Raw genomic sequence first — 72089 nt, 5'->3', positions numbered from 1 at the left:
AGGGTCCACATCTTGTCATTATTGATGATTTAATGCGTGAGTGTGACCATCGGATTGTAGATATTTTTACTAAGGGTAGCCATCATAGAAATATAAGTGTAATATTTATAACACAGAATATTTTCCATCAACAAAAAGGAATGCGGGATATTTCGTTAAATTGTCATTATATTGTTTGTTTTAAAAATCCTAGAGACCAAGCTCAAATTAATTATCTCGCACGACAATTGTATCCAGGTAATAAAAAATTTATTCAAGAAGCATATCAAGATGCAACTCGAATTGCACATGGTTATTTACTCTTTGATTTAAAACAAAATACTCCTGATGAGCAGCGAGTTCAAACAAATATCTTTCCAACAGATTCTTTTAATTATGTTTATGTGCCTGTAAAAAAATAATTGTAATATGGTTTATATTCTAACAACTATTTGTGCTTTAATAGCCGTAAAAAAATGATTAGTAAGGAAAATCCACATTTGTTAAAACTTTTAGCAAAGTCAAAACCGAAAGCACGTAAGGCAATTTTACAAAATGAAGATCCTGATTTAATTCGCTCTATTTGTGAATGTTCCTATAATGTATTACAGGGAAATGTTCCATTAAATAAAACAGAGATAAATAAGCTAAAAAAAATATAAAAAGGAACTGAGATATTTGGTGAAAAAAGGTCCGTTATTAAAACAAAAGAAAAAACGAATAATTATACAAAAATGTGGTTTTCTTACTGCATTGCTTGCACCTATTTTAGGAGGTATACTATCTAGTTTAATTAAATAATTATGCAAAACGCACAAAAACTTATTTTAATCTCACCAGAAAAATTACATCATTATCAAACGACATCTAATCTTGATGATGAAATGAAAGAAATTTTAAATAATAAAAGTTTAAATGCAGAAGAAAAATGGACAAAATATAGAGAAGTTTTACAAAATTATTTAAATATAATTCAAAAACCGGCAGCAGTTACAACAACACCATCTATTACCACTACAACTATTGATAAAGAGGAGGAGGAAGAAGAAGAAGAGGAGGAGTAGGATGATGAAATAATATCTACTCTCCCTGAAATTTGTAAACGTAAAGCAAGACCTTTATTACGTAACTTGAAACAAAATCCAAATATTCAATGGGACGATAATGGAAATGTGAATATTAATAATAAATTAATTCCAGGTGCAAATATAGTGGATTTGATATCTGATTTTGTTAGATGTCGTAAGAAAAATATTTCAGTTGCTGGCTGGAAACCTTTTGCTACATTATTAGCAAAAGCCAATATACCCTTAGAGTACATTGGTAATCCTCAACGAATAGATTATATTAGAAAACTAACAGAAGACGAAGAGGACGAAGAAGATGGTCCTTCACCCCGTAAACGCAAATGGTGTACTTATAAGCAATAATAATAATATTCTATTGTAATCTATTGATATTTTTAAGTATATAGAAAGAAAGAAAGATGAATGAGCCCTACCTTAATTATTACATACATCAAGCAGGAGGTGATTATAACGTGTATAGAGGTACAGCATATCAAGAAGATTATGGCATTGGTAGTTTTCTAGGAGGTTTATTTCGTACTGTATTTCTTTTATTAAAACAAGGTGCAAAAACTGTTGGTAAAGAATTGATACGTACAGGAATTAATGTAGCAGGAGATGTACTAGATAATAATAGACCTATTGAAGAGTCTTTGCATGATCGATGGCAAGAAGCTAAAACAAATTTAAAAAATAAAGCTCAAAATAAATTAAATCAGGTGTTGGAAGGATCTGGAAGAAGAAAAAGAAAGAAAGTTTATTTTAGTGGTGGTGGTTGTGTGAAGCGGATAAAAAGATCCAAAGATATTTTTGATTGATTAATTATGGAGCAAAGTGATCTCACACTTCCTCTAAGTGAGTTTTTATCTCACACTTCCTAGCAATATTTCTATGAAATATTTTCCTCAAAATACTCTTGCTTGTTATACTACTAAATTATATCAACCTATTGTACTGGAGAAGGGAGTGTGGGAAACAGCTGTTGTTGAAGTACATTATACAAGTTCATTTCAGAATGTTTCCAAATATACAAATAATATTTACTACCGTCTCATGAATACAAAAAAACTGGAACATAACTCAAATCTTACCAGGACACTATTATCATGTTGATGATATTCTATCCCAAATTTTGGACAAACACCGTGCTCGTGGGTTTTCTCGGGGTTCTCCCGTTTCCTCCCACTTTCTTCATTCCACCATTTCACTCATCTCTCATTATCACCGTCTCCTTTAGCCTAACCGGCATAACCGTGGGACGTAAATTTTAAAGATTTCATTTTTCTATCTCAAATTAATCATAAAAGTGATATACTAAATATACAATTGAAAGTCAAAGCATCTGTAAAACGAATTGAGGTTTATAGAATAATAAAAGATCAAGAGAAGCATATACAAGTACGCCTATCTCCTGAACTAGCCAGAATACTAGGTTTTGATCATATTCAACAAGAAGATATTGCAGTTGTTCATCATGCTCGTTATCCACCTGATTTACAAAAAGCGCTACCTACACTTATGTATATTTACAGTGATATTGTAGAACCACAAATGGTGGGTGACACCGTAGCTCCATTGTTACGTATTATAAATACAAATATTACAGAGCATGGTATTAATAATGTACATATTTTTGACAATCCTCATTATGTGCCAGTGCAACGCAAACAATTTGATCAAATTATTATTGATTTAAGAGATAGTACAGGTAATCCACTTCCTTTCCAATATGGCAGTTTATGTGTAAAATAACATTTTCGTAGACGTAATATGGTATTGTAAATTTTACCATGTGTGAATATTAATAGTAAGAAACGAAAATGCAGTGTGAGTGTATGAAATCAGAATTAGATTTATTTGCAGGTTTACCCACTCAAACTAATATTATAGGTAATAAAATAGTTCCATATAAGCCTGTGGCTTCAATAGCTGATAATGCACCAATAGAATTTGTAGTTCCCGGTCATGGGGATGACTATATTGACTTACCGCACACAATGTTATATGTTAAAGGTAAAATTACTAAATCAGATGGTCCTAATTTAACTTCTGCCGATAAGAAAATCGGCCCTGTAAATGATTTTCTCAATGCAATGTTCAGTGAAGTGCAATTATATTAAATAATCGAATTATTTCCAACTCTTCACATACATATCCATATAGATCGTATATTGAAAAACTACTAAATTATAATGCTGAAGCTAAAACAAAGCATCTTCAAACAACAATGTGGTTTAAAGATACTGCAGGGCATATGGACAGTGTGGCCGATACTAATGTAGGATTTAAACAACGTTTTCTTCTCACTGCTTTAAGTCAGTCATTTGAATTATTGGGTTATATTCATGCTGATATTTTCAATCAGGAGAAATTTTTACCGAATGGTGTACAATTGCGTATTAAACTAATTCCAGCTAAACCTACATTTTGTCTAATGGGTGACGCAGATGCTGATGGAAAAGTTGTAATTACAGATGCAACATTACTTGTGAAAAAGGTTGATGTATCACCAGCAGTTAAAATAGCACAAAATAAAGTATTACAAAATCCTAAATTTAGAATAAAATATCCTATAACAATAGTGCAGGTGAAGACAGAAACTCTGCCACAAGGAATTATGGATAGTACATTTCCAGATCTGTTTTCAGGCATAGTGCCTAAACGTATTATTATTGGTTTTGATACTAATACTGCTTTCAATGGTACTTATCAAACAAATCCATTCAATTTTCAACATTTTAGTATGTCATTTTTTACACTGTATGTTGATGGAACTCCAATGCCCTTAAAACCTTTACAAACAGATTTTGATAATAAGCTATATGTAAAAGCATATTCTACGTTATTTACAGGTTCAGGTATTTATTATTCTAATCAAGGTAATAATATTTCACTCGCTGAATACCCTAATGAATACACCCCCCGTAGTCTTATGTAATTTCTGCTATGTTACAATAAGGGTTGCAAACGAGTTCACCCTATCTGCTATGTTTCGTAGTCTCTGTCTGATGCGCTATGTTCAATTAAGGGTTGAAAAAGTAATCATAAAAGAGAATGAGTACACCCTTTAAAATGGACTATGTTTAATCTTCGCTATATTTCTGCTATGTTAAAATAAGGGCTGAAAAATATGCTCATAAAAGGGAACGATTTCACCCCTTAAAATATGCTCGTAAAAGAGAACGAGTAAGCCCCCTAAAAATTCACCCCTAAAATGGAGGTCGTAAAAGAACATGGGTTCAAATAGGGGTTGGAAAATATACCATACTCTAAATAAAGGTGGAAGGAGTCTTATGTATCTGCTGTGTGTTCATAATCTTATGTGCTCTTCTATCTCAGTGTAATTTCTGCTATTTTAAAATAAAGGTTGGAAAATATGCTCATAAAAGGGAACGAGTTCACCCCATAAAATATGCTCGTAAAAAAGAACGAGTACACCCCCTAAAAACTGCTCATAAAAGGGAATAAATTCACCCCTAAAATGGAGGTCGTAAAACACCGTGGGCTCACGGTGTACGGTGCTCAATTTCCCAGGGGCTCGTGAGTTGTTCTCTTATGTCCTAGGTTGTTCCAGATCGATCCATTTTCTATTACAAAGGAGAATTTCGAAAACTCTGAAATACGTATTCCATTCTTTTTACTTCAGAGTTGGTTTGCGAAATTTCACATTACGAATTTAAGTGAATTTCACATTTCATGACATTTTCTGAATAAATAGTGGTAAATTTTAATATTATAGAAATCGTCTCTTTTCTCCATTATTAAGAGGAGAATTTCCGGAAACGTACGTTCAATTATTTATAGTTAAGAAATCAAAGCCACATTTCACACCTCAGACGTAAGCAAATGCAGAAATTTTAATAGGTAGACACTATCCTCCATTATCATCTTATTACAGAATTTTCGGAAAAACTAAACCTGTATTGGTTCGTTTCTAATTGAGTTTAATTTTGAAATTTCACGTCTCCAATATAAAGAATTCTTACATTTATCAAAAGGGTATTATGATGGCAGGTGAAAATAAGAATGGGAAGGTAGTCAGCGAGAGAAATGAGGTTATAGGAAGTTAGAAAGAATACGGAAGTTAGAAAGAATACGATGATAAAGGATTTAGTATTCTTAGGGATGAGTTTAAAAGGCTATATCCGAAATTAGAAATGGAAAGGCAACCGGAATAGATAACATACCAATCGAATTCATTAAAATATAGGAGACAAGGGAAAGAAAGAATTGTTCCGATTATGCAATGAAATATATGAAACAGGAGAATGGCCAAAAGACTTTCTGAAAACGATCATGATATCGATGGTTAAGAAATCGAACCTAAAGAGATGTGAGGATTATAGAACTATTAGTGTAATATCTCATGCAGCTAAAATTCTGCTCCGAATACTGAACAGAAGGTTATATGAAAGAACAAATAAAGAAGTTGAGGAGGAGCAGTTCGGATTCAGAAGAGACAAGGGCACATTAGATGCAATTGGATTATTAAGGGCGATCGGTGAAAGATTTATAAAAAAAGGGAAATAAGTGTATGTTTTATTTTTTGATCTAGAAAAGGCTTTTGACCGTGAATTGGGGATTGTTTTGGGGAGTTCTAACGAAGATAGGGTTGGAATGGAAAGATAGAAGACTAATAAGAAACTTATACATGAACCAACAAGTAAGTGTTAGGATAGGGGAAGAACTGACGGAAGAGAGTGCAATTGGAAGGGGAGTTAGACAAGGATGCTGTCTCTCGCCAACACATTTTAATGTCTATCTAGAAGAGATAGTTAAAAAGAGTTTACATGACGATGATGACATTTCGGTAGGAGGTAGAATGATTAATTGCATAAGATTTGCCGACGACATGGCACTTGTTGCAGAGTCTGAAAAGAAAATCATTAAAATGTTAGAAAAAATGAAAAAGGGCTTTGAAGAATACGGGATGAAAATAAATGTTATAAGGACAAAAGCCATGGTGATTGGAACGAAGGGGTCTGTGTCAAATATAAAAGTAGGAGAGGAGAAAATAGAACAAGTGAATAGTTTTCGATATCTGGGTAGTATTTTTAGTAATAACATGAAGTGCGAACTTGAAATAAAACCAAGGGTAGGAATGGTGAAAAAAGCTTTAGGAGGAAGAAAAGTCTGTTTTTTTTGACCTTGAATAAAGAGTTGAGAAAAAGACTAATAAAATGCTTCGTTTGGTGTGTTGTACTGTACGGGGCAGAAACGTGGACATTACGTAAAGATGATGAAAATCGGCTGGAAGCCTTCGAAATGTGGGTGTGGAGAAGAATGGAAAGAATTAGTAGGGTCGAGCGGAAAACGAATGAGAGAGTGTTAGAAATGGTGGGTGAGAAAAGAACACTTTTAGATATTATTAGGAAGAGGAAGAGATATTGGTTGGCACATTGCCTAAGAAGAGATTGTATCATGAGGGTATGATGGCGGGAAAGAGAGGAGGGGGCGAAGGAGACTACAATTAATGGATGATATAAAAAAGAAAGATCATACGCGCAGACGAAGAAGTTAGCGGACGACCGTGGAGCTTGGAAGCTTCTCAGCTGCGGCAAGTGACCTGCCAATAAAGGCATAATACCAATGATGATGATATTTATCATTTTTAAAAAATAAATGAAATAAAATACAGATGGAAAATTAATGTTATATGAATTACTTCTCTCTTGTTTAGGTGCGGAATTTTCAGAAACTGTGAGCAACATGTTCAGTTATTTTTAATGGTTAGTTTATATGCCTAGTTTCATCTTCCTTACTTCAGGGATTAGCAAGATACACTATCCTATTTACGCCACTAAGGATACATATTTCCAAAAATCCTTCTTTATCCCTTGCTTTTGTCAAAAAGAGTATTCTTGCTAACTATAGCATTATGGCTTGGTCGATAATGAGTAACTCACTTATATTGTCTTATATACAGTATAGGTTATTATTATTGTTATTTTTTGTTGCTATTACTGATGATTTGACAATACAATGCTGCAACAAAATTGCAGAAAAGGTCAAAGACATCGCGAATGATGTAAGCTTGAAGTATGTAGGGTTTAAGAATGTGGGCGCTTGTTAAAAATGTTGGAGCAATTGCACTAGACGATCCGAAAATTTTAATTTAGAAAACACAGCGTCTTGTATCATTTCCTACTTTATAACATTACAACGAATAGTCTATAAGAACATTGAACTTCTGTTGAATTACGTCGCTGAACAGTACTAAATGATCACCGAAGGCTAACACGAAATGGAGGATTCACACAACTAGATCCGCTTTTTCTTGCGTTAACTAAACATTAAGTATGATTCCGAAGTAGCATTATAGATAAACTGATACTGTAGAAAAAATGAACCTTTCCTCAAACAGTTTAAAGAACAACAGAACATAGACGCGATAATAATAATGATAATAATAATAATAATAATAATAATAATAATAATAATAATAATAATAATAATAATAATAATAATAATAATTCGATTTCTTAAATATAGTATTCAAAAATAGATAGAGGAAACTGCATGCTGGTAATAATTATAAGGAACCAGATTAAAACGTATTAGCTTTTCTCAAGCCACTGAGGAAGAGAAAACATGAAAGTAAGAGATGAAAGGTAAGAAAGGAATAGTAAGAAGAAGAATACAGTTGGTCGATGATTTGAAAAATGGTATCAAATATTGGGAATAAAAAGAGGAAGCTGGAGACCGAGAAAGGTGAAAGAAGAATTTCCAGACCAGAACCTAAGAAAACACACAATCACACTCACGTCTCCCATTAGTCCCAGTACCTGCCAACAGGTTGAATACTTAATAATAATAATAATAATAATAATAATAATAATAATAATAATAATAATAATAATAATAGACCACGATAGCTGCTGCGACTAAGTTACTGCGCACGATAGCTCTTGAAAGAAAGCAAATTTTTATTTTATTTTATTTTATTTTATTATTTATTTATTTGGAAACTATGGGTAGAGTAATAATTTCGGAGGAGCTAGTTAATTGAAGTGATCCATAAACCGAAAGTGGTAGAAATCAAACTTTTCCAAGTTTTAACGTTGACCACTATAAAACAAAAACGGTTTTCGGCAATCGATTAAGCATTCGAAGAATATTTTTCATCTCCTTTCGTTACGAAGCGAAACTGGTAGAAATAAACAATTTCCGGTTTTACGTTGAACACTATAAAGCAAAATCGATAAATAGTTACGAGCGGCTTTCTGTAATGGCAAATCCTTTAGATTGGATCTGACAAGAGATTACCGAGAAATAAATTACCACACGCAAATCAAGCCCAAAACTTGGCCAAACTTGACCAGCAAATGTAGAGAGCTTAATTAGGTTGAGGGCTGCCCCCCACCGAATTTTGTTCCGATTCGGCCAATAGTTATCAAGAAATTGCTTCTGGCTAGTTAGGTAGTTATCGAAAAATAATTTGTGAAATGCAACCCGCGTCCACCCTGTTCTTGGGCGAGTTTGACCACAGAATATGCCAGTTCTTATTCCTTAGGGAATGGGCTAGTAGCTCACAAAATTTAGTAAACATCCGACTAGTATTTAATTTAAAAATAAACTCTAGTAAAAGCCGTAAAGAAGACCGTAGTAAAAACCGTAATATGTTCTCAATTAATATGGATACCGGAATTCGTCTCGTATTTCTTTCACTTCTGATATTAATACACAGATTACTGTCGAGATGGAATACACTCTTGCGGTACTTAATGAATTACATAAAATCCCTTCTAGCTCTCCAATCTATAACACTCAATTTATAACCGTAAGTGATTGATATATGCCATTTCTGCTTTTAGTATAAAGGTTAGAGTCGAGATAGAACTTATTCTTGGGACACTAAATGATTATAGAAAACCGCTTCTCCTTATCTGTTATCTTTTCTAATCTATTGCGATGAACACTAAAGCCGGAAGTAGTTGGAATTGGCTACTTCCTGTTTGGAGTTTAAGAGAGATAATAACTTACCTGTTCCCACAACGTTAAATTAATTCCATAAAACTGCTTCTCCCTATATCTTATAGTTTATGCTCTATGTAAATTAAATTGAAACCGGAAGTTATAGGTGATTTCTACACATCTTTTACTAGGGTGTTAAGTACGAAGATGAAAGTTACTCCTGGAACGCTTTATCGGAAACTGCTTCTTACTATCTATTATCGTTTTCGCTCTATAGTGATCAACGTTGGAACAGGAAATGGCTCAATTCAGTTACTTTCAGAATTTACTGTCTTGTTATATTTGAAGAAGATTATCCTTGAAAAATTTAATTGATTGCCAAAAACATATCTTTATTTATTATCGTTTTTGCTCTATAGTAATTAATGTATAGTAATGAATGACTCATTTCTACCATTCCCAGTTCTACTAGAATGTTAATAATAAAAATAGAGATTCCCTTGAAACGTATAATCAATTGCGCAGAACCGCTTTTCGCTATCCATTATCTTTTTTGTTTTTTATTGATCAACGTTAAAGCCTAAAAAAATCATTTAACCATTTTGTTTGTCAAATCACCTCCAATAATGAACTCTCTCGAGAAAATCACACCATCTACTTATTGAAAATAATAATAATAATAATAATAATAATAATAATAATAATAATAATAATAATAATAATAATAATAATAATAATAATAATAGAAAATTCTCACCCTTTCAATTGTATTTTTCGAAGTAATGGACGTATGTATGTACGTACGCACTAACATTACGATTTACAAGTTCCACTACGTGATCCTAATAATAATAAAATCTTAAAGAGGATCATGTTATATTTTGTGTAGTGGTTTGGGAACCAGAACGTCTAGTATGTTTATTTCACTTCCGATTTGAGTACAGGGATCACTGTCGAGATAGAATATACTCTTGGAGCACTTAATGAATTACCAAAAAAAGCCTTCTCGCTATCCATTCTATAACGGTCAATGTTATAACCGGAAGCGATTGATTTCTACCACTTCAAGTTTTAGTAGAAAGATTAGAGTCGAGATAGAACATATTCTTGGGACACTTAATTGATTACAGAAAACAGCTTATCGCTAGTTAGTTTCTAACCTATAGCAATCAACACTAAAGCCGGAAGTAGTTGGGTTTTGCTACTTCCGGTTCGATTAGAAGTTTAATAGAGATGATAACTGTTCCTACAACGCTAAATTAGTTCCCAAAAACAGTTTCCATAACTTATAGTTTTTGCACTATATAGATTAAATTGAAACTGGAAGTTATAGATAATTTCTGCCACATTTTTTTCACTAAGGTGTTAATTATGAAGAAGAAAGTTATTCTTGAAACTATTTATCGATTGCCGAAAACTACCTCTTACTATCTATTACTCTTTTCTCTCTATAGTGATCAACGTTAAAACCGGAAATGGTTCATTTGTACTAGTTCATGTTTTACTAGAGTGTTAAGGGTGAAGACGTAGATTAATCTTGAAACGCTTTTTCGATTGTCCATTCTCGATGGCTCATTCGTACCTCTTCCGGTTTTATTAGACTATTAAGAATGAAGATGAGAGTTGGCTATGAAACGTGTAATCGATTGCCAAGAACCGCTTTTCCCTATGTATTAGCGTTTTTGTTCTGTAATGATCAACATTAAAACAGGAAATGACTTATTTCTACCACTTCCGGTTAGTGAATCTTCTCTATTAAATAACTCCCTCGAGATAATCATTGTATCTTTCTATTGCAAAAACAATTCAAAAATTCGCATCCGTCCAAATGTCATCGTACGGAGTAACGGACGGACGTAAGTACAAACATTACGATGTTAGAAGTTTCACTACGTAGGCTTAATCCTAATAGTAAAATCAGTAAAGATTTACGTAATATTTTCTCAATTGATTTGGAAACCAGAAGTTGTAGTATATAGTTTTTTTTCACTTCCTAGTTGAGTAGAGTGATTACTGTCGAGATGGAACACACTCTTGGGCACTTAATAAATTTTCCATTCTATTCCCTTCTCAGTATATATTCTATAACACTCAATGCTTATACTGGAAGTGGTTGATTTCTGTCACTTCCGGTTTGAGTAGAAAGATTAAAGTCGAATTAGAAATTCTTGGAACACTTAATTGATTACTGAAAACCGTTTCTCGCTATTTATTACGGTTTCTAATCTATTGTGATCAACACTAAAACGGGAAGTAGTTGGGTCTTGCCACTCTCGGTTTATTTAGAAGTTTAAGAGAGGAGACGATACTTATTCCCACAACGCTAAACTGACAGCTTCTCCTATCTCCCTATGTAGATTAATTTGAAGTAGGAAATTATAGTTAATTTCTACTGCTTCCGGTTTAACTAGGATGCTAATGATGAAGATGAAAGTTACCCTTGACACGCTTTATCGATTGCCGAAAATTGCTTCTTGCTATCTTTTACCGTTTTTGCTCTATAGTGACCAACAATAAAACCGGAAATGTCTCATTTATATCACTTCTGGTTTTACTATAGTGTTAACAATGAATATGGCAGTTGTTCTTGAAACGTTGAATCGATTGCCGAAAACAGTTTCTCGCTATTTATTGCAGTATGTGCTCTACAGTGATCAACGTTGAAACTGGAAATGGCTCATTTGCACCACTTTTTCTTGACTAAATCATCTCCGTTAACGAACTCCCTCGAGATAATTACCCTATTTATCTATTTCAAAAAAACAGAATTAAAAAATTCGCATTCGTTCAAAAGTTATCGTGCGGAATGTTACAGTAAGTTCCACTAAGTGATCGTAATAAATACTTCATACGCTAGACCCCGCCACACACACACACACTTACTTATGTACAACGAAAGTATATCTGGTAGTTCCCATATGCCTATGCCGGTAGCTGGAAACAGACGAGAGAGATAATCTCATTGCACCTTTACACAGAACGCGCAATTACTCAGAACATCAATTAAAAAAAGAAAAAAAGAATAATTGTAAATGAAACTTTGAAAGATTGGTACCACTGCTGCAACATACACAAGCAATTCTTGGATAATGATTGATTTGTAAGATGATGCATATGGGTTTCTTAATGACAGTGTAATAAAATGCCTTCAAATTGACCACAAAATAAAAAGTTAAATTTCTCTCTCAAATTTTATAAAATCGAAATCGATGGTCATTATGGGAACAGTCTACAATAAGAATATATGCAAACAAATATTAATATACTCCAAGCTTTCCACTGGATGCCAGAAATCTTCGGATCGCATTTGATGTCATAATCATAAGCAGATGTATATATATATATATATATATATATATATATATATATATATATATATATATATATATATATATATATATATATATCTATATTATAAAAGAGAACGTACAAATCCTTTGTTCCCTCATCACGCTAATACGGCTGAACCAATTTCTTTTATTTTTGGGGGGTTATTAGGATTTGGACCCTAGATGTTTTTTTTCATATCACTTTATTTTTTAATTACCAGTGTCTTGAGATAATTGACCATTCAAGTGTCCATAACGTACAAATCCTTTGTTAGTTCATCATAGGTAAAAATAAACGTATTTATATGCAACCCGCATGACCGTGTCACTCGGCGGGTTAACATAAATGACAGGCGCTATAATGTTAACATTAATGCAATCTTCTATGGTTTTTATCATATCAATTGAAAGCGAAAAAGTAAAAATTATCTAAGTAACAAAGTTTATTGCGTTCCGGGGTGACCGCAGCGAAGCGGGGCGGGTTAACATAAATGACAGGCGATATAATGTTAACATTTACTGCAATCTTCTATGGTTTTTATCATATCACTTGAAAGCGAAAAAGTAAAAATTATCTAAGTAACAAAGTTTATTGCGTTCCGGGGTGACCGCAGCGAAGCGGGGTGAACGCTGCTAGTATATATATATATATATATATATATACTCTGTTTACATTAATATATCTATTCATTAATTTGTACTTAATTTTTATAGCATTATTTTTGTATTTTTTTATTAAATTCTATTACAAGAATAACATGAGATCTAATTCGAGTAAATCATATTTATCCAGTGGAAATCTGTACTGTGCACGAAAAATCAAACATTACCTTATTCTTCAGAAATTATTGTTTTAATATTTGAAAATATATAACAACAAATATATTACGTTTGTTAAGAAAGAAGTGTAGAGTTACTTGATGATATTTGTCAGGTGATAATTGCTTTTCAGTTAGAGTTTTGCTTCCATTATAACAACGAGTGTATAAATTCTGAGCTCACATCCTCAACCTGTAATCATAACAGCATTAGTTCCTAAGACATATTTCCACTTGAAAGAATCAAGTAGTAAAATATACTTGATAACCAATTTTCAGTTTTGAGATTTCAAATTTACAATTCGTATAATAATATTTCCCGAAGAATTTGAGAATTTGAAAGAAAATGTTAATTATTCAAAATTATAACATCATTGTTTTACAACAAAGCAAACATTTTTCAACTTTATTGTACGCTACTTTAAATCTAGCTTTTCTGAGATGGTTTTCTGTTATTCGATATGCTTTATTTCCTTTAATTGTCAGCTTAGAAGTGACATGTTTTGGTTCGAACGAGAGGGCCAACATAAAATGTGGTAGACATATAATTTGCTATGTACTGACTATTGGAGAGTCAGTCATTCCCGTGTGAAACTTGCTTTCCGTCGACAGTTTCACCTACTCTTCGAAACACTACCACCAGTTTTATTCCGCGTTGTAGGCGCTGAGAGACACAAACACTAGTGATAAAATGACCAAAGAGCACCTCAAGCATTTTCTAGAAGCACTGTATTCTGTCAGACTTTCACGAACATTTTCTTTACTTTCTGATTCGTGGCCTGGCGATAAGGATGTCACTTTGCCCACCAAGATTATTCCCCAGAAGCACATGACATATGAAAATCGTTCCTTCCAAGACCACCAAATAGTTCAGCTATTTGATGTCTATTTCTTCCTTTTCTTTTCTTTTTTGGCAATTCAAATCTTACACCAGAAGTATTACCGACTCAGTTCGCTTACTCTTTGAAAAGATCCTATAAGATTTTCATAACGAAAATGCATTCTGTAATTTATAATCAGCTATCAGTTCGAATTATCAACCGATGGTTCCTTATGCCTGACAAAAATCGGAATTCCCAGTATGAATCTAAAGTTCGGACTACCGAAACGTAAGTTCAACTTTGAAAATGATCATTGTTTTAATGAGAGTGGCAACCACATAAAGTGCGTATATTTGAATTTGTTGAGATGTTCTTACTACAAAGTTGCGTTACGTTTCAATAGTGAGATCTAAACCAGCATGTACACTACTGTAGATTTCCATTTCTTTTCTTATCAACATCAAGAACTTCTCAAATTACTAGTGTTGCGTAACTACAATACTTGTTATTGTTTGCACACATATACTTCATGTTAGTCAGGGATTACCCCTGTGTATATCAGCCAAGTATTATGTTGATCCTCGTTTTCGAACCGAAACATGTCCCTTGTGAGTATAAAGGAAAGTATTGTAAGTTAAATCTGTAGCATTATATATTTCTTGCATAAGTCATACCTTCTGTTATGTCACAACTCTAGAAGAAGTTGAAATAAAAACATTGTAGATTAGAGGACATAAGATTATGATTAAAAACCAATAATTCAATGGCAATTAAATACACAATAACATTTTATGGAAACGTTAATTGATTTTACTAAAAGTTAATGAGTTAATTTTTAGTGACTTCATTACTTCAAAAAGAAAAATTTGGGCGGCTATCTCCAAATTTGAACTTTTGGTCAAGCTCCCACATAGGTTGAAAAACGATGTTAGAATCCAGGTTATAACATGTGCGTCTCGTATATAACTCTGTCCTTTACTGTCATACCCGACGTATCTTATTTTCCACCGATGTAATGAGTGCGGTCTTTCTTCATTCCTGATGCTACTGGCACTATCATCCCTCTCAGAAGAGCTTTCTGGTATATCACTTTCTTCTATAGCTAATCTGGGTTCTTTTGGCAAATGGTTTCTGTTAACCCTTATCTGGGCAACCGGGGCCTCCAAGGCCCAGTAGCTTCATTTTTCTAAAATTTCTTAATAACCATACATATTTCGAAGACACAAAATACTGAATTCTTCTATCTTTCGTCGAAGTTAAAATCATGAATATATTGAGTTGGTAAAGTTTTTTTTTTTTTAATTTGAAAATCTTTTCCTGACGTAACCGGACCTAGGAGGCCCCGTATAACTTTAGTGAAATTCCTGTCAAATATTAGATCAAATTGTCACATAATTATATATTGAACACGTGACTATTGTAACCTTTAGTCGGAACAGTATGCGGCAACAGACATTGAATTTTGAGTATTCTGCACTTAAAATATATACTAGGCCTGACAGGCTCCGGTTGCCCGTTTACGTTACAAAAATGTCTGGACCGGATTTGCTATTCTGATTGGTCGGGTTACAAAAGCGTAACACGAAGTTTCGCTACTTGACAAAAATATATACCGATACATTCTAGACTAGTCTGAACAGTAAGTGACAATAGGCATTGATTTTGTGTATTCTGCACTTAAAATATATACTGGGCCTCACAGGCCCAGTTGCCCGTTTACGTTACTAAAATGTCTTGCCCGGATAAGGGTTAATGATCGAATCAGGGTAATCATTTATGGTGATAATCTTTTCCTTGATATTGTTTATTTCTTCCTGTAGTTCCCTAATCTGACTGCTATACTCATTAACTTGAGTATTCAACCACTTCCACCTAACTTTGCACAATTGTAATTCTGTGCAACATTTGCTCCATTCTACAGTCTCTTTATTCTTGTTCAGTGTTTATTTGCTGTCTTTGCTCTAATTTATTATCCATTTGCTGTGTCATGAACAGTGTAATTTGTTCAAATTTGCTATCCATTTGTTGAAATTTTTGTTCAAATTTAGTATCCATTTGCTGTGTTTGCTGTGTCAGTGTCTGAAATTTAGTATTCATTTGCCGTGTACATTGTTCAAGTTTCCTATCCGTTTGCTGAAACAGAGTATCCATTTGTTGAAACTTGTGTTCAAATTTAGTATCCATTTGGTGAAACTGAGTACCCATTTGTTGAAACTTTTATTCAAATTTAGTATCTAATTGCTTCATTTGCTGTGACAAGGATTGACCTAACTGTTTTATAAGGTCAGCCACATTCGTTGATGAATCCGATCCTGGTGTTTCAGTATCACCAACATCATCATTAATACTTTCGACTCCGGGTATATCCATATTATGACAGTCAAGTTACAATTTCTAGTATTTTCAAAACATATGCAGTTTTCTTATGCACAACCTCGAAAATTTTAGATAATGAAGTAAAGTATCCATTAAAGCACATCGAGTACACAATTATATATACTCCCTGGATGATAGATCCCATTTCGTTGACCCTTGGTCATTAGAAGGAATCGTAAAATATCTTGCTGACTGCGGTAGCATAAAGCAACACCTTCTGGGGTAGTATAAATTCATTGCATACTTAGAACCTCAGATATAGGGAGATAGTGGACAAACCTTAGAAGATCAATACTGATACATCATTGATTTGATTTACAGTATTAGAAAATATAATAAAAAGATTGATTAAACCTTTGGATTTCATTCAACAATTGTATAATCTTGATGTTCTATATGATGAACAATTTTGTGGTAGATTCATATATTTGTTTTAGTTCCGTACGTAATGTTCTGGAGTCGTTCATCAGGTTAATTATTGGCAGCTTAGAAAAGGAGTTTTTCAATCATGTCCCAATATTTGGAGACTTGAAAGATATTATTTTCTGTCACATTTTAAATGTTCGTTTTTGTTTTCGAATTTAAGTAAGCATGATTTCACTTTAAGAACAACTTTTACAATACCATATGAATGCATTCGAATATTTGTTCTTATTATTATTGTTAGTTGGTTATTCTTCCAAAAGAACATTTAGAAAACCTTACTCTAAAATACATATCGCAACAGTATAGCAGATTCTCTATAAGATCTAAATCAAACATTGTATTTTTTACTCTATATATCAAATACACACACACACACACACACACACACACACATATATATATATATATATATATATATATATATATATATATATAAAATGGTAAGACAAATTCTAAGAAATCTATTATGAATATGTTAGTTCTTAATAAAACTAAAAGAAACACATGTACTTACTGAGACAACTGGCTGTAATGTATAGAAAAGTAAAATAGTTTATATTACGTATAACAAAACACCAAGCACAAGTTTATGCTTTCGTGGAGTTCAAATACATTTAATAATACATGTAAAATAATATTTCAGTTAATGAATTCCATTTTCGTCTATTATTGGAATTCACTAATTAGCTGTAGTCACATGTCAGAGGATTGAAGTATGTTCGTAATTCGATCCAAACTTGCGCCAACTATGTATGAGACAATTGTTTTATTGGTATTCCGCATCGAACGAAAACGAGTTTTCTTACATACCAGTTCTTAAAATGCAATATAATCATATGTAATATATTTTGGTTCATAGTTATAAATTACTTTTTTTAATTTTGAAAGGGTATCTCATTTCATTGCTTTTAAATTTTCACATTACTATTGATCGAATGTATGTTATTTATTACTTAACTACCTCCCTGTCTGTGGGGTCAGGTGTGTCCGGCCAGCTCATTAGGAAGGGAAGAATTTATTGTTAGACCGTTAGGTGGTCTGACTGGTTCTTGGAAGGATTGGCTGTTATGAGAGTTCGTGTAGTTCCTAGAAAAGTTCTTAGAATATGCATAGCATACTCTTGCGAAAAATCAGATTGACGTCATTTTATTTTATTTTATTTAAAAATATTATTTTATTTAATTTGTTTGGATGCTAAAGAATACTCTGTAGAACAACTGTGCTGTGGATCATATTAGGATTAAAATTAATATCAAACATTATTAATTTCTTACATGGTTCATATTTCATTCATTAGTAATCTCATATCATAGAAAAACTTATTTTTACTGAAAAATCCACAAGGGGTAGTTTACTCTGGGTTGCTATTTTCTTGCTGACAATTTTCTCAAATGGCTCAGGCGATTTTGTTCAAATTTTGTAAATCAATCAATCCAAAATTATGCACAATATGTAGTTTATTCTTGGAGGAGATGTTTTAAAAATATCTCCTCAAAAATGGCTCAGGTGGTTTTGTTAATATTGCAAACACAATTATTTTGTTAAGTGCTCTAATATACAATCTAATGACAATATCTGAAGGAGTGGTACATTTTTTGGAAGGAAGGGTAAAGTTAAATCAATTGAGTTTTCCAAGACAAATTATTTTATTCCTATTTCCCAAATACAATTTTCAATAGGAACTGTTGCCTAACAGTTTAGAAAATTGGAAAGACAAAGTGTAGTGCGGTGGCCTGTACCTTTTATAAAAATCAAGGCTATAATTCTCTCTACTCCTTATTTATCAAAGTAGAATTCTGTAGTTATTAGTTACTCAAGACGATAATTGTATCATTTCGTTACTGTTTTTGTTGTTCTCTGAAGAATTATTTCGTAAGCATTTTACCATACCTTTTATAATCATGCATCAAATTAAAGATTCATGTTGTAATTTTTTAAGCAGAGATTATAACAGATTTATAATCAATGAAATCCTACTAGTGGTTTTCATTCTATCTAAATTAGTGACATAGCCAAGATATATATTTTGGAATTTCGATTTTATACTGAAAATAAAATGAGTTATTAAACATAGATTAGAGTGTGGGTTATTATCCTCGACTAACTAATGTATTTCCAAGGTCCTGACCTTTTTGCTGGTAACGCCACCTTTAATCTAACTAGAATGAATTTTAACAATGTGTATTATATACGACATATACGGTGTACTCTTATATCCTTCAGATTAAACAGAAAAACACTGTCAACTTTTAACAAAGCACGCCTTACAGTGTGGAGCGGAAATGGCTGGAGCTATTGGACTAAATCCGAGATTTTACATTGAAAACCTCCTATTTCCAACAATTTACTTTTTCTGTTGTTGTAGCTTTATCATAACAAAGTTTCTAACTTGTGATACACTCAGTAAACTAGGTCTGCAATCGGCGTACAGTGACATAGTGTCACGGGAAGGAAAAAATGTTCTAAACATCGTAAGAGATTATTTTTTGAGTTATTATTATTATTATTATTATTATTGGAGTCTATTATTATTCCAGTTACTACGTTTCATACGTTTGTACAGTATTTCTTTCTCTGTCATATTTTATTCTCTACATATTAATTTCGTAGGTTGTTGGAACCAAAAAACCAAGACTTTTTGAGTGCTACGCAGTGACGATACTAAAGAGGGCATTTAAAGAGGTGCCTTCCGATCACATCGTCCGATTTCTGTCCTCCAGAGAACCCCTCAGGCATGCTGTTGTTTAACAGCAGTTTTTCCATTCACAAAAATTTAACTGGGCTTGCGAAAATGTATCTGTCTATTCACACACACTCGTTTCCACCAAAAAGTAAAGCTGGTATCGTCACTGCTCTTATTGTACGTGCTTCGCAAAAAGTACAGAAAGCTAGATATAAAATACATGACTTATCGTTAAGAACAATAGATCATACACAACAGCTGAAACTTTGTTAATGCTACTTGTAGAAAGATGGTGAAAATAGTCGTAGGTGAAGCTAATAGTGAAATTTCAGACTTTCTCTCCCAGCCACCAGTCACTCTAAAGTGTTCATGTTCAACTAGGTAGGGGCACGAAAGATACAATTTTGTTATTTAACGGACTTAGTGAGATGCAGTTTGTAGAAGGAAAGAATGTTGCATTGATGTCATTCTCTGTTATGTTCGTTCGTTTCGTGGAACTATCGTTCCAAAGTTTCCTTTTATGAATGTCAATGTTTGTCTACATTGTACAGCTGCCGTGGCCGCCCTCCTTAAGAAGAACATACTCACTAGATCTGGTGGCCAGAGTATTTCCCGGAATTCAACCCCAAAGAGCATGCTTAAAATGCTCTAGGGAGACTAGTTGCCGATTGTATACCTCCACGAAGTACTCTTCCAGACATTCTCTCTCAGATAATCTTCCAGATAATCTCTCACGGAGGAGTGTCTGGCCCTGGAACAAGAACTGCTTGCCATTCCTTTCCAGTATGACACATCGATGTCAGTTGTGCGTTTCTCTGCGATGAGAGCATATTCCATGTCAATGCATGTGAATTCTCTTCTGTCCTTGTCTTTTTTGCATTCTGGACATGAGGTTCGAAATCAGGTACGGTTTTCTTAATTATTGGAAGTATTTGATACACTGTTTTAGTACAAACACTCCATGAATAAAACACTATAGTGTTATCTCATGTATTGTACTTCTGACCGAAACTGACATCTTGAAGCCTGGTATATACAAGCCTTAGTTCACATTAAGTTTTGGGCAGGAGTGTATTATTTCACTCAAAACATTCTAAAATGATTATAAATTTAGTCTGTACAAGAACTTGAAGTAAAAATTTAAACATGAATTTAGAAAATACCTAAGCATAAAGGTAAACACAACTGTTAAAATATTATCCGATAAAAGTTGATCCCATACAAAAGTTTTAACCTTCAGAAATGAAACAGTAAAGAATATACCGTAATATTGCTACAATCGCTTTTAATCCAAGTATTACGGTTACTGTAACCTATACCAAATGCTCAATGTTGTAATATACCTTATGAATGCCATGTTTCAGTGGTGAGCAGGGACGTCATTTTAGATTATATTAGATTTTAGCTGGATAGGTGTGGAGCTAGATCGTTCATCGACATAAGAATTTCACGTTTCATATAGTATATTAGTATAATATTAATAAAATGGTATGTATTTGTAAAAAAGTATGAATGAGAATTACCATCTATGCCCTCGTGGAATGTCGATGATGGTGGTAAGGATTTTTGCCTTCTAAATCTACGATTTTTTGACGAAGCTTAAATTTTAATAAAGTAATTTGAAATTTTGGCATTAATATATACCATTTAATATTATTTGCGTTTCATGTTACTAATGACTAGAATAGAGTTAGTCTCCTCTCAATAATATAGGATGGAGCAGTACGAGAAATATTTATAGAATGCTTGTATTTATGAAACGAAGCTAAATCTGCTGATACCTCACATGTTTAAGTTGTGATAAAAAGGAAGCTGTAAATATATCCAAACAGAAATGTCGACATAACTTTTACATACAGTCTTCTTAGGTATTCTTCTGTTTGAAAATAATTGAATTTTCCAATCCTTCAAAATAGTCTAACTTTTATGGTACAGGGAAACATTCTTGTAAACACTAAAATGAGTACACGTTTGCGCGCGTCATGACACGTGTTCTCCTGAATCTCTAGGCTAATCAATCGAGCAAAATGAAAATATATAAAAAATAAGAGAACAATAGCTTCTCATAACAGACAAAAGGTTACAGGATGAGCAGAGAATAAATCTATATAAGCATGAGCGTCTCTTGAATGTTATAATTGATGGGTACAATAAAAGCATAATAATGCTTATAGAGTTAACTAAATTTATGTTCAAATGGTAAGGCAATTGGATTATATTTGAATTAAAAGCTAATCAGTTTCTATGTTCAGACTTCCAAACTATGCTATGCATAAATATCGGAAGTCTTAATAAAGGGCTATACCCGTCCTTTCTTTTGTCGGCGTTGATTAAAGCAAAAAATCTTTAAGTTTTACGCCTCAGGGTTATGCCGGTTAGCCTAGAGGAGACGGTGATGATGAGAGATGAATGAATTTGCGGAATGAAGAATGTGCGAAGAAACGGGAAAACTCAGGCAAAACCCACGAGCACGGTGTTTGTCTACCACAAAATACACACGACGCTAGTTGGGATGGAACCATGAACCCCAAGCACCGGAGGTGAACGCTCTATCACGGAGCCACCGCGCCCCCTAGATTAGAGTAAAAATAGTGAGATATATCGAAAAGTGGTTTTCAAAATGATTCATCGTCCCAAAAATAGGCACCATCGTCTCCTCCTTTAATCCGCTATTCAAGTCTTAAGTGGCAAAAGTCAACCTTATGCAGTTTCAACATTAATCAATTTAAAAATATAACAGTAATAACAGTAATAATCAAAGGTCTTTTCAAGTTACAAGTTACATTGCCTTTAGGTGACTTTATGCTACGTCCAATAATAGTGAAGCCTCTTTGTCATTCTGGGGAAGGTGACAGTATAAATACACACGTACTTTTTACACTACTGTGGTTGTTGTCAATAACAGATGAGCTACCTGGAAATATCTCGTATCATTGACTACAAGTCATGTTCTTACTTGAAAAGAATTGCAGAACAAGTTCTTTTCGGGAATCAATTCAATGTTTGAAAGATTATAGAATCATCATCCATATGCTATTAAAACCGAATGCACTATACATTTTTCTATTACTTCCGGTTAGAATATTGTTATCATAGAAAAAAACCTCCATTATATATATCGAAAAACAGGTTTAATCCATTCAGCATCCCAAGATAGATTCTTTTAACTCCTTTAATACCCTGTTCAATCCAGAAATGGTATAAATTACGCGGTTCTGGTATCATTGATTGGCAAGAACTCTACCAGATATTGACAAGTTTTTTCAAGAAATCGATTCAGCGTATTAAAAAAAGAAGGATCGGTATCACTTTTCTATAATCCGAAATGCTAATATTTTACTATTGTTTCCGGTTTCAGGATTCATCTACATAGATAGAGAAAGAGAACGAAAGTAAGATATAGAAAGAAGTGATTTCTAGAATCTACTATGCGGTTGAAGAATAGATTCAATCCGCTGTGATCAACTATCTATTCAACCCGGAAGTGTTAGAACTCAACCGTATCCGGTTTCAAGATTAATCGCAAAAGAATGAAAGTGGTAATATATAACGATATTTTTTTCTTTAATGAATCGAGCGTGTCAAGCAAAAATATCATCACCCGTATCTTTCTGCTAAAACAAGACATTTATTAATATACCTTTTTCAGGTGAGAACTTCCATGAGCGGTAGCCAATGATACACAATATTTCTAGGTACTGCGTCAGATACTATCAACAATCATAGTAGTCGAAATTCCGTATGTCTATATACTGTCCTCTGTCCCAAAATGACTATGTCGCTTCATTGCTATTAAAGGAGAAGAAAACTTTCTCAAAGTTATGTAACTTGCCATTTGAAAAGTTCTATAATTCCGATTGCAATATTGATGTCCGTACATGGAGCAAATCGTAAGGAATATCAAGAAGCGGTTTTCTGGAATTGATTCGCCATCTCAAGAGTATGTCCGTCTCTGATTCGTCGTCTCAATAATCATTACCATAGTGACAGATAGCAGCATGCAGTTTTCTAGAATTATTTGAGCATCTCCAGAAAGTATATCTTCTTCACTCTTTCTCTATTAAACAAATTACTACTGCTTCAAGTGTCAGTATTGATCCCCATTGAAACAAAACTGAAAGATATGTGTGAGAATCGGTTTTCTGTCATCAAATCAAGGTCCGAAGGATCCATCCCATAATTGACAAATTTAAATCTAAAGTGGAAAAAGTATACTGTAAGGTTCCGCATGTCTACACGTCATGCAATAACCTCGTGTGAACTACAGGTGTTAATATTAAATAAAACAAGCAGACGACGGTCCCTAAGAGGAGTCGCCCACCATCGTCAACATTCGGAATGATGAGCGTCAGAGAAGGAAGCCGGCAGTTCAGGATAAAAGGGAGATGCAGTCCTCGACCAGCATCAATCTCCAAAGGCTCGTCAAACCATCTAAAAACTAAGGCGGCCGGCCATTCTATTAACGTACTCTCTATCGACGCTCGGTCAACTGAGAGACACCTGATCCTAAAAGCCCTAAGACGCACTGTAATTTGGTTCCTTCTCTCTATCGCGACGCCCGGTCACCGAGAGACACACCTAATCGCACAAAACTTTAACCCCTTTCACGACGACTGGTTAAAGAGAGTTACCTCAACCCACGACGCTTGATCATCGGGTTCTAACCACACTCTAACCAAATGTATTTAAAGGAAACGACTATTGTCACATACTGCTGTATTAGTGGAACTTTTGTTAATAAAAAAGTGATGGGAAAAGTCCAAACCCCGAGTACTATATTTGATATACCGAAGAAATTTTGCAAGGTAGATTCGTCGGCGTCTATTTACAGATATTAAAAGGACTTCCCTGCGGGACGCTCTTTTTATTAGCGGAGAAACTGACTTAGGATTTTCTAAGGTTAATATAACTAAAGCAATATAATAGTATCCGTATTATCATATACACTCTCAGTACTCTTAAAGGTGGATTGATTCGTTTTAGGCTGGCATTAAATTTGGCACAGAATGGCATGAAGACCAATTTTAGGCGTAACAACGGAGAAAAAAATATAAAGGAAACGAACAAAAAGCGGATGTGAAGAATTCCAATAAAGAAAATAACGGTGGTAGGAAAAAGAACAATTTTGTATACGATAAAATTTCATATGCTCAATTTGTTATAAGAAGAACCACGGAACATCCACGTGTTGGAATAATCCTAAAAATTCCAACCAGGGAGACGCATAACTGGGCTCGCAGGCCAAAATTAAACCTCGCGGGCCATATCAGGAAAGTCGACACAAGCCACACAGACACCATCAGAATCAAAACGTAATAACTATTCAAGAAGAACAGGCAGAAGCAGAAACTTTTAAGAATACGGACGGCAATTTTTTTACTTAGACGATCTGTAATTAACACCGAGAACGTGTTAAGCTGGGAACAGAAAATAATAAACTATTGCTTAACATTAGTGTAAATGGAACCAGTCTACCAGTTATAATAGATACGGGATCTAGACTTAGTTTATGTTCCAGGCGAAACGTACCTTCAAAATGCACGCTAACCATTTCAAATTCGTATAATGGGCATTGGTAACAAAGTTTTAACTTTGAAACATGTAGCATTAATTAAATTTAAAATTAATTCCGTATCATAAATGCTGACTTCAATCCGATTTTTGGGAATGACATTGTCACAAGACTTTTTTATGAAATAGACTTGGAGAATGAATCCATATCGTTATATAGAAAACCTAGAAAACATATGTTTCAAATGGAAAACGAAGAATCGGGAGAAATGTCACAGAAAACTACTCACACTTTGCACTTGCAAAGTATTGCAAACGTCATCACAGCCAGTAAATTTACGATTCCTGCAAAATCACATATCTACTTCACTTTATTGATACAAGAGCAAAACGTTCGTGTCGTTGCATTTTATTTTACACCAATACAATCATTATTAGACCGATACGGCTTACAAGCAATGGCCATGAAAGTACCGAGTAACTTCCCAACATTACTAATTTACAACCCTACGGCACAAATAATAAAGCTAAATAGAGGTACACCAGTGGCGTATACGGAAGAGTATGTTTAGGAAGTTTCATTTAAAATAGAAGAGGAAGACGAAAAGAAGGGACACCAATTTCGTACTAAAAAGAGATGAAGGAAAAGACACAGTGCTAAAACCTTTAACAGTGATCTTTTCGATATAAGTCCTAATTTACTGAAATACCAGTGAATATCTGTAACCAAGTTATACAAATACAGGGATGTGTTTTCATACAGTCCAGAGGATATGGGTTATTTTAGGGGATACCAGAATTAAATTCGAATAAATAAAAATGGGTCATTCCATCACAGTTCCCTATGAATTACATTAGGAATTAGGCACCAAATTGATATGAAGTTACAGCAACTGTTAGATGTTAAAATTATAACTGGGACACAGACGATTAATTCTTCGCCTTTAATTGCGATCAAGGAACCAAACAGTTCAGAATTTAGACTTGTGTTGAATCTACAGGAACGTCTTAGTTATACCAAATATTAAAGCATACCATTCCAGTCTACAGAATACATTTTGCAGGTTTTAAAAGGAGAACTCTAATTTCGATCGTGGACATTTCTCAATCGTATTTTCAAATTTTATAGCATTAAAAAAGCACTAAATACATGACTGTTGAAGTGAATCATACCCGCAAAAGCTATAAATTCCTTTGATGCGCAATGTACTATTATTCTTGTTTTCAATGTTTAACGATGGTTATAAAATGCTATTAGACGGCTTACCAAACGTATAACGAATTTGTTGATGACATCTTCATCGGTTTCTATACATGGGAACAACAACTCTCAAATTTGGAGCTTTTATTCCAAAAATTACGGAAACACGATTTCCGAGCCAATCCCAAGAACACGTACCTGCTATATAGAGAACACCCAGTACTGGAATTGTTGTATCTGGAGAGAAAATAAGCATCTCACTAAAAAAAGCAAAGAAAATAAGAAGTTAAAAAAAGCCGACTACTAAACGCATACTTAAGGGCTTTATAGGTCTATAATCGTATTTACGAAGTCATATTAAGGACTTCACGACCAAGATAGAACCTTTGTAGCAGGTCCTTTGTAAAAATGTCAAATTTAAATGGACCGAAAAACATAATGAATTATACGAGAACTTGAAGGACATTTTGAATGCCCCTTCTCTCTATCATTTCGACGACAAGTTAGAGATACGGCTGTACCCAGACACAAGCTCTCATCTGTTAGGAGCCCTAGATTATTACGAATCCAAAACAAACGAAGAAAGAATTTTTTCCTATTGTAGCAGACGTCTCACAAAAACTGAAAGAAAGAGTTCAGTCTGACATAAAGAACTACGCTATTATTTCCTCTCGGGTAAATTTTGATATTTCCTACTTAATAGTAAATTTAAGTTGTTTACAGAAGCAAAATATCTAACTTCTTTGCGTACTATACCGGACAGAGTAGTAAAATACACTCGCTATACACTTTTCTTAGCTGAGTATAATTTCGATATCTGCCACATTGAAAGGAAGAAACATCTGGCTGACATCAGCCGCTTAGAGCAAAATAGCAGTGATACCTCAGAACTCATGGACCCAGAATAGGTAACCGAAGATTTACATGCATACAGATCCAATTCTCTAGAGGAACCCATTCTCCAAATAGAATACTCAGGATCCTTGAAGAACTTACGGGAAGAGCAGCGTAAATGTGATGCATACGCTGCTATAATAGCAGTTTTGTAAGGGGAAGAACGGGTAAAAGGTTCTACTATCAGAGCAGCTAAGTAATTCCGATTAAAAGACAACATATCGTACCGTACACAAAAACATCCAGAACTTGGGCTACTTCGTCTTTTGTGTATCCCCAAAAGTTTGGCAGAGCCATGGTTCGAAACTATTCATAAAAACCCGTCAGCACCCCATTTTGGGATTTCGTAGACATAAAACACTATCCTCAACAAATACTACATGCCAAACATGAAATCATACTTAGCATTCGGAATCAAGAACTGTAAGGAGTTCCAACTCTTGATAAAACTCCCGAAAAGGCCACAAGGAGAACTTCTCCATTAACTTATGATTGCAATTGTTATCTGGAGCAACAGAAAACATACTACGTATGCAGATAGAGACAATAATTGTGGTCATGCGCTGGATACATGTTTTACGCTATTCCCTCTTCCATTCATTCATCAAAATATTTGTTTCTTTTCCCATCGTTAACGGATTGTAAACATATGTACACACGGTTCTCCAATTGTGATCAATGACTCCCTGATTCAACCCACCTTCTCGTCTTTACATATTTAGTGTGACATGGAGGTTAATTGGAATTTACGCGACTGAGCAAACGAAAATTTCAAAGTTCTTTCCGTACCAAGAAGTACTGTACACATTTCCTTGTGTGTTTATTCCCCTGCACGATTCACCTTCTCTTGCCACTCCCCTTACATTTCTCCTTTCCGTAAGCAGGGCAGTGTCAATAGATGCGGTATGCGTCATAGTTACACACCGTTTCTTAGTTCAAATGTGAGACCACCAGGACGGCAGAACATACGCACTGTTTCAACACATTCTCACATTTTTCTATAATTATTGGACCTTCACAAAATTCGGCAAGAAGGCCCAGGGGGTCACGACGAAGCCAATGTATGCTTAAAAATTATTGTCACCGGCAAATGTTCCAACAATTTTGCCGGTTCCAACTGGTAAGGTGTTAAACTATATGCAGGTACCAACAGAGATAGGAAAGCGGGAACACACTCAGACACACAACTACTTACCCTGTAATCTCATCTCTTGTTATTGAAACTACTCACAACAACAACGCAAATAATTCAATGAACAACGCAAATAATACAATGTACAACGAGGACAAGGAGATGTTATCGCACACCTATATCAGATGCTAACCTTATATTCACTTTATATATACTGTGTATTTTTTAACGTTAGAATTCCTTGTTATTGCCATGTGCGAATACAATTTATTCCTTGTAGTTAAACAAAGATATAACACAGAGTTTTAATGCTTCTGGGCATATTCATGGAACGTAAAACTTAAATAATATCATAATTTATTTACTATTAATATTTCCATGTTATTTTTACTATCTATTTTAATAAAAACTGCAAGGTATCACATATACCGGAAGACGAACCACTAGACATATCCACACTATAACCACTATAACTCATAATTAATCTTTTTTAGTCGTATACAAGCATTCATAACACACAAAACACACACACGTGGTACGTTCGACAGAAACATGTCGTAACGTGAACTGGGGGTTTATTCTATGAAATCTATTCACGGAATAATTTTCCCATGTCATTGAAGCAAAACATTGGCTTTGGAACATTAGTCACAGCATTGTAAACGTGACTAAATATTACTCATAGCAACATTAACGTTTTCTATGGGCCGGGTTCAACAAAATATTTCGTCACGGCTTCAATACTGGCGTCATCATATATTATAGTTTTCGATGATGTATTTCTTCAAATAAGAACTTCCACGTGGCCCAAAAGGCCACTGGGGAGTTGAATACACGAATTCTCATCCTACGTTCTCAAAACATTATGAAATGATATGGGAATCTTACATCATTATGAGCTTCAGTTCACAGTCAACGCTCGTCGGAACCCAAAATAAGGAACTATTCACTTAAGACCTTCGAAAGTCATGTTTCATCATGTTGCTGCAGTTCTTCGTGGAACCCAAGACCACTACAATGTCTATGGGGCACTTGCATATACGAATTCTCACCCTACTAATCAATGCAATATTCAACTTAGCTACTAAGATCAATTCGATCAATATATAGCCTGGTATCAAATCCTCTTCCCATGGACACGTACGCTCTTTCCAGGGGAGGGGTCCAAAAATATCCAATTCAAGTCGATAACATATCCCTAGAAACAACCAAAATTCAGGAGTGGAAGAGGAAAAAGTCCTGTCTCATCTTGTCTCTATACATCCGGTTAGCCGTCCAAGAACGTGAATCAATTTTTCAGTAATCTCCCTAATTTCTGAAGTTTAAATTTTAATGAATAGGTATCTTGTATTTTTATTTCTTTTCCGGTAATATTTACATGCAATAGCCTATCAAAACAGAGTGCACTTTGGTGCTCTAACAAAGTTTTTATTACACTGTGGATCTTTACAGTATTCAGGAATAGAGAATATTATACCAAATATCTATTTGAAATAATGCGTATCACAAGAAAATTGCTAGACAAACCGTACCGTATGACAAAAATTTTTTTTAGCTTCTATTCTGGCTCAATTTCATTGTTATTATTCACCCACACTGAATACACTTGGATACTGTTACTGAGTGTTCATCACACACTGGCTTCTCGCACTCATGACAGTTCTTTCGTGTCTTTCTTCTTCTCTTTTGCTTTTGGCATTTACAAACAAAAAAGTCTCCAAGGATTGGAAGACGACCAGTAGAGTCCCTCTTTCCATGAGCTTTTTTCAATGTAGGTACCACCGGTCTTCCAAGCATACATTCAATACCAGATTTTATAGAAAATAAGCGAATGCATGCGGGATTGTTTGATCGAGTGACAATAGCAGGCATTGCCATCTCTTTCCCAAGTTCTGTGAGAAATATTCTTCGCTGATGTGTCACTCTTTTTAGGTTGGGGTTATTTTCTACGTAAATAATGTATGCAGCAAGGGACGCCACATCTAAAATGTTGTAGAAGAACGCTAGAGGCCATCTCTGTGTTTTCCTCTTGATTGTGTAGTGCGAACACATTTTGTCCATGTTGTCTACGCCCCCCTTTGTCTTCTTGTAGAAATGCATTTTTTCAGGTTTCGATAGAGGACCAGATACACTGCAATCGTAGTGCGTTGTAGACAAGAGCAAGGCTGTCTTATTTTATTTTTTTTTTTTTTTTGAGCATAAGAGAACATTGTTACGTTATCTTTAGTGAACCCGAACAAAGAACTCATTTCTTGGCGGGAAGGAGAGGGCAACATTTCTTTCGGTACGTACGGCTTATTACGCCTTATCGTTCCCACTAGCGATAGGTTCCATGACATGAGAAATCGTGCTAGTGGCAAACTTGTAAAAAAATTGTCAGTAACAACATTTCTCCCAGAATTCTTGTAGCATTGAACGAGGTCTTTTACAACTCTTTCTCCTTGATTGACCTCCGTTTCTGATGATATTTTCCCGTATATATTTGCCCAGTGAGGGGATAAGAGTTACTAGAGTCACATACCCACCACTTTTATGCTTTGATGGAGTATACTGAGTAAACCGAGTGTGACCTCTGTAGGGAAACAATTGTTCGTCAACTGTAAGGCATTCGGATGGCATATAATTTGACCTCAAATTAGCATTGAGCATGGCAAATATGTCCGCTATTGCTGCTGACTTATCTTTTTCCAAACGTTCGTTTCGTGTGTTGACATTATCAAATCTAATGAATCTACTTATTTGCCAAAACCTGTTCAAAGAAAGGGAAGCGCGATAAAGTGGATAAGCATCAGTTTCCCACAATTCCTTAGTATGTTCAAAATTGGAGTGTCGCACACCTGCAGTAATAAGGACACCAAGGTACGCATCAAATTCTTCTGCTGTAAGAGGTTTCCATATCTTTGGCTTATTTGTTACATTTGCAGTGGAATTCGAAAATACTGTGCTAGCCTTTCTATTTGTTTCACGGATAATAATGCCACACCTTTCGCCTGTGAATATGCATTTGAATGTGTCTCTTACACCCAACAATTTTGTTCTCCAAACTGGGCCGGATTTTTCTCGAAGTATGTTGTGTTTCAGTTTTCTCCGCAAACCGGTATTTGATCTATGCCATTCTGTACCATCCTTAGCCAGTAAAATGTCTCCCGAAGCACATACCGTGTTACTATTTTCACCTTCTTCATCACCAGAAATTTCTTCGTTCTCCACATCATCTTCAATTTCAATGTTCTGAGGCTCTCTTATTACATCTTCTATGTCTGAATCATCAACAAGGTCTGGCACCCAATCATCCTCTAAATCCTCACAATTGAAGTTCACTGCTTCATCTTCAGATTCCTCATTTTGTAATAATTTTTGCACATACTCCTGTTTTTCATCATAAGTCAGTTTATTATATTCTTGAGCACTGAGTTCGCGAAAACCTGACATACTTTACACAAACTGAGTAACTACAACAGTTCACCATACAATACAATAAATCACTTTCAGACTAACACTATTATTTCAGTAAACACAGTTAGTAGTTGAATCGCATCCAAATTTCCAGATTTGCACCGGAGCGGCAGAAACAAATGCTCAACAATGTACACACCGGCTGAAAGACGCTCATTCTTACTTGAATTAACACAAAACAATGTTCTTTACCCCTTCATGACTTTGAGTGCACCTATTTTCATCTTCCAAGAGTATTAGCAACACACTTTTCAATAAATTAATGTTTTTTTTCAAAGACATTACATATATTTTAGATTGTATTTCATTCTTTTCCAATTCACATAGGATCTAACCAGGCTGGATTCCATGTGTAGGGAATTAAATGCATGGCAATCAAACGTAAAAGTAAGTCCACAAGAGGCCTCTTCTTCTAATACGTTGTACTGTACTACAAGTACCTCAAGACCGCGAAAATAGTTACTTTCATATAACGTATTTACTTCAGACATTATAAATCTTATTTTTGTCTTGGAGATCACGATTATACCCAAAATGTATAAAACCTGAAAAGAAAGAAATATAGCGTGGAGTGTGATCAAAGATTGCTGCGGTCTTGCAATAATTGTCGAACGGCAATGCTTGTTAGGCAATGGTCATGGGCGGATTTAGAAGTGATACTCTTCGGGGGGACAAGAGAGATAACGTGGGGGCATTGACTTGAAAGTTGGAAGTTATCTAAAGAAAGCTAATGTTTAGAATGAAAAATTTAAATAATCCCCAAATTTCTGGGGGGCAATGCTCCCCATGCCCCCTCCATAAATCCGTCCATGGCAATTGTGCAGTGTATACTTAACATACTTCATGAGTAAAAACTAAAACTATTTCTAAACAAAGATCAATATTTAAAGCTCAGAAAATTCGGGTTACCCGGGTACCCTTTGTATTGACTATAATAAAGAATTTTTAGTATGGACATAAGGGTTAAATGAATTCGGTTGATGATAATGAACAACGATAACATTTACTACAATCTAATGATCCCTTCTATAAGATGAAAAAGTTAGAATTACAAAATCAGGCATGTCAAATTGTCTGGAATTGAGCTGTTATATCAAATTTTAAGAAACAAATTCATACGTCTTACTTGTCTGGAAGTTCAACCTCGGGTACCACTTCCAAAATTTACTATGGTTTTGTTTTAACTTCCCTTTGGTATGTTTTTAATTCATAGAGAGTTTCATATGTCACATTAAATGTGCATAGTACAAAGATTAACTCTAGATGTGATAATAACAGACATCAAGAAACCTTTCTTCTATGTAAAGTAAATGAAATTAGAAAAAAATCAAAATGGACTATAACACTGATTCAACCTTGATGATTTTTCATTGAGTACAATTGAAAATATGATGTCCGAAGTTTGGAAATATAATACTTCATAATATATGAAAATGCGTAAAAAACTTCATACATCTTCTCATTCCGCCTGAAATCAAAGTCCCGAACGGAAACATTCCGGACACAATGGCTGATTCACTTTAATTTTTTTAAAAAAGAATATTAGTATTTTCATTCAGTGATAATGATAAAGGTCACATCTAGAAGGAAGTCGTTAGGTAAGAAATGATGAGCACAGCATAAATGTTCACAACACTAACTCAGATCATTGCAGAGAAGTCAATGCCAAATAGCATAGAAACACAGCAACTACGAAGATGAAAGTACAGCATCGCTAAGCACAATATGTATGTTTGGAAATAACTGACACAATGCATATACCGTAACATGACTGAAATGTTCATTCTGTACAAGTAGATTACAGGAGTGGGGTAGACAGATTAATAATAGCAACATCACAAAAAAGTAGAGAGTACACTCAATGACTGCATGAAAGACGTAAGATATGAGAATGGTGAAAATGAATGGATGAAATAGTGGAATAAATAAATGTCAATGAGAAATGAGGGGAATAAACTAAAAATTGCACAAGTAAAAATTTAAACCATAATCCATATGTAAATATATAATAAATAAAAATTATAATTCAAATAAAAGTTTGATTCTAAAATCAAACATAATTATTACGAGGTAGAAAGGGTGAATTAGCTACATACAACGAATATATAAAACATCACAACATGTTGTGAATTTCAGGTATTAGGAAAGAAGAAATTTGAGAATTTTCTTCTACAATGACAGAAGTTTCTTCAGCGTTAAAGCCCTTGCACTGGCTATTAAAACCCTTAATGAAATCAACATTACATTCTATCATCAAACACATTCCTAAATCTCTGACTAAAATTTACGGAAAAAGAAAAAGCATATCTTCGTACATCTTGCATTACAGCAGCGAAACGTGAATCTACAAGAAAATTTTGTCAAGCCTATTCTTCAAATATACAGAAATACGTACTTTATAATACACTAATCTTCATGAACCGAAAATCACCATTCATCTTCATGCCGAAATATGTTAGTTCACTATATACACTGCAGGCAACGAAAATTGTCTCTATACAAAATCACTAAAAATCACACAACAGTTTATGACAGTGTATATTTCTTTCAAAAGAATATAGTGAATGAGTACATTTTCGATAATTACAGACAAGTCTTAGGAATCAAATCAAGGAATACATGAGATAAACACTTTATTTTTCTTCACATACACATTTGGATCAAAAATACATCTTAAAAAATACGAAAGAGAGGTAGGGATTCCTTCTACATTACTATCATAACATGATAGCTATCAAATAACAAGTCACCATTGCGTCTGTCTTTCCCCTTTCATGGTTCTGCAAAGCATAATATATCAATTGAATATTAATCTGGCGCCAAAATACTAACTTTCCAGATAAATGTAATAAGCAGTTGCTGAGATAATCTAAAGAAAAACGTGTTCAACGAAGATAACGAAGAGTTTTAAGTGACTAAAAAATACTATGTTAATATGAATACTCCATTTTTTTTTATTTTCTTCGTTGCAATGTCATTGCCGACAAGTTCAGAGAAACAGAAAAAAATAACCAATTTCATGATAACGTAGCCATTGTCAAAACAAAATTTGTCACTAACTTCACAGATGTTCCCATTCTATAAAACAGTCCTCTCAGAACAGTATATTTAAAAAACAAATTCATGGCAGAGAAACAGCTTCCAATTCTTTTCCTTCTTCCAGGGAATATATACAGGTTGAAGACGATGATAAAGATCACAATTCTCCTTGTCGAAAATGCGCAACGCAATACAGTCTACGTTGTCGAGACGATCCTCTAAATATTTTCGTCTGTTTAACAATGCAATTCTCGTATCAGGTTGCTTAGGGAAATGAAAGAACCCAACAGATATGAAGGGAAAACTACTGTTGAAAACTGATAGTGGAATAAGTAAGTCGTTCGTACGGTTAAGAAGAGCATCAGCTTTAATTATAGCAATGTCGCCACGAAAAACACAAATCTTCTTGTTAAGATCAGTATTGGCAAAAAAAACCTTCGGTTTCCAAACAGAAAAATTTTACCTTGTTTCAGGTCAAGTGGCTGGTTGGATAGCAATAACAAGTTCATAGAATTTCACAGATAGACCGTCCTTTTCTATCATATTCACAGCAGGATTAAAAATAATCTTCCAGTGTTCTTCCTTTTTTGTCTCTTCTGTTTTTCATGTTCCACTTCTGTGCTTCTATACGGCAAGCGTTTGTCGTAACATCCTCCGGAAACTCTTGTATATCGATGCCAATATCTTTATTTTCCTCTCCCTCGTTTTTCTTCTCACGTTTCTCGTAGTTGCTCACTCTTTGTAATGTAATTGAATCGACGATATGAATTTGGGTGCCCAAAGACCTGAATAATTCCTGGTCCAAATTAACGTCCACTAAAAGCTCTGACGAACCCTTTCCTTATGGTGCTGTGCAAAATCCACACTTTGTTTCGGAATCTATAAACGAGATTGGAATAAACCTTGTTTTAACATTTCGTTGCCATTTTGTGCGTCTGGAAGCATTTATAGTGGTATTTATCAGGTATGTCTTCAAGTTGCCGCAATCGTTTAGCGTTCTCCTCCAATTGACACTGGGTGTCCACAATTGCATTGTGGAGAATCCTACATCGGTATCCAAACATTTCAAAAGGACTGTATTCAAAGGATATATTAAGAGTAAAAGTGTGAGCCAACACAATAGATGGCAACAGTTGTACCCATTTTCCTTGATCTTTGTTACACAATGCAGATTTCAGTATTTTTATAATATTTCGCATAGCTATCTCGGTACTTTCCTTAGCATAATATACTTGAATATTTTAATCGAATCTTGGCTCCAATTATTGTAAACGATTCAGTTTTCAGTATTTGTATAATATTTCGGATGGCTATCTCAGTACTTTCGTTAGCATAATGAGCTTCAACATTTTCAAATCGATTTTTTTCTCCAATAGTTATACACAACAGCTTAAAGAAGTTACTAATAAAGCATGGACTTTTGTATGCGACTACTGCTTTAAAAACACCACATTTCAAAATGTTGTTCATAAAAAAAATACTTACAGAAAAAGCTGTAATGTCTCCAAATAAATTGCAAATAACATAAAGAGTAGCACAATGAACGACTACAATCAAACATTCATGCCTGAAAATGTTACTCTCAGAGTACACCAATACAATATCAACAGATAAACGATAGAAGTTAATTACTTGGGAATACGTCTGATAGTACCATAAGTAGAGTTAGGTTTGTTCTTGGTCACTTGGCAAATTAAACATACTGATGGATGTTATGTTTCACATTATGAAAATACACGGATTTCCCCAGAATAACTTAGATCTTTGAAAAGCATCTATTACTTCAACCAATGGCAGAAGTATAAGCAGCATGAAAAACTTTATAACGTAATGGTTGGCACAACAACTAAAACTTCCATACCGCTAGTTGTTTACTGTTTAATATACAAAATTCCTTCATTAACAATAAACGGAAACGCTTGTCTTTCGATTTTCAGATTTTTCTTTTCCCTGTTTTCAATCAAAAATATCCTTCTAAAACAGATCTTTCATTTGTTCATTTCTAAGAGATGTTATTGCACTCTGTAACAGTAGAAGCAAATACAAGAGGGTCTTTCTCATTCTGTTGCTCGTCAGAAATATCTTTAGAGGAAGGAGAGAAAATTAAAGGCCATCGCCCTCTACATCGGTCAATCCAAAAATAGCTGTTACAATAAAATAAAATTCATCAATAAAACTAACGAGGAAACCTATCGAAGTGTAACTCTGACTTCGAGTCGAGACTATGACCTTGGATACCTTGTCCCAAAAGAACATAACGTGAAAGGGATACATCCTCGATCGCAACCGTTGCGAAGATATAAGCGTGAAAAATTCGAAATTAAGCTTCATTCTATACATTACAAAGTCAGATTCCGGGTCAGATTTTTCTGAAACGGTCGGGTAAGAACATCAGTGAACACATATCAAATTTATGTGGGGAGCCCACACCTTTGGAATGAAAAATGGGGTCTCCGGGGCACTCGCACTTTCCCAGGCGGATTCCCACTCAAAATTTGCAAACAGAACCGGGAGTGAGGTAGCATGTTGTATGAAAGCTATTGTTAAGTAAAAGAAGATAGAACAAATCTAAATTCTCTACGATAACGCTGTGCAAATGGACAACTGGTCAAAATGTAAATACAAAAAATGAAATGAAATGAAATCTTTTAGTTTTACGTCCTACGGATATGCCGGTTAGGCTAAAGAAGACTTTAATGATGAGTAATGAATGAAATTGTGGAATGAAGAAAGTGGGAGAAAATGGGAGAATCCGAGGAAATAACGCACACGGTGTTTGTCCACGACAAAGTTCACTTGGCGGCGACTGGGATTGAACCCAGGACCCCAGGCACCAAAGGTGAACGCTTTTTGTAGATGTACCCCACTACAGAAGGCCGAGTCATCAAAAAATTATCTTGTTTTCCTAGAAATCGATATCATTTCCTTGAATTGGGAGGCAAGTTTCGACAAGCCTTTAGTTGTTATGTTCATAGCCTTTTACGGCTACCACAGAAGCCCGTGGGAAAATTTTGGTTTATTTGAACCCCCGTCACCCCCTACTCCTCCTGGAAAGCCAAAGAGCATAAGCGATTTAGACCCTTGGTCCTATTCCCACGAAATATCTGTAGATTATGAACAGAAAGCATGATATTCAAATGATCGAAGCTTCTCAGCAGATTGTATGAAATTGGGCTTAGTTGCTAAGGTAAATATTATATTTCATGATTTTTTTTTAAACGTGGGATTAGACACAATATATGAGTCTCATAACGAAACACATACCCATGCAAAATCGTGTTGCTTAGCCCCTTGGCCCTATTCCCACAAAGTGTCTGTAGATTATGAACCGAAGACGTGATATTCAAATGATCAAAGCTTCTCACGAAATTGACTTAGTTGCTAAGGTAAATATTGTATTTCACGATTTTTTTAAGACGTGAGACAAGAAACAATATATGAGTCTAATAACGAAACACATACCTATACACTCCTCCCCCAGACCTCCTGCGAATGGATTCCAATGACTGAGCATATTCTAATAGCGGAAGCTTCTCTGGGACAAGAAACAATATATGAGTCTCATAACGAAACACATACCTATACACTCCTCCCCCCAGACCTCCTGCGAATGGATTCCAATGATTGAGCATATTCTAATAGCGGAAGCTTCTCATAGCATATCATATTGTTTAAAAACGTAGGATGTGAAATATGTTATATGGATATTCAAATGATGATGCCTGTTATGACAAGTAAATCGATATCACTTCCTGTTTAGTTGTTATGTTCATAGCCTTTTACGGCTATACCACAGGAGGGCGTGGGAAAATGATGATTTGTGAGAACAGCCTGTTGCTAGAAACAAGATGAAACATGCCTTTTTCGGCCTTTTAGTGTTACCATCATCTATAGGTTCATGAAAAAACATGCCGTTTCTATTCGTCTTGTATTGGTTAGCTAATTTGGATCCCAAGCTCCGCCCCCTTCCGCAAAGACTCTTGGACGGCTACCGGATCTTCATCAGAGTCCTTTCAGTTATCACGATTGAAGCCTACCAATTGATTGTGTTTTCAGCCTAATACTGTAGTGTGTGTTTTGTGCTTTCAGCTATCACGATTGAAGCCTACCAATTGTTTGTGTTTTCAGCCTAAAACTGTAGTGTGTTTTGTGATACCGGTCGTTCTTATTAAAATAGGTAAGTAAAATATATATATGTTCTTTCTTCATTTAGTTATAAAGGCAGTTGAAAGAACAAGTGTATTTATTCATAGTTCCGTTCAGGTTCTAACATGAAAAAAACACAGACACATACATATATATGTGAATGTCTGTTTTGCTAGTCTCTTTCTTTCTCTTTTTGCTAGCACATTGAACTCCATCTTAAAATGGTTTAGTTTCAAGAGCAACAGGAAAGATAACATTATCAAATGTTTTGGTGATTCGTATTGCAACTAACTAACAGACTGACCTATAGCCCTGCTAAACGAATGATAAAAGGTACAGTATATTTAATTGTATGTTAAATCATATTATGTCTTAAAATGTTATATGTGTCTGTAGTATGTGCTTGGGGGGAGCCCCCTGGAACATCGATTCACTTCACCTTTAAGTAATGATGATAGAATAAAAAATGTGGAACGAGAGAAAAAAGAAATGAAATCTATGAGTTTTAGTAATATAGTTATGACTACTAGACTAGTGGAGGGGAAAGTGATGATGAGAAATGATGAAGTGAAGAAAGTGGGAGGAAAAGGGAGAACTCCCAAGGAAATCCATTCATACGGTGTTTGTCCACCACAAAGTTCATTTGTCTGGAGCAGAATTTGAACACGGTGCTTCATGCATTACAGGTGAACGCTCCGGGAGAACGCAGAGAAAATCCACGTACACGGTGTTTGTTCATTATAAAGTTCATCTGTTGGGAACAGGATATTGAACCTGGGACCCCCCATGCACCAGAAGTGAACGCTTTATCAGTGAGTCACCGAGGTCCCTAATGAAAGAAAAAGTATACAAATATGGTAAGAAACACGCCCACTGAGCTAAGGTGCCCTGCAGACAATGTATTTGCTTTGTGTTTTCCGTGTTTGATAGAGATGAAATTCTAACGTTAAAAACACATATATATAAGCGAGTTTGTGTGATGCTTCTGTTCGCTGTACGTTGATTTCTGAGAAAATGATAAGATGGAATTCTTGAATGTTTTCTGGCTCGCATTGCATTTACATATCAGCTCACGCAATACTTGGTGTTTTAATTTTGATAATATGATGTATACCTGTCTGTCTTTCTGTCTGTAAGTGAAATCTTTGAACAATGAAGAGTTTTACGTCCCACAATAAAGCCAACAAGGTCTGTCTGTCTTTCTGTTTGTAAATGAAATCTTTGAACATTGAAATAAAATTTTGAGTTTTACGTTCTACGATTAGGCCAAAAAGGTTAATGGGAAATCTTTGAGTTTTACGTTCCGCGGTTGGAAATCTTTAAGTTTTACGTCCCACAGTTATGTCGGCTATGCTAATGGAGACGGTGGTGATGAATTGTTGAGTTGATTTTAGTTTAGCGTCCCTTTCAGCAGCGAGGCTATATGAGACGTGGACCTACTGATTAATGTAGAATCCGAACCACATGTGCTCCCGCCGGGACGGTGGTGATGAGAAATGAATGAAATGTTGGATTAAATTCACGTACACGGTGTTTGTCCACCACAAAGTTCATTCTGATTGGAACAGGATTTTGAACCTACGACCTTTCATGTATACGGTGTTTGTCCGCCACAAAGTTCACTTGATGGGAACAGGATATTGAACCTGTGACCCCATAAACCACAGATGAACGCTCTACCAGTGAACCACCGTCACCGTCATGAATGGACCTAAAATTTTATCTCTTAAAATAGGGAACGTAACATTCATTGATTCACTAAGCTTTCTTCCTATGCCCTTAAGTAAATTAAGTGGCGAATTTGGTCTTCAATCGTGCAAAGGATATTTCCCACACTTTTTCAATCGACGTGAGAACCAAACATATGAAGGTACACTTCCAGACATTAGATATTATGGAGCAAATAGCATGAAAGTAGACGAAAGACGTAAGTTTCTCCAATGGTATAGTGAACATCGAAACGATACCTTTAAAATGAAAGAAGAACTCATCAAATATTGTGTACGGGATGTTGAAGTATTACGTCAAGCATGTATTTCCTTTATGAATACATTTCAATCTGAAACAAATGTAAATCCCTTACTTGAATGCATTACAATCGCCAGTGCATGTAATTTGGTATATCGTAGAAATTTCTAAAAGGAAAATACGATTGGTATCATACCAAAGAACGGGTATCGATAGAGAGATGTCCAATCAGTTGAAGCAGTACAATGGATAGCTTGGGAAGAAAAAACAAGAAACATACAAATTACCAATGCTGCTAGTAGTAAGGAAAAACGAATTGCATCAATGAAAGTAGATGATGTATGGACAGATCCCAACACAGGAAGAATACACGTGTGAGAATATGAGGGCGAGTTTACACATGGCTGTATCTACTGTTACCCTAACGACAGAGATAAACCCATCTATAACAATGCTACAGATACCATGGAATTTCGATATGAAGCAACAAAGAAGAAAATCCTAAAATTAAAAGATTTTGGCTGTGAAGTACATGAAATATGGGGTTGTCAATTTAAAAAACAATTGGCAGGAAATGAAAAGATGAAGAACTATGTTAGTAATCATCATCATACAAAGAAAACACCATTAAATCCTCGTGACGCATTTTATGGAGGACGTGTGAATGCCATACGTTTGTATCATAAAGCACAAGAATCTGAAGGAGAAACCGTTCAATACAAAGATGTTATTTCGTTGTACCCCCATATTTGTAAGACTAAGAAGTTTCCAATTCGTCATTCTACTATCTATCTGCCTGGAGATTCAAATATTCCCACCATTGAAGAAGTTGAAGGATTAGTTAAACTGAGTATTCTACCTCCAAAAAATCTCTTACACCCAGTTCTTCCTTACAAGTCAAATGATAGATTGATGTTTCCACTTTGTCGTACATGTTGTGATGAATTAAACCAGTCATCTTTTAATCACAGAGATGAAGACCGAGTTCTACATGGTACATTGGTAGCAGATGAAGTAAGAAAAGCATTAGAAAAAGGATACAAAATAATAGATGTTCATGAAATTTAGGCATATGATGTTGTTCAATATAAAGAAGAAACAAAAAGTGGCGGCTTATTTGCAGAGTACATAAACACCTTCCTGAAAGCAAAAACGGAAGGTAGTGGATGGCCAGCATGGTGTGAAACAAATGAGCTAAAGCAGAAGTACATTCAGCAATTTTATGAAAAGAAAGGAATACGTCTCGATGAAAATAACATTCATCATAATCCAGCACTTAGAAGTTTAGCTAAATTAATGTTAAATTCATTTTGGGGAAAATTTGGACAACGTGAGAACATGGGTCATGTAAGCATTATTAATGATCCAAAGGAATTATATGAGATATTAACATCTCATGATATAGTCGTTCATCAAATATTTCCAGTAAATGATGATATGATATATGTATATTGGCAATACACAGATGAAGTTCCTGTTTCACTACCAACAGTAAATGTCGTCATAACCGCGTACACAACAGCAAAAGCAAGATTAGAATTGTACAAGTATTTAAATCAACTGCAAGAAAGAGTATTGTATTTTGATACAGATTCAGTCATTTATATGCAAAAACCTGGTGAAACTACAATCCCAACTGGAGACTTTTAGGCGATTTAACAAATGAAGTACTCGAGTATGGTAAAGAGGCCTATATTCCTGAATACGTCTCGGCTGGACCCAAGAACTATGGGTTACGTATTTTTGATCCCAGCACGAAGAAGGAGTTTCAAGTATGCAAGATACGGGGCTTTTCTTTAAACTATGAATCTTCAAAGCACCCAAATTTTGATGTAATGAAGAAAATGATAGTAGATAGTGAAGAGCATGCGGAACAAGAAGAAGAATCTCGTCCCACTGAAGTCAAACTTACCAATGAGAAAAAAAAATTGCCGCAGGAAAGACCATACTATCGTCAGCATGCCCGAAACAAAAATTTATAAGATAGATTATATAAAACGACGTAGAATACCAAATTCATATGATACTCTTCCATATTGCTACACTACTTCCAACAAAAGAAGAAGAGAAATGTAATAAGGCCCTTTATAAATATACGTATGAAGAAAGAATGATCATACTCTTTAACATGGACATGACGTGGAAAAATCCCCTTTCATGTATTGTTGCCAGACCAAGTGGATGTGGAAAAATTTCCTATGTAATACGATTCCTGTCCAATTTATCACGTATGGTTAATACATCGTTTCGTCATATTTATTGATACTATGCAGAATGGCAAAATGCATACAGAGAAATTTCGACAAAAGTACAATTTATTGAAGGATTACCTCGAACAATAGACTTTTTACCTGAAACTGGACCACATCTTATTATTATTGATTATCAAATGTGTGAAGTGAACCGCAATATAGTGGATTTCTTTACAAAGGGTTCTCATCATAGAAACCTTCCTGTAGTATTTATTACACAAAACATATTTCATCAGGGAAAAGGAAGCAGAGATATGAGCTTGAATTGTTCTTATCTCGTATTATTTAAAAATCCAAGAGATAAATCACAAATTAAACATTTGAGTTATCAACTAACTCCTGAGAAACCAAAATTTCTTCAAGAAAGTTTCAACGACGCAACAAAGTTACCATATGGATTTTTATTTATTGATTTAAAACAGGATACCCCAGATGAACTTCGTTTTCAAACAAATAGATTTCCTGATAAAATTTATCATTACGTTTGTGTTCCATCGAAATAGAAGAAGATGTGTTTATAATGTTTGTTTTAAACTGTGTTTCTTCATTCTGACAATATGTCTCCAAGCGTAAAACACGGAGATCTTCTTCGTACGCTGAGCAAAGCAAATCCTAAATTACGTAAAGCTATACTGGCCAATGGAGACTCTTCAGTGATTCGAAGTATTTGCGAATGTTGTTATAATGTATTAAAAGGGAATGTACCTCTTAAAAAGACACAGCAAGCAAGATTAAAGCGGTACAAGAGGACGCTTCGATATCTTGTGAAGAAAGGAAATTCCATCCAAAAGAAGAAGAAGCATTTATTAGTGCAACAGCAGGCTGGATTCTTACCGGCATTATTAGCTCCTATTTTAACTGGTGCATTATCAAGTTTACTATTCCGTTAGTGCAATGGAACACGCAGAGAAGATGATTTTAGTTCCACCTGAAGTTCTTAATCGTATACAAACACCACCATCATCATCATCGTCAGCCCTGGAGAAACGTGAATCTAATTTGGATCAAGAAATGCAAGAGATTTTACAGTTATCATTGCTTAGTGATGAAGAAAAGTGGAATCAATATAATAATATTCTTCAAAAATATTTACATTTAATACGAAAACAAGAAGAACGTGTGACAATTTCGATTATGTCAACTAAATCAGAGAAGCCTGAAGTAGAAGAAGAAATATTATTATATATACCCAAAATGTTTCGTAAAAGAGCTGAATTACTACTACATAGAATGAAACATGATGATAATATCACGTGGGATAATAAAGGAACTGTTTACATCAGAGGTGATAAACTAGAAGGATCTCACATTGTAGATTTAATTTCTGATTTGTCGCGACCCCGGAAATACACAAATCCACCGGGATGGGAGAAATTTTGTAATTATTTATCTTCTAATAACACACCTCAAGAACTTATTGGAAATGAAAAAGGTTTGTCATATATTTTACGACGAACTTAAGCATTACCAACAGCATCATCGTCAAGGAAAAAAAAACCTCTGAAATCGTTTCCAGAAGACGACGAAGAAGAAGCAGAAGAAGAAGAAGAAGAAGAAAAGGAAAAAGTAGTATCTCCTATAAGGAAAAGGAAACGTGCCTGTAAACGTCCAGTATGGTCAAGGTGGAAACCGTAAACAAACAGTTAAGCAAGATTTACTACAACCCTTCACATCCTGCCTCGTTTTGAACTGTTAAAAAATTGTGGATAGCTGCAAAGAAGAACATTCCTATACATTGTATAAGAAGATGGTTACTGCAACAAACAACATATACGTTACACAAACCAGTACGTCGTCGTTTTAAAAGAGATTTCTATGTCGTGAATAACATTTATGATGAGTGGGAAAGTGATATTAAGGATCTTCAATCTGTTCATAAATTTAATGATGGATATCGTTGTATTCTAGAGTGATAGATGTGTTCAGTCGATATGCATGGGCTGTGCCATTAAAATCTAAAAGTACAAATAATGACTTAAAAGCATTGCAAATTGTGTTCAAAGACAGAAAACCAATTATATTCCGAACAGATAAAGGAAGTGTGTTTACTAATAAAACAATACAGAAGTACTTAGAGGACAACAAAATAAAACATATTACAACTAAAAATCCTTATATAAAAGATAGTATTGTAGAACATTTTAACAGAAATCTAAAAGAAAAAATGTGGAAGTATTTTACAAAGTATCAAACGTATAATTATTTAAATGTATTACCTCTTCTTGTGAAATCATACAATGAAGGTTATTATTCAAGCATAAAGATGTCACCTGCAAATGTTTCTCAAAATAACCTTTTACAAGTATGGCATAATCAATATCATAATAAAATAAAGAAGCAGAAGAATCCAAATTTCTCAAAACATCTTAAGATTGGTGATACAGTACGATACAAAAAACGTACATTTGATAAAGGATATATGCAAAATTGGACTTGGGAAATATTTAAAGTGAAGAAGATAATACCAAGAGATACACTTGTTTACGAAATTGAAGATTTAAACAAGGACCCACTGGATGGATTATTTTACAGAGAGGAATTACAACCTGTGACGTTATCAAAGACATTTTACATAGATAAAATCATACGTACAAGAAGAAAAGGCAGCAGAAAAGAATACCTTGTTCATTGGAAAGGATATCCTTCTTCTTTCGATTCCTGGATACCTGCATCATCCGTAAAGAAGATCGAGAAGTACAATGGAACCTGATGGAGATTTTTTACGTTACGCTTCCCAGTAATAGTTCTATGGAATATTTTCCTGACAACACCTTAACATCATACACTACGAAACTTCATCAAAGAATGGAATTCCATGAAAAGTGGGAAGTGGCTCTTGTTGAAATTCATTATCCTCATTCAATATTAAATATTAATGAAGAAAATAATAAAATTTTTTTACAAATCTGCAAAAAGTGATGAATGGAAATTTATAACTATTCCTGTACGTTATTAAACTGACATATCAGAATTGATGAAGATAATAAATACGTACAACAGATTCACAAATTTACATATTTCTTATACTCGTGAGAGTAATACCTGTTTTATACGACGTCTTCATAAAGATATAGATGTAGACGTTCCATTATCACCAAGTATTAGTGCGATGTTGGGGTTTGATCCAAGCGTTGATTTAAAGGATATGAAACAAGGCCAAAGCATTCCAAATTTACGTTTAGGACTTCCATCTACAATGTATGTGTATTGTGATATAATTCAATCTGTATTTGTTGGAGATACAGTAGCCATTATTAGGTATCATAAATATTAATCCTGTGAATCATACATTTGGAAGTAGTGTTATAGAAATTTTTAATCCTCCACATTATGTGCCTATAGAGAAGATGCATTTTTAACACATCAAAATAGATATAAGAGATAGTACAGGCTCTCCACTGGTATTTACTTTCGGAACTGTATGCGTTAAACTACATTTTCGACCAGTGCGCCAACATCGACAAATATGAATAATCCATATTTACAATATTATCAAAAACAAGCTCTTTCTGGAACTGGAAACGTTTATGTTGGATCCCCTTATCAAGTTGGCCATGGTAGTGGAAGTTTCCTTGGAGAATTATTTCGTTCTGTCACGGGAAAGGAATTATTAAAATCTGGAACAAACGTTATTACTGATGTCATCATCGACAATCATCCTATTAACGAATCCTTTCATCAACGAATGGGTGAAGCGAGATCCGTCTTGCAAGACAAAGCAAAAAAAAAAAAAAAAATAAAATCTATGCTGGGATCTGGATATCAACGAAGGAAAAGAATTACACATCATTCCATCTTCAACCCTTCATCATTACACATCATCAAGCGCAAGAAGAAGAAGGGCAAGAGGAAACGTACACAGAAAACAAAGAAAAATCAGTCTTATAAGAAGAGGAAGTTATCACACGATATCTTTGATTAAATCATCACCATTATGGCTTTCTTACATCATCAATCCTGCGAGCGTGTAAAAAGTGAACAAGATATTTTTTCTACAAAACCAACGCTAACCAGTATATTGGATAATCATGCTGTTACATACAAACCAATCAGTTCACTAGCTGATAATGCTCCTATAGAGTTTGTCATCCCAGGAACAAGTGATGAATACATAGATATACCACATACTCTTCTTTGCATTGAAGCTTAAATCGTTAAGCCTGATGGATCACAGTTTGGTGAAAGTGGTAAAGCTGTGGCTCCCATTAATGACCTTCTAAATTCTATGTTCAGTGAAGTGGAAGTGTATTTAAATAACAAACTGATTTCATTTCCATCTCAGAATCATCCATATCGATCATACATTAAAAAACTGTTAAATTATGATGATTCTGCTAAAAATACTCATCTTCAATATGCATTCTGGTTTCAAGATACTGCTGGACATATGGATGCAACATCTAGTGGTAATAGAGGATTTCAACAACGTTATGAATTAACAAAACAAAGTGCAAAATTCGACATGCTTGGACATCTTCATTGTGATATTTTTAATCAAGATAAATTTTTAATCCATGGAGTAGAATTACGTCTCAAGTTAATTCCTGCAAAGCCAAACTTTTGTCTCATCGCTAGTGATTCGTCTGTTGAGACTAAAGTGAATATTTTAGACGTTGCTTTACATATTAAAAAGATTAATGTTAGTCCTACAATAAAACTAGCACATAACAAGCTTCTACAATCAACAACAGCCAAATATCCTCTCGCAAGAGTTCAAATGAGGTCATTCGTCATTCCAAAGGATCTTCAACCAAAAACAATTGATAATTTATTTATTGCAGTATAACCAACTCGAGTGATTGTGGCGTTTACACAAAATGATGCCTATACAGGAAGAATAATTTCATATCCATTTCATTTCAAACATCTTGACATCAATCTCTTCTTTTTATACATTGATGGAAAACCTGTACTTTCAAAACCATTACAACCAAATTTCGAAAACAACCTCTATGTTTCCTCATATCATACCATATTCTGTGGATCAGGTATTCACTTTTCCAATCATGGCAACAATATTCCTCGCCTTGCCTTTCCTCAAGGATACACTATCTTTGTTTTCGACATTACTCAAGAGGGAGAAGCCAGCGCTGTGCAGCATTGGAACCTTATACGTCATGGCTGTGTTCGTCTGGAAGTTCATTTTACGAAGCCTCTACCAGCACCTATCTCCTGCATTGTGTATGGAGAATTCCAATCTCTCTTAGAAGTGGATCATCAGAGGAACATCATCATGGATTTTTAAAGGTACGTTATTGAAATATCATATCATATATGTATAAAAATGCAGACATGTACTCCCATGCGCAAAAAAAATTGCGCGTATACTGTAACTCAAGATTTTTCGCATTTATTCCATTTTCCTTACGTTTATGGGTAACATTCAGTTATTAGTATGTGGAGATAATAGAAAGCAATCCATCTCAGCAGATATTTCCAAAAAATATAATACAATAATAAAAATATAAGCAAAAAACAAAATTATGCTCGGTTTTGTGTATACTGGCAACGATGATTTCTAGGGATTTTTTCAGTAGCAGATCACAATTGCGGAGGGAATTCAGTAGGGGAATCGAGGAATTACATGAAGGAACTGGATAGTGGACTAAAATGTTGCATTTATTGGTTAAAACCTAGTGTGTAGATTGCCTGCCAAATATAAATTAGCTTCTGTAACTAAGATGTCGTACGAAAATATAGAATTAAACAGAAAAACTCTTATCTTAAGGTTCGAAGCGATACGAACCATGGTTATGAAGATTATTTCTCTAAAAAAAGGAGCGAACACCATGTAGCCTCCGTGGTTAGGTGGGTACAGTGGCAGAGTCGTAGTTATTTTATTATTTTGACACCACATCGAATCCCATCCCATCCCATTTCTTTTTCTTTTCTTTTCTTTTTTTTACAAAACATTATAATTTTCATGTTAAAAAGAACCGAAGCAATATAATAAGGACAACTTACTGATATTTTGCTGTAATGACGTATTTATCCAGGATTAGAGAACTATTGTTAATAGCTATTGTTTTCTGTTCATTCTGTTGTATAGTTTCTCTCATCCTGTTTTCTTGGGAAAAAAAACAATTTTGTCTCCAACGAAGTGTGAAGGATATATACGGACAGAAAAAGACATCTTAGTACCAAACGTGATTTATCGTGATGAAGTGTGCTAGTTTGCCATTATTATTAAAAAAGAAAATTAAGTTGGCTTTTCTTTAAGTTTTAGCTAAAAAAAATATTTTTTTTCTTTATAAGACTATACTTTATGAGGCAAGGTGTGTGATCATACCCACAAATTTAGCTAGGGAGTGAAAGATAATTGTTTATACAAACATTTTACAGGTTTAGGTGTGTGAAACACCAATACACCATGGTCTCGCTTATCCGACCATCCTTTGTTCCACATACCATATGATCCGATATATCATTGCAAATAAGCACCAATCGGCAAGAAGATCTGCAAGTTGTGGTCTTAATCTATTTTTTATGCTGTGGAGTCTATCGCCTAGCGCGCCCGTCTACAGCTTGACTCATACGTCTATCATTCAGTGCAGACACGTATCCAGGTTTTCTATTCGGAGGGGGCCCAACACGAATCCTCGTAAGCACATAATTCTAATGTTTTTAAATATCAATAATAATAATAATAATAATAATAATAATAATAATAATAATAATAATAATAATAATAATAATGCAACAGTTCTGTACCTCTCTTAAACTTTTTCCCACTTTTCATTTATAAACCGGTTTATTTTGGAAACTGCATTATAGCACAAACAAAATGAAACATATTTTGGAGAGAAATGTAACTAAACAAAACTGTCTGCTAAGTATATCACATAACAAAAATAGCAAGAAGACATGGAGTGTATCGTTCTAATATATTAAAGTTAAAACAGAACGGAAACGAAATGTTAATCCAATTTAAAACTGTTCTTTAATTCCACCTGGTCAGTGGCGTATTTACGATTTTATTTCGGGAGGGGCTTTGCTAACTTTCGGGGGGGGTGGTGGCTTCGCCTGGAAATGTGAAATTTCTGCAAGATATTTCATTTACTTTACTATACTAAGTAAGATTTCGTGGTGGGCTTAAGCCCGGAAGCCACCCCCTAAATACGCCACTGCACCTGGTATAATGGCATTATGGTATGTTCTTAGAATTATAACAAGACAACAGCACATTGCTCAAAGTTTGGACACTGACTACTAGTAAACTGATATAAAAGAACCTCAAAAGGGTAAAGGCAAGTTTATTAAAAAGTGCTCGAGTTTCGGAGAGAGACAGCTTTCAGGCCCTCACGCTGGATACGTCCCTGATTCAGTGCAGTGCAGTTATTTGTTATAAAACATTATTATTAGATGCGTAATATGTAAAATTATATCATAAGTTTTACTTTTAATAGGTTGTTTCTTAACACATCCATATTATCCAGCGTTCTGCCTACCTGTTTATGTCGGATAAGCGAAACTCTACTGTATTTCCAAAGCTAGCATATAGATGAACTAAAATTGTATCGTCCTAGAACAGACAATAGTCTGAAATGCTTATATTAAAAGGCTGGAATAAAGAAAGCATAAGTACTGTTTTGGAAGCTTGAGAACAAATTAAAAACAATTCAATATATTTCCTAGGTATCAGATTATCATATTATTATGTCGATGTGTATTCTTTTTTAAACATAGTTTTAAAAGTTATACCATTCGCAATATTCCTAAGGAAATGGAAAGAAAAACTCCTTGTGCCTCTTATGGCAAAGCGGCTTAAGTGCATGGTCCGAAACCGATTCCCACGTTAAGGTATAGATAAAGTTCCCGTACTTCAAAAATGCAAATCCGGGACGCTTCTAAATTACGAGAATCTTTGAAATGCTTAAAACTGAAAGAAGTGTTGAATACTAATTTACTTTCCTCCATTAGATAGAGTTGTTCAAGTATTACGTTATCACATTTTTATTCATTTCACCAGATCTTCGAAGGACGCCAATTTCTCTGTAAATTTGGGGGGGGGGCATTCAAATGCAGAAGATATATATATGAGGATTTTAAGATAAATTACACTCAAATAATGCCAAATATTGTATATTCATAAATACAAAGGAGACCTACATGAGCTTTGAGAGGGCCCGGCCCCCCAGGATCGGCGCCCTTGTCTTCTTCCTAGTTAAGCAAACGTAAGCAGATGATTTACTCCCTCCCCCTGGTAAGCAAAATTGTTTTTTTTTTCCTCAAGATCTGTTGTGTTTCGTGAAATAACAGCAGGAATTTCCTGATTACTTAACCATCTAAGTGAATGTTTTCACTTAGAGCCATCCCGTCGATTCGCGTTGCCTAGGACTAAAATAAATTAAGGGTCAATAGTGAAGATGAGACTTCCATATCAAACATGAAGAGACATGTGGATCGGAGATTTTTCTTTGTTCCAACTTTGATTTTTTCAAATCCATGATGAGAAATTATATTATGAGTACAATTTTCGAAATTAATAGTATACAATCGTAAAAATATCTTACGAAACGATGGTTTATTGCAAAATACTTTGACTCAAAGAATAAATTACAAGTAATAAACTTGTTACTTTTCCTGAAGAGTCTAAGTCGTGAATGAGACGGAAGCTGTCGAGCGTAGTGATTGGAACGATTGCCTCAATTGTTCTACCTTCCCGTGGCGCAGCCTTGATTCGACTTGATCCTAAATGGATTATTCAGAAGTCGAAGTCGGAAGATGTTTCCCATTTTTCCCAAACACTCTTGGTCGATTACAATCTGCCTCACTCGTGAGGGGACAATCCCATGCCGTAAGCGTCGGTGGACCACCGATAGGCAACTAGTGACATGTCCCCAAAAATTGGCGGTCCCGCAGCCAAAAATTGGTCCCACTTCCGTTTTTAAAACTATACCACCACCGGCAGAGAAGCGACGGAACGCCAACGAACCTCAAAATTAATCCCCTAAAATACGTTAAATTGCCTATATGCGTAATTTCTTTGCATCAAGATGAGTCTAAAAACATTTTTTAAAAAATAAAACGAAAGTGCCCTGAGCTGGGCGTGAACCATCAACCTTAGGGTTACTAATTGTGTGTTCTTCCGAATTCGTCACGGAGGCGATTATGAAGACACAGCTTGTAGAGTGATAAATCGTTGATGTCTTTTTAATATTTCTAATCAGAGTGCTTCTTTAACCGCGTATATTTGAAGACAACTGTTCGGAATCAAATCAAATGCACTCGTCATGTAATTTTATAACAAAATGGCAAGCGTCTATTTACTTTTTTCATAGTTCTCCCATATTCACTTACTAGTGATAGGCGACAGTTGCCAACTAAATTCATACAATTATACGCACCCATCTCAAGATTTTTCACTTCATGATGTAAAGGCAGGAGTTACTCTTGACCCCCCGGAGCTCAAATATTGTCCTTATAATAACAATTCGTCAGGGAAAAATAATATATAATAATAACCGCATGCACACGACTGGCGATAGTTCATGTTGGTCCCTTTACGATTCTCCGTGACAAATCAAACGAGCGCGGACCAAAATGAAGTCCTCGTTCTTACGTTGTGGTAACTTCAATATCCCGATTCTAGATATCTGCTTCGACTCGACGATTCCCTGCCACTAGTGGCATGCTATCGGCAATCCTTCGACGCGTCGCTATATCGACGATCGCCATTTACCTCAAGTGAGCCACTAGGAGTTGGCGACGTTTACGGCATCGGGAAGCTAATAAACAAACAAAAAAAATAATAAATCTAAAGCCTTATAAAAAAGTTTTCTGAAAAGTTACATCTAGCAAAATCATTTGTTGGTATTCCAGAACTGTGAATTAACCTTTATTCATAATTTACTTCTATCGTAGTTTTGATATGACAATGATATATCTGAAACTAACACAGGTCATTAATTTTTTTTTTTTTGCTTTACTCAGATTTAGCAGTTTTACTTAACAGTCAGTCAATTTGGATCTGTGATATCAGAGTTTTAGAGATTTCCTTAATTTTTTCATTTCTAAAAAAGTTTGCAACTAACACCATTAACGTATCTCTTTCGATATTTCCATATGTAATGGCTTGGTCACTCCCAGTATATTTCAAACAATAAAATATTTACGGTGTCTTACTCCATTAATCCGAACTACATTTTATATCCAACAACTCTGTGCATTTTCCCTTAAATCTGCCAACTTTCTACTAGGTTAAAACTCAGTATTTTCTAATTTCTTCCTTTCTTGCTAAAACGAAAGTGTTCTTTAGCCAACCTGGAATGATGACTCTATACTACATTATGTTGCATAGAGCATTTTATGTAGCATATCATTTGACAGTTGGACACTTTCTTTTTATATTGAAAGCAACAGGGATTAAGTCCTTCTACACTTATATGATAAGTAAACACATTCTTTTTAATTCGTGGAATTGTACCAATGCACTAGGTCCAGAGTTTTTAATTTAAGATAATAATAATAATAATAATAGTTATTATTATTATTATTATTATTATTATTATTATTATTATTATTATTATTATTATTTTATTGACTTAGGTTTTCCTGAATACTCAAAATGCTGGTATTTTTAAACAAATGTGTTCGATATCAAGTTTTCATAAAAGTAGTCACTCTCTCCTATAAATAATTTCAGAGGGGCCGCGGTGGCTCTGTGAAAAAGCGTTCACCTTTGGTGCATGGGATCCTTGGTACGACCCCAGCTCGCACCAAGTGAATTTTGTGGTGGTGAAACACCATGTGCATGGGTTTTCTCGGGTTTCTCTCGTTTTCTCCTACTTGTTTCATTCCACCATTGCATTCATTTCTCATCATCACCGTGTCCTTTAGCCTAGCCGGTATAACCATGGGTCATAAAACTTAAAGATTTGATTTCAAATAATTCCAACCCAAACAGTTGCAGGAAGTATGTCATTTCGAATAAAACAAACTACTCTATAAAATTCTCAGTATTATTATTTTTCATATATACAATTATAGCGGACCTTATTTCTAAATCGAAGGGTAAGAAGACTAAATTCACTCTCTTATTATTATAAATTCATTTCAATTGAAGCAGTTAAAATAGTTGGGAAAAATAGAAAGCCATACCCTATATTCCAGTGTGCCACAACCGGATAACGTGGCACACTGGCGTGCCCAGCAAAATGAACAGTGTGACGCAAACTTTTACCTATTATTTACAAGAATATTTGTCGAGTTTATTTTATTTATTATTATGAACGATTCTTCCACGGATCAGCTCTCTGTATACAATTAAACAAACAAGTATCACATTGAGGGAATGAGTGTAATTATTTACTTTAATAGTAGTAGAAATGTATATTTTTTTGTATTTTCTACTGGGAATAACTGCATCCGGTCTAGAAAGCTGGGACTAACAACAAAGGAACCCGATGTGCTAAACACACACCACCTACGCACTTCAATACACCAACGAAGGTGCAGACTATTCATGAATTAAAGTCTCTCACCCAATGCATTCTCCTAACATGTCTCCCAGCGATTACAACATTTTTTGGTATCTCAATCACTTCCTAGTAGGATAGCTTTACCTAGAGACCACTGATTAACCTGATATTGGATGTTTTACTTTCTTACCTTTGGAGTTGACAGTCATCGGTTGGACAATCTCACACGCAAATATCTAATATTAACAACGTTTCTTCTATAATTTCGTAAAATTATATTATTTCTTTGTATTATTTATTAGGTTGGTTAGGCTTGTTTCAACACTTTTCTCTTTGCACCTACTTATTACCTATAGCTTAACGTTGGATAAAAATACACTAGCTCTCACCGGGAATCAAATCCAGAACCAATGGACTTGAACCATTTGGCAACAACAAGGCACATTTAAATAGAAGTTTTCGATTTTGTTAGGAAAATTGTGATTAGGTGTAACATTGAAAAATATATTTAAGAATGGGTACGGATGAAACGCACTGAATTTTCTCGCTCGAATTTCTTAAACTGACTCGTGTTGGGCTGCAGCTATTACTGAAACATTTATTTGGGAAATGCGAATAAAATAATGTGTTTTTGAAAAACTTTGTTCGAAGCAACTTATGTCCAAAAGTAAAGTACCCACTGGTCATATTTCTGTTAGAAATAACTTATGCCATATATTAGAATTATTAAGGAAATAATTGTATGTGAACTATGAGCAAAAGCGTCTGAGTACTTTCTGAGAAATCGTCAAAAAAGTCATTCCCAAGAATAAAATATCCCTTGTGTATCTTTTCAGGACAAACGAGTTAGGCTATTTATGAAATAAGAACAAAATTGCCAGAGTCATTCTCTACAAAATCGTAGGGTAAAAATTGCCCCGAAAAGTAATATACCACTTCTAGCTTTTTAAGATGATGGAATTATACCATATCGTTAGGTTATTTATGTGACATTCATTTATGAAATATGAACAAAATTGCGTCAGGCGTTAATGGGAAAATCGTCGGAGAAGAGTAAACTACCTCTTCTGAATGTTTACAGGACGAACGAGTTGTGTCATATTGTTAGGTTATTAATGATACAATTATTTATGAAATGTAATTGAGAAAATTGCTCGAAAAAACGCATCCCACACAGTAAATTACACCTTATGTATTTTTTTCAGAGCAATGATTCAAACTATATTTGTAAAAAAAATAAGCAAAATCTTTACAGCTATTTTTGAAACAATTTAATTATTTTAAATTTTCATCCTTCAGTAAACTACCCTTATTTTTAGATATCGGAGAATATAGAATTCGAAACGATAAAGTGTTATAAAAACTTCATGTCTAGACTTAGGTCCAGATACGTCGAACAGTATGGCCTCTATTTGAATGCATGTAAAAGCGTGACGAACCAACAAACGAACAGATGGACAGACATCAAAATCAATTTTTCGATATGTGGGAGCGTGAAACTTGAATTCATTGAAATCTCGAATTCGATTTTTATCACTATTATTACAATTTCTTCTTTCGTCGCTTGAACGTGAAAAACAATAGGAATACAAGGTGATAATTTGTAATTCCCAAAATTTAATGAGTTACGTTTAATGTGTTGCCATGCTAGAAAAAAAGCTTATGCCTGTTTGTTATATCATTTTAATATAAGTTTTTCACGCTACTATATAATGTAGAAATATGATATGATTATCGTTCATATTCATTCTATATTTCGAAATATTCGTGTTCCGTATACATAGATCCGTATAATTTAGTTACGTTCAACGAAAGCATTCTTGCACTTGTGGATATGAAAAAAAAGAGAGAAAGTCAATACTCTAAAAAGCAACAAAACAAGCACACACACTCACACACACATAAACGATCATTTAACATCAGGTCGATGTAACAAGGGGTAAGACTGAACAGACTCTCAAGGTCGCGTATGTTCTTCCTGACACACAAACCCGAAGTGAGTTGTCTGCTGTTCAAGAACGGGAAGTAACATACAAGACTATAAACTGAAAACAATAACTGCTTCCAATAGTACACGCATTCTAATACTTAATAAATACGTCGATTAAAGGATACTACCAATAAATTATTTCCTTATTATATTGTTTCGGTTCTTATTAACATCAAAATTATACACTTCCTATAATGTTTTGTAAAAAAAATGGGATGGGATGGGATGGGATTCGATGTGGTGTCAAAACAATAAAATAACTACGACTCCGCCACTCTATCCGCCTAACCACGGAGGCTACGTTGTGTTGGCTCTTTTTTTTTAAGAAATAATCTTCATAACCATGGTTCGTATCGCTTCGAACCTTAAGATAAGAGTTTTTCTTTTTAATTCTATATTTTCGTACGACATCTTAGTTACAGAAGCTAATTTATATTTGGCAGGCAATCTACACACTAGGTTTTAACCAATAAATGCAACATTTTAGTCCACTGTCCAGTTCCTTCATGTAATTCCTCGATTCCCCTACTGAATTCCCTCCGCAATTGTGATCTGCTACTGAAAAAATCCCTAGAAATCATCGTTGCCAGTATACACAAAACAGAGCATAATTTTGTTTTTTGCTTATATTTTTATTATTTTATTATATTTTTTGGAAATATCTGCTGAGATGGATTGCTTTCTATTATCTCCACATACTAATAACTAAATTTTACCCATAAACGTAAGGAAAATGGAATAAATGCGAAAAATCTTGAGTTACAGTATACGCGCAATTTTTTTGCGCATGGGAGTACATGTCTGCATTTTTATACATGATGTCTTTTACACTAGATTTATTGAATGCTTTGCAAACAAATTCTTTATTTCACAATCATTTTGTTGGCGTATATGCAGCCAACCAATACCGACACATGTTCCACTACCTGCAGCTATCATCATAAATACAGATCACTCGAACAAACTTGGCACACACTGGATTTCCGTATATATTCATACTGACGGACGTGCCCACTACTTCGATACTTTTGGATTTCCTCCATATGCAATGCAACATTTTCAATTTCTGCGTAGAAACTTCACTTCTTATACATTGAATAATAAACAAATTCAAAGTGTGAAATCGTCCCTATGTGGCCATTATTCATATATTTTCCTATGCTTCAAAGCTAAAGAAAAGTCCTTAAATGAATTTCATTACACTTTCTCATCAACTCCAGAAAAAATGATCGTCGCTTGCTGTATTTACTTTTACAGGTAATCGTGTCATTCATTCTTCTTCTTCGTTTGTTTAGATTACTTTCTTTTCATATTATTGCAGGTAGTCATTTCTCTTTCTTCTTCTTCTTCATTATAATGTATTTGTATGTATTATTATTTGTTCATGATTATAAATAAAATAAATTTTAAGTTTGTTTTTCATTTTTTTCATTTGAGAGAGTAAAAGATCGTCATCGTGTGTATGGACATCATCATTGTACAGATTGACTTCTATCTACGTTCATCACCATCATCAACAGCAGTAGTATCATTAATTGAACTGTGTATAGTCATCATCAGTGAACAGTATATGGCAGATGTGAAGTTATCATCACATGAACAATGAAACAAATCTAACGTTCTTTTAAAAATGTACTATACTTACCAACGTTTTAATTGTTTAAATAGTTTCATCAGCAATAAATACTTTGTATTATTTTTTCTCTCTGAAAACAAATGTTTTATTTCTTATTTTCTCCGTTTCCTAATAAATAAATATGATTTATGATCAATTATGTAATTAAATACAAATATCATAAAACATATTTTTAAGTCATTGAATTAAAGAATTTCATAGTGTTTTAAAAACAGATTCTAAAACTGCTTTTTAATTCAATGATGTAATCACATAACTACATAATAATAATGAATTCAAATACTTAATGAGTTATTCTTTCGTAAATTGAATGAAGTATGTGAATTCAATATTATTATTATGATAGAACTTTTGTTTTTAAAATTTAATTATTAATTATTTTAGTTTAAAAAATAAAAAGTCCTATCGTACTTAAGACGAAGTTGTATAATAATAATAATAATAATTTCAAATACTAATATTTATTTTAACATTCATTTCAAGAATTTGAATTCATTATTATTATTATTATTATTATTATTATTATTATACGTATCACTTATAGTATACGAGGAAAAATATATGATAGGATTTTTTCTTATAAAAAAACTAAAAATCCTATCATCTTGAGGTGTATGAAACGAACACAAAACACACAAATAAAACATTTCATTTTCACTATATATATTTTTATTACATTTGATATTACGTTGCTTAGTATACATGTAAAAACAAATCAATTTTCTTTTTCTTCTTCATTGATACCTTCCGAAGGTTGAGTATCGGTTTCCCCCCACCATGGCTGTGTCGATACACTATCAAATAAATCAGCCATAATTGAATCTATGAGTTTTGTTTGCAAAATACTTTCATTTCCAATTCAATCGTTCACCATCAATGTTCACATCACTGTTCTTATAAAGAGAGACACTTGGAAAACTGATGTTCATACCATTAATAATACTCTGTTCGTCTACACAAGTATGTATTCCGGCAAGTCCTCTGCATGTAAGACAATGCAATTGTACATGATTACGAATAGTATCTGTACACAAGTCAAAATATTCACGTAGCACAACACTACAAACTTTACTGTTTTTCACAGCATGTTCAATGCATGGTAATATTTCCAAGAACTAAAGCCAATCACTTGAAGTTAAGGTCACAGTGTTTCGAGGAGCATGAAGTGTTCCTTTCTTCTCTAACATCACTAATTTTTCACCCATTAGTTTTCGCACCACCAGTTCGTTTTTTCGACCAAGAGATTTTATAAATGTAATTTCCATTGAGAATTTAAATAGTCCGTAACAAATGGGGTCAAATGTACAAGTTTCTCCCACTCTGCCAAATTTAACTCCACTCCAAACACAAGTCCTTTGCCAACACGAATCACAGGTTCAAATGTATCACTATCCAGTCCAATACAAATTAATTTGGTTTTCATTGAATTAAGTCCATATTCAACATTTAACAAGTACTCTTTCTTGGTGTCCATAGTTGATACACAAACACTCAAAGACATGTTACTCCAGTCGCTGCCCAGCACAGAATAACGACACTATGCATACAGATGACTGTGTATGCTTGAAGAGGAAGGGGGCGAAGAGGAAAATTTATGTTTCATCTTGTCTGTACATGCTACCATACACTTACGATGAGTAAACCAGTTCAGTAAATTCAAGATCGTGCATGTTACGTCCAGATACATTAATCTTCATTCCTTTATATATTAAACAGACATTCCCATTTTGTAAATACGTTAATAATGAACCATTATCTGCTTCCAATTTTTAGGTAAAACGACCAGGTAAAATCACTTTTTCGCCTCCTTCAAATGTCACACATGCCTTCCTGCCATATACCGTTGTAATTATCTCACAGTTTACAATACGAAATGGTACTCCAATCTCCAAATCTCGCATTTTTGTAAAGGGTACCATTTATGGCTTATTAAGCTTATCTAATAAACTCATTGACGATGACATCTTTAAATTTTGACGTTTCTTCCTTTGCAACAGCTTCTAACAAAATGATCTACACAAGCACATACGTTCCGCTTACGCACTTCGCAGGAGGGGTGGAGGTTTGGGGATTCAAATTATTAGCCATTAACGACAAGAACACGAAAAAGGCATGTTTTATCTTGTTTTTTACATTTGGTAGGCGTCCAAGACTATGAGCTTAGCAACAGCAAACCAACATTTTCCCACGGGCTTCTGTGGTAGCCGTAAAAGGCTATGAATATAGCAACTAAAGAGGAGTAGGGGGTTACGGGGGTTCAAATAAACCAAAATTTTCTCACGAGCTTCTGTGGTAGCCGTAAAAGGCTATGAACATAACAACTAAAGGCTTGTCGAAACTTGCCTTCCAATTCCAGGAAATGATATCGATTTCTAGGAAAACAAGATAATTTTTTGATGACTCAGCCTTCTGTAGTGGGGTACATCTACTCTCTTCCACTGAGCCACCACAGCCCCCAAAATGTCAGTGAGAAAATCAATAGCAGCGCTTCTAAATCTGTTAAGTTGGGACATTACAAAAACATAAAAACACGTTTAAATTGCAAGTTAGTGAAGTAAAGCAAATTGCTCCAGAGTTTCTCTCCCAAAAGCACCCTCCGACATATTTTATTTCTGCACCATTATTCCAGTTTTCTCCAACCCGTCTCCTCTCCAAGTTGCCTCATGGTTTCCAGGTCACTCCCTTTCGTCTTGACCATCGTGTTTCTTGTTAATCAAGTCCCCTAATAGAAAGTTCACAGGGCAATCTGTGATTTTTACCGTGGGTTCATATGACTACGGCGTGACGCGCTCTCAATTTGCGGATCGAGGAGAAGGCCTCTAGATAGGAGGTTATCTGCGAATACACTGAATAAGCAGTCGAGGACAGACGACTAGGAATAGTCCTCCAGCTTGGAGGTTTGCGGAAAGCTAACAACCTCATCCTGTAAAAAAAGGCACCTGTTCAGAAATATTCAAAAAAGCCTCGGACAATGACTGATAACTTGGCACGACCTCAGCAAAAGAAAATGGACATGGGATTTGGAACTTGGAATATTAGAAGTCTCTATAGGGTAGGCGCGATAAAATCCGTAGCGAGTGAGTTAGAGAAATACTGTATGTACCTAGTAGGAGTACGATAAGTTAGGTGGGAAGGAAATGGATCTGTAAATTCCGGAAATTTTACGTTCTTTTACGGGGAAGGGAATAAAAATCACCAGTTAGAAACAGGGTTTTTCGTTCACAAACTAATATTACCAGCAATTAAACGAGTTCAATTTTTTACTGACAGAATATTTTATTACTCTTAACGGGCGGTGGTGTGATATTATTGTTTTAAATGTACATGCCCCAACTAAAGATAAGGATGATAATATAAAAGATTGTTTTAACGAAGAAATGGAACGGATGTTTGACGAACTCCCGCGATACCATATGAAAATTCTATATGGGGATTTCAATGCGAAGATAGGACGAGAGGATATTTTCAAACTGAATATAGGGAACGAAAGTCTGCATAAGGAAAGTAAAAACAACGGTATTAGACTCTTGAACCTTTCAAGATCCAAAACCTAATCGTGAAGAGTATAAAATTTCCAAATCGCGACGTTCATAAATACACTTGTACATCACCAGACGGAAAAAAATAATCAAATTGATCACCTTTTAGTAGATAGAAGAAGACAATCTAGCATAATTGAAGTCCGGTCGTTTACAGGGGCTGATTTTGACACTGAACACCACCTGGTAGCAGCGATAATACGAGAGAGATTATCGTTGAATAAAGGTAATATTCATTGTCCGAAAACGGGGAGATTCAATTTAAAGGAATTAGAAGAGAGCCAGGTAAGAGAGGAATACCAGATTGCAATTTCGAATAGATTCTCGGCTTTAGAAGATTCGGAGTGCACTAGTGTTGAGGATACTTGGATTAAAATTAGAGATAGCATTAAACCTCCAACAAAAGAAAGAATTGTACACGTAATAATACGTATAAACAAACCCTGGTTCGACAAGGAATGCATTAAAGTAGCAGAGAAAAGAAAGCAGGCAAAATTACGATGAAATCCAAATGAAATAAGTACAAAAATTTCGTAGATACCAGGCAGGGAACTTCAAAAACTTTTACAACTAAATACACAATTTTATGAAAGCTAAAATTAAGGAACTTGAAGATAATAGTAAAAATAAAAACATTCGGGACCTTATCTGGAACAAAGTAAATTTCCTAAAATAGTGGAAAGAATAAATCATTGTTCCAATTCACAGACCAATTCCAATTCATGAAAAAAAAACTGACTGTAATAATTACCGAGGCATTTCTCTTCTGTCAACATCCTATAAATTCCTTTAAAATATTCTATTACCAAGATTGACACCATTCGCAGATGAAAATATTGAAGATTATCAGTTCGGATTTAGACGAACTTGATCAACTATCGACCAAATATTTACCATTCGCCAAATACTAGAAGAAAAGTGGGAATACAATATCCCGGTACATCAACTATTTATTGATTTTAGAAAGGAGTATGACTCCGTTAGGAGAGAAACATTATACAATTTTCTTACAATACTTGGAATACCGAGAAAGCTAATTAGATTAATTAAGATATGTTTAAATGAATACCAAAATAAAGTCCGTGTAGGAAGATTTTTGTCCACGAGCCTTCACGTCGAAAATGGCCTGAAACAAGGATGCGTCGTCGATATTGTTATTCAACTTTGTTCTAGAATACGCTATAAGGAAAATCAAAGATATCTAGAGTTGAACGGCATTCACCAGGTTATGGCATATGCTGATGATGTGAATTTAATAGGGTATGTTAGAAGAACAATAGTAAGAAATGCAGAGATCTTATTAAACGCTTGCAGAGACATGGGCTTAGAACTAAATGCAGAGAAAACTAAATACATGGAAGTCCAACGGGACCGTAATACAGCAAATTTTGAATGCATTAAAATATTAAATATCACTTTTGATAAAGAGGATATTTTCAAATATCTAGGATCAATACTAACAGAGGAAACTCATATTGACGAAGAAATTAAATGTAGACTAAAAGCCTGGTTCCTGTTACTATTCGGTTCAAAATCTCTTATCGTCGCGAATTCTGTCGAGGAATTTGAAACTTAAAATAAAAAAAAAAACTACAATCATGCCTGTTGTTATGCATGGCTGCGAAACATGGTCGCTTACTCTGAGGGAAGAACATAGACTGAAAGTATTTGAGAACAAGATCCTGAGACGAATATTCGGACCCAAGAGTAACGGGAATGGGGAATGGCGGAAACTTCATAACCAGGAACTACATAATTTATACTGTTTACCCAACATTGTTAGGGCCATCAAGTGTAGGAGACTTAGGTTGTCATGTCATGTAGCTAGAATAGAAGTAAGTAGAAATGCTTTGAAAGTCTTGACTAAAAAAACAATCCGAAAACGATCCTTAGGAAAACCTAGGGGCAGATGGGAGGACAATATTAAGATGGATCTTGCAGAGATTGGAATACAAAGTAGAAACGGGATGCAGTTAGCTAAGGATAGAAGTCAGTGGAGAGCTTTTCTGAACGCGGCATTGAACCTCCGGGTTCCACAGGTCATACAGTTAGTTATTTAATCTTTGAATTTGGGGTTCTATATACTGTTGCCTTTTGCCCTTCCCACCTTTCACGACGGTTGCGTTTGACAATCTATCCTTTCTCTTCTGGGACACGAAATCCAATGGTTATGGGTATTCTATGGGCCATTGGTAATTCGAAGTCATGCATATACTTGAATAAGGTCCGTTGTGCGACTCTCTGAGAGATTCCGCAGGAATTTGCTTTACTTTAATTCGTTGCACTTTTAAACGTGTTTTTCTGTTTTGTTATTCATATATGTGTGTACTGAGTTTCCTTACCCGACCGTTTCCGAAAAATCTAACCCGGAGTCTGACTTTGTAATGTATAGTATGGAGCTCAATTTCCAGCCATTTCGTACAACTACTACACAACATCAAGACAAACGCGGATGACATACTCGTCAGCTTTGAAGTTGTTTTTCTCTTTACGAGGGTACCACTAGAATATTCTATTAAACTCCTGGAATCGCACTTCAGCAAGGATATAGTACATATCTTCAGACACACCCTAACCTACCTACTTCAGTTACCAACAAAATTTCTTTGAACAAAGCGATGGTGTGGCAATGGGCTGTCCTCTCTCTCCAGTAATAGCGAACTTCTATGTGGAGTATTTTGAACACAAGGCGCTAGAAACAGCAACATTAAAACCTAAAGTATTCTACAGATATGTAGACGACACATTCATCATATGACTCCATGGCAGACGGAAACTCGACGAATTCCTGCAGCATCTAACTTCTATACACCAGAACATCCAGTTCACTATGAAAACAGAAACAGAAGGAAGACTCCCGTTCCTGGACGTACTCGTATACTAGAAACCAGATGGAAGTCTAGGCCATTCAGTCTACAGGAAACCCACGCACACTGATCTCTACCTCGATGCGACCAGTTTTCATCATCCTGCACAGAAGATGGGGGTATACTCTAATACACAGAGCATACCAATTAGCAGATCCAGACAATATAAGCACAGAACTGTGTCACCTGAAAACGGTATTCAAATTCAACGGATATTCGTCGAAACAGATCAAGACAGCCATGAGAAAATACAGTAGCAGAAATTGCACCACAAAAGAGGACAACACGGCAGACAAGGAAAATTTTGCATTTATTCCATATATGGGAAAAACTTCCAACCATCTAGCAAGACTATTGAGGAAATTCAACATCAAGACTGTACACTGCCCCCCATCGAAGATCAGGAGTTTACTACCAACTGTAAAAGACCCATTGGGAATAAAGACACCATTCATCTATAGGATCACCTGTGAATGTAACGCCACTTACATAGGTGAAACGGGAAGGAACATTGAAGACAGAATGAAAGAACACCAGCGACACACCAGACTTAAGCAACCTAAAAAATCTGCAATAGCCGAACACTGCATACAATACAATTTACAGCCGTGTGGGACCAAATTGAAGTACTAAAGAAAAGCAAACAGTTCTTGGACAGGAAAATACATGAATCTCTATTCATCCGTTCATACAAGCCATGCATCAACAGAGACGAAGGTTATCATCTACCTGATATCTGGATCCAGTTTCTCAGTACGAAAAGAACCATCAGCCAATCACAGAGCAGTTTCTATCAGCAAATTAAGAGCACGCCATTGGCCAACAAAAACAACCAATAGAAACACAGCAATTCCTAAAGACCACAATATAAATTGTACGACCAGCAAACTCCAACAGATAACTCTGAAGATGTTGCCGCTGTATGGTAACAAAAGCTCAGCACAGCAACACTCACTCTGGCAGCAATACCGAGAACATTGGATTAATAGTAGACGCCAGCAAAGCTTCAAGATCATAACCATTAGAATTGGTTAGTGTACTAATACTTACTTGCAGACATCGGTGTTATTTCCCTCATGGTTTCTTCGGTAGATCGGTGGACGTCCATTCGTAAATCTTCCTGGCCTCTCCTTTCATGCGCACGGTGAAAATGTTGGGAATTAAGCAAAGAAAGAAGTCAATTTCTTAGCGGTGGTAGATTTAATCAAGATTGAAGTTACTTCGCAATGAACAACACATTGTTATCAACTACTAAATAACATTCTTGATGGCAAATGCTCCTACAACAAAAGCAAAGTATAATTTTCAGAGAAGTCGAAAAAGTTGGTCGTGCTGTTTCATCTTGCTTGGCTCGAAATCCAATCTCTACTGCCACTTGCAAAACTCTTCCAATCATTTTGTTTTAACTTTCCTTCCGAGTTATTTCCTGGTTCGTTGATAGCTTCCTCTTTCTTGTTCAAAAGTGCATACTCAATAGACTTACCAAAGGTGAGGTATGAACAGGAATGTGATCAAGGAAAAAACTGCTGTTTTATTAATTAAGAAATTACACGTGTAAGAATAAGACATACAAATAGACAGAAAGAAAACTTCCTTTTTTGTAAAGTAAATAAACATGGAAAAAATAAATGCGACTACAACAGTGATTAAACGAGTTCTTTTTATTGCGTTCAATTTAAAACAAAATGTCTCAGTGTCGGAAATAAGATGTTATAGTGTATGAAAACACATAAAATAATTCATATATTTTCACAAAAGGATTAGCGAAGTATATATATGTTACATCATTATAAAATTTCTGTCTAGTCACAATTATTTTTAACTTCTCTCATTTTTGTTCTTTTATTATCACTATAAACAACCAAATCTCTTTCTGTGAGGTAAAGAGAATGAATGTCGCGAATAATAATTTTTCTAAGCAGTCGAAAGTGAAAAATGCTAATTCGAAGGTTGGTTCTCGAAATGTAATGGTAATATGTTTACGTGAGCTATATGTTTTGCTACATTCGATGTAGTGTGTCTTATACTATTGTAGTGTAGTTATTTTATTTACAAGTGCACTTGCTTATTGATTACTACAGCTTTGTGTAATCTGGTACAAATCAGTAGGTACTGGCACAAATTTGTGTGAGCTCATTTCTAAAGCTTGAAAACTTAAACAAAATTTCTCTTTCAGTGAATTGCTAGTTCTCAATATATTTCAAGCAGTAAGTTAATGTTGCCATTCTTTCTTGAAACGTATTTGAGGATGTATTGAACACATTACAAGATACACACAATTAATAATGTACATAGGCCTAGTAATGATATTGATACTTATATGTTTTTCAGAAAAGATATAAGTGAAGAAATGTGTTTTTAAATTATTATACATTAAGAACACAATAAACGTATGTCGATTGAAAGCTAGATATATCGAGGATGAATCTTTAATATGCTTAAGCTACCTAATGGTTAGAGATTTGAGACAATGAAGGAATAATGCATATGATGTTAAGTATTGATAAATACTGTCTACACATAATTCAAGCAATACTCTATTTAAAATACTTCCTTAAGACAATGAAAATAACAATAATCTGGCAGTTCAAGTAAGTATAGATTCAACTCTTGAAGAAAGTACAACATTATTTTCACTATCTAAAGGAATTGATATTTCGTTAGGATCATATTGGAAATCACAATTTGCTTTATAGTACACATGGTTATCCTTTGTAGTTCTTAGAGTACTATTAAAGAAAGACAATACTGCTGTTGAAAATTATACTGATATATGAAGAGAAGGGTTTACTCTAATTAAGCAGAAAAAAATCAATACTTACTCTTTCGATTGATAACAGATGATGTTGAAAATATATTATATTAAATAGATAATTTACCTAATACTTATAAATTCTAATCGTAAAATAATATGTATGAAATTTCATTATTTTCAAAGTAATGTAATTGAAAAATTTTCTTGAGATTTTAAAATAAATGATATTTTAATAATTACAGATATCAATGATATCGGTTTAAAATATTGTTTATTATTACTTGGTAGTATCTGAGAAGGAAGAGAAGATATTGATGAATTAAATGATGTTCAATATGTGAGCGTTTGTAATGTAATATTAAATACTAAAAATCATTAGACTTTTACAATATTATACATAATAGATAGTACTGATGATTTCTAGTGGTAAGTAGAAGAAATTAAGAAATATGAAGGGAGATGTTATTAGAATAAAACTAACAAATTATATATATATATATATATATATATATATATATATATATATATATCTGTGTGTGTGTTTATATATTTGTTGAAAAGATGTTTGTCTTGTACGTGCAAAATTAAAATACAATTCATGTAAAAGGAAAGATTGGCTATAAATATAAACTTATTAGAGAAGGAATAATAAGAAATCAATAAAAGAGAAGAAAGTGAAATGTTAAATATTACTACAAAAGGATAGATGATCTAATTCAAGCGAATTTTGTAGAACAGACAGGCGTGTTAAAAGGTGTTTGTGTGTGTTTTTTTTTTACAAAAAGCTATAAATATTTACTAACGAAAACTCATTAGAGCTGTTCCTAATTCCGGAATTGCGGAATTTTCCGGAACGGAAATTGCAATTGCGGAATCGGCACACAATTTCAAAGATGTAAAGATTTAAATAGCCTGAAAGAAGAATTCGTTTGGAATTTATTGATTCGTTTACATTCTTACTAAAAGGTTAAGCAGTATTAGCAAGAAAATTACAATGAGTACAAATTAAAGAAACACTGAAGTTCTTTCCTCATAATGTACTTGATCTAGTTCAAAGAAAAAGACTCTACCCATATGATTGAATTGATTCGACATAGAAATTAGATCAGAATATTCCGCTATCAAGTGGCAATTTTAATAATAGATTAACACTACAAGTGACAAGAGACGAGGATTATAATCACCATATATTGATCTGTAAATTATTTAACATAACACCTGAAAAGAATACACTCAATTTTATAACGAAACAAATGTTACTAAATTATGAGATATTATGGAATATTTCATAGGTACTACGCTTGAAACTTCTTGCTTTTTTCTGCAAGGTAATGTTAGAAATGAAAAAAATTGGTATAATACGCTGATTATGATAAATTGCTCTTTATAGAAAACAGCATAAGATGTTAAATTTCTCAATGTTCAAATGGAGAAGCATTTAAAAAGTATATAAAAAATTATATTCCAAAAAAGTAAAGTTCTTACATAATGTGTACTGATGCAAATAAGGATTATAGTTGGGCTACAAGTGATGGGCAATTCAGAACGGAAAGTTTATAGCGTGTAAATGAAAACAGAGAGTACTACTGGATAAAGAGAATACTACAAACAGCACATGATTCTGGTATTGAGAATATAATACAAGTTTTTTTAAAAGATCCAAAAGAACTTCGTATCAAGTATCATACTTGCCATTAGCTCCAGAAAATAAATAATAAAACGATTACAAATTATTAACAACACTTTTTGAAACATTACATTATAAAAATCTAAAGTTTATGTTTTACAAGCTCTTAATCTGAGAAGGATTCATAAGTTATTGGCATTAAAGCAATCAGCATGGCTACGGCAGTGTAAAGAACTTAGATGACAAAAATTTCTATAAGCTAGCGAATAATGCGTGGTAACACCATCGAGATTATAAGAAAGAGAGTAGATATAAGATTTTGGCAAAACGAAAATTTACTGTGAAAAATAATTGCGAACCTACTTTTAAAAATAGAGCAACACTTTCTGAAACTAAAGCTAGTATTCATATATAGAAAACTATATCACTTTGAACAAGCATATGTATCTTGGATTATCAGTTCTAGATATATGTATAAATATGTTTGTATAGTTTCTATTACAATGCGTTAAAATGCAAAAGAGATAAAACACTTTTCAGGAGTGTTTTTATTATGTTATAACTCATATAGAAACAGATAATTTATCTTAGGATACCAAAATCTAAATGAGCAATTGGATACGATAGTTTTCAAAGAAAACAATGAATACGGGCTCAAAAATACTAATAAGAAAGTGTTAGGGAAATTCAAAAATATTCTAAAAGAGTTGTATTAGAGAAAGCTCTTGGTCTTAAATCCAAAATGTACGCTATTAATAAAAAGGAGAGAAACACAATAAATAAGATCAGAGAGGAAAAGTCAAATTAATAATATCAATTATTTTAAAACAGAGATATGCTTCAAGGATTATGAAAATTTTCTGTTACAACATAAGGAATTATACAAAATACAGAATACAATTCGATGCAGGAATCATAACGTTTGCTCAGTAGAAGAAAACAAATTAAACTCAAACTTTCACGACGATAAAATACTTTTGTTGTAAGATAGAGAACATACTTTTTCTTCCGGCCATTATAGTTGGTTTAAAAATGATGAGTTAAAAACAAAATTAAAGAATTAGAACAAAAGTAAAACATAAAAAAGAAAATATCAAACAGGGAATACAAAATTTAAATCTACATGTATACATACACATATATATACATATGTATGAATATACTTACATATAAATGAAAATTATATATATTGAAAGTATTCCCACATGACAACTACACACGCTACTGTTCACAAAAGCAGACGGTATTCTAAAGAGCAAGACATGAAGGAAACAGAAAGGAGACGGACCACACTTAAGGATCCGAGGGTGGGCGAACCAACCGAAGAGGACAAATGATAGAGAGAACATGGAGGGACCTGGCATCAGTCGATCACTGATCGCAACCTATCCTAATAATCGGAAGCTGCTATGAAATAAAGGAGTTCTCCTAACTAGCACTAAACCCTGAAGGCTGCTATGAAGCCAAGGTTTGCCTTAAACGTTACTGTACCCTGAAGTCTGCTATGAAGCGAAAAGGTTACCCGTACAGAACATTATAACCTACAAACCTTGATCATTATAGAGACTTTGTTATAAGAACTTTCGTAGACACAATATAATTAACTTTATAATAAAATTCGTGAAGGGGTATTTCTCGGTTGATGATTGACTCTACCTACAAAGGTGTTTGATAGTATTAGGCTTCGGGAGTTTTGTACAGGACCCTCTGTTTTTTAACTTTTTAACAGGCACAAAACTAACGAGATCAGTATCAAAATTCATCTAAGATTCATTCTCTCCTTCTTTTTCTGTCTTACCTTTTCTAAGTACGATTTTATGCCAAAAATAAGGTCTGGTAAGCAGACATATAAGTCAGGAAGAAATAACAAAACAAACTCTAACATGACAGAGAGTGCATATCGTATATGTTTGAAGATGCCTCATCTTTCGAAATATTCAGGACACGTGCAAGAGGACCCAGACAGATTTTTCATGTTGTTCAATCACATGGTAACTTTGCAATCATGGTCACCAGCTAAAAAGATGGATTTTTTTCAATATACTTGTAGGACAGCATTAGATCTAGTATTACAACTTAAGAGCCATAACCATTTCGCAACGCTATGGTAGGAAAATTTAAAATCGAAATTAGTTGCGTTGAGCAGACCGAAGATTCCATCATGCAAACCGGAAAGGAACTATTCCAAGACCATCAGGAAACAGTTGATCATATAGATTCGTATTCTTTAAGTAAAGTCCGTGCGATTAGGCAATTAATACCAGAAGCATCAGATCAACAGAAGATTCACCACTTATCTTTAGGATTATAAACGATTTTCCTTAAAAAAATCACATTAGAAAGATTTGAAAGAGTTCACGTATTTCAAACAAAGCTGAACACCTTTGAAGCCTCCAATTACCATCTACGAAAAGGAGATCATGCAGAGTTATCAGAGAAACTGCACACTCTATAGGACTATAACCCTATACCTAACGCACACACTTCATCAAATATATTAGCAAATGAACCAATTATAACATTTCCAACTCAACAACTACAACGGTACATTGTATATTTGTACATTGTTATCACTTATAAATTTTGGACGTAAAGTATTTTTATATATGTACTAAACTATGTTATTTGAAGAAAAAAAGGAAGTTACTTAGATATATTATCGATATAAAGGAGATATTCATATGTTGTTATAGTTCTTAAATAATAAGATTTTGGAACGTCGTTGTCAAGACAACCATATATAAACAAATGAAATAATTGCAATTATTTAATGGCTCAATAACATAAATTTTAAGAACCGTTTTATATGGTGCCTGAACCCGGGAATTGGGAAGTGGAAAATGGAAAGTGAAAAGATAATAGTTGTATCGTTCGTTTAGAAGTAAAGTAGAAGCGGACAACATTGAGCCAATTACTAATTGTACCATTTTGAGAAGTGGCCGAATTATCTATAGAAATGTTATGAGTGCTACAGATAGTGAAACGAATGGCACTCCAGTAACAAATTCTTCAGACGACATGATGGACTTATTAAGACAAATATCGCAACAAATCAAAGCTCAAGCTAGACATTTTGATCAAGCTTGAGCAATTGCAGCAAAGCAATGATGAAAAACTAGAGCAATAGGTATAGCAATGGTGGTAAGTGGGATCAAATACAGGAACAATTACATCAGATGAACCATCAAATTGCTGCCAAATTTGGACATTATGATGAAGATATGGAAAAGATGGTACAGAAAT

This window comes from Thermobia domestica, chromosome 4, assembly GCF_964235325.1.
Source record: "Thermobia domestica chromosome 4, izTheDome1.hap1.1, whole genome shotgun sequence".
In the NCBI taxonomy this organism is placed as follows: domain Eukaryota; kingdom Metazoa; phylum Arthropoda; class Insecta; order Zygentoma; family Lepismatidae; genus Thermobia; species Thermobia domestica.
The sequence above is the reverse complement of the archived record's forward strand: the minus strand, read 5'-3'. Positions refer to the sequence as shown.